The 70448-nt window shown below is 44.2% G+C and overlaps 4 protein-coding genes across 9 annotated transcripts in view; 1 reads left to right on the forward strand and 3 right to left on the reverse strand.

Annotated features, from left to right (window-relative positions):
- Positions 1-10769: 10769 nt before the first annotated feature.
- Positions 10770-20013, reverse strand: LOC101465370 (cyclin-dependent kinase 5 activator 1). Of its 3 annotated transcripts, none has more exons than XM_076874514.1 (4): positions 19820-20013; positions 19276-19678; positions 18570-18707; positions 10770-14285 (listed from the first exon to the last, which is right to left on the reverse strand). In XM_076874514.1, exons 2-4 carry the CDS (start codon positions 19648-19650, stop codon positions 13788-13790), a joined length of 1011 nt encoding a protein of 336 aa, XP_076730629.1. In that variant the 5' UTR covers positions 19651-19678; positions 19820-20013; the 3' UTR covers positions 10770-13787. The 3 variants fall into 3 exon arrangements, with proteins under 3 accessions (XP_076730629.1, XP_004575661.2, XP_076730628.1); XM_004575604.4 differs by having other exon boundaries at positions 19782-20013; XM_076874513.1 differs by lacking the exon at positions 19820-20013 and having other exon boundaries at positions 19276-19773.
- A 1465-nt stretch (positions 20014-21478) lies between these two features.
- fmnl2b (formin-like 2b) lies at positions 21479-39302 on the forward strand. Of its 3 annotated transcripts, XM_076874515.1 has the most exons (28): positions 21479-22078; positions 23257-23340; positions 25008-25088; positions 25223-25299; positions 25388-25471; positions 25646-25789; positions 25861-25987; positions 26116-26192; positions 26452-26545; positions 27149-27223; positions 27397-27507; positions 27650-27799; positions 27924-28025; positions 28260-28480; positions 28574-28677; positions 29604-29789; positions 31563-31583; positions 32135-32259; positions 32346-32548; positions 33169-33403; positions 33483-33551; positions 33658-33738; positions 35393-35522; positions 35603-35763; positions 36606-36707; positions 36806-36904; positions 37657-37780; positions 37865-39302. In XM_076874515.1, exons 1-28 carry the CDS (start codon positions 21962-21964, stop codon positions 37951-37953), a joined length of 3273 nt encoding a protein of 1090 aa, XP_076730630.1. In that variant the 5' UTR covers positions 21479-21961; the 3' UTR covers positions 37954-39302. The 3 variants fall into 3 exon arrangements, 2 of the variants coding, with proteins under 2 accessions (XP_076730630.1, XP_076730631.1); XM_076874516.1 differs by lacking the exon at positions 31563-31583; XR_013093283.1 differs by lacking the exons at positions 36806-36904; positions 37657-37780; positions 37865-39302 and adding an exon at positions 36239-36365.
- Positions 39303-39338: 36 nt separating this feature from the next.
- On the reverse strand, positions 39339-53154 carry rgn (regucalcin). Its single transcript, XM_004575600.3, has 8 exons — positions 53050-53154; positions 45806-45995; positions 45546-45728; positions 45376-45470; positions 44159-44273; positions 43952-44083; positions 43682-43836; positions 39339-39580 (listed from the first exon to the last, which is right to left on the reverse strand). The coding sequence occupies exons 2-8, from the start codon at positions 45966-45968 to the stop codon at positions 39530-39532; spliced, it is 894 nt and encodes a 297-aa protein (XP_004575657.2). The 5' UTR covers positions 45969-45995; positions 53050-53154; the 3' UTR covers positions 39339-39529.
- Positions 53155-62030: 8876 nt separating this feature from the next.
- The window catches only part of vps16 (VPS16 core subunit of CORVET and HOPS complexes), a 14029-nt gene continuing 5611 nt past the window's right edge, over positions 62031-70448 (reverse strand). For both annotated transcript variants that reach the window (XM_076874517.1, XM_004575599.5), the window contains exons 12-24: positions 70271-70398; positions 70057-70092; positions 69869-69977; positions 69656-69790; positions 69059-69167; positions 68882-68979; positions 68691-68795; positions 68522-68599; positions 68354-68440; positions 67937-68019; positions 67728-67824; positions 62553-62656; positions 62031-62478 (exon numbers count right to left, since the gene is read on the reverse strand). In XM_076874517.1, coding sequence (XP_076730632.1) covers positions 62337-62478; positions 62553-62656; positions 67728-67824; positions 67937-68019; positions 68354-68440; positions 68522-68599; positions 68691-68795; positions 68882-68979; positions 69059-69167; positions 69656-69790; positions 69869-69977; positions 70057-70092; positions 70271-70398 — 1311 coding nt within the window. In that variant the 3' untranslated portion in view covers positions 62031-62336. The remainder of the gene's footprint in view (positions 62479-62552; positions 62657-67727; positions 67825-67936; positions 68020-68353; positions 68441-68521; positions 68600-68690; positions 68796-68881; positions 68980-69058; positions 69168-69655; positions 69791-69868; positions 69978-70056; positions 70093-70270; positions 70399-70448) is intronic.

Raw genomic sequence — 70448 nt, forward strand, 5'->3', positions numbered from 1 at the left:
AGGAGTCAAAAAAGCCTATAAAAGGAGGGGCAGAGAGGAGTCTCCTTTATTTGAATTTGGCCACCGATGCATGAGCATAGCCTGAAGAAGGCACAATATCGCCGAAAGCTAGCGCAAGCCATGCATCATTAATAAAAATGTTTTGTTTGTTGTTTTAGTTTGTTATTTTAGTTTGTTATTTTTGGGGGAGGTTTATTTGCTGTTTTTTCATTTTCTTGTTTATGTACGGCCTAAAAAACTAATTTGAAACCTAAAATTTGGAATTCATGAAAAACAACACGGAGACTGAAATTCATTGGAAAAATATAAATTTTATTAAAAGCACAATTAAAAACCAGTTGATTGAAAACTAAAAGCAAGGTAAAAACAATTTAAAAACCTGTAAGAAAAGCATATTAATACAATTGGATTAAAAACAACAATAATAAAAATACGGTACTTACCTGGAAGCCTAAATGAGGAAGGTACTTACCTGATCTGGAACCGGAGAGTAACGGACACGGAAGACGGAGTGGTGTTCACGTAGTGGGTCTTGGGAAGGGTCAGTAAAGTATGGCCCGTGCACCGCTCCTGCCCTCCTCGTGCAGGGAGGAGCTTCATTTTCCCTAACCCCAATCATAGTATTTGTACTAAATGATAGTACTTCTGCCAAATCATAGTATTTCTGCCAAAGCATCGTATTTGTATGGAGTCATAGTATTTCTTCTAAATCATAGTATTTCAAGCAAATCTCAGTAGTTGTTGTTAGAACGCAGTATTATTGCCAAATCATAGTATTTGTACCCAATCATAGTATTTCTGCTAAATCATAGCATTTGTGCCAAATCATGGTATTTGTGCAAAAACATAGTATGTCTGCAAAACCATAGTATATCTCTTATGTTATAGTATTACTACTAAGGCATAGTATTTCTGCCAAATCATAGTATTTGTACTAAATCATAGTACTTGTGCCAAATCATAGTATTTGTTGCACATCATAGTATTGGAACCAAAACATAGTATTTGTCCCAAAGCATCGTATTTGTATGGAGTAATAGTATTTCTTCTAAATCATAGTATTTCAATCAAATCTCAGTAGTTGTGTTAAAATGCAGTATTATTGCCAAATCATAGTATTTGTACCCAATCATAGTATTTTTGCCAAATCATGGTATTTGTGCCCAATTAATAATTCTGTTATGTTATAGTATTACTACTAAGTCGTAGAATATCTGTTATGTTATAGTGTATCTGCGGAATATAGTATGTGTGCCAAATCGTAGTATTTATACCAAATCACAGTATTTGTGCTAAAACATAGTATTTCTGCCATATTGTGGTATTTGTGCAAGAACATTGAACTGTTATGTTATAGTATTACTACTAAGTCATAGTATTTCTGCGTTGTTATAGTATTTGTGCTAAAACGTAGTATCTCTGCCAAGTCATAGAATTACTGCAATTTCATATTTTTTTTAGGAAATCTGTTATGTTATAGTATTACTACTAAGTCATAGTATTTCTGCCAAATCATAGTCAGTAAGGGGCTGACTGTTTAATAATCGCATCAGTGTAAATAGGTCATCTCTTGTGTTGGAGTGCCCTCTTGTGGCGCCTTCTGGGTAGTGACTTAGTAAACGTGAACCCTGTAAGAAGTGGTATCAGACTGATTTGTAGTGGAGGAATTTGTTGCCAGTTTTCTTAATCTTTAATCTGTATGCATGTTGTAATGCATACCCTGTTCTTAATCATAGAAACCACACCATATCACCTCTCCACATCCTGTACCATCCATCTGACCGCCAATAAACTCCACCTGTGGTAATCTAATCCCTGGATGTCAGCCGAGGATAGTTACGGATAGTTACTATTGCAGCACCACCCAGCATTAAACTGACGTACACCATTCTGTACAATAGTATTTGTGCTAAAAAGTAGTATTTCTGCCAAATCATAGTATTACTGCTATTTCATACTATTTTTAAGCGAAATTACAGTGTTTCTGCAAAAACATGTTTGAGGGGTGGAAATATGTCCTCTCATTTTTCAAACTCTGAAAATGAAGCCGTTTCTTCTCTCGTCATATCTCCGCGACGGAGGTACAAAGAGCTATGTAAATCGCAGTCAAAGTACACCAAAGTCCACTGATTCACCCAGTGCAAGAATTATGCTTCTATCCCACCTAGTTTTTGAGTTACACGACGCTTTGTAACACCAAAAAACGGCGTTTTTCACCTCTCACCGCGATCAAATTCTGACTGCTGATCACGCTGCTTTTTAAGGCGCCCCGCCCCCTTTCCGGGTGGCGCGATTGGTAATGACACGGCTCTTCAGACCAAAGGTCGTGGGTTCGATTCCACCTTGGCCCACATGTTTTTTTTAACTACAAATTTATACACTATCACAGACTGGTAATACATATTGATAATTTATTATAATTCTGCAAAGTTTTATGATTTTAGCAGCTTTTCTAATATGGACCTCAGATTCTTGTTAACAGTCTATGGCAGAAATACATACAAGTACACAGCCTGATGAAGCAGACAGAAGCACTACATCTTATTGGTTCAGCATTTTCACCTCTTATCAGCACAAATCTCAGCCTCTTCTGCTGTTTTCATTAGAATTTTAAGCTTTTCCACCTTTTTTCAGTTACGTGAGAACCAGTTTGGCTCAATGAGTAGCTGAAAAATATCAGCCTCTTCTGCTGTTTTAGCAGGATTTCAGAGTTCAGCTTTTTCACTTGTTTTAAGCACAAATTTCAGTTTCTTTATCTCATTTCACAACAAAGTTCTTCCTCTTCACCTCTTTTCTGCTAATTTGAGCTTCTGCTCCACAGTGCACATTTTCCCTCTCATCATATCTTTGCTTGTGACCAGAACTCATTTGGCTCAGAGGGTAGGGCAGCTGCCGTGAGACCCGGTGGCAGAGGTTCGAATCCTACCTGTGACAGTTGCTATACATGTTCCCTGCTTGCATGCGCTCTGCTTTCTTGACACTCTCCAGTGTGTCATTACACATACAGCCATCTTCAGCAAGCACTTCTGCTTATACACTTCTTTTCAGCTCATCTTTTTGCTTCTTTAACTCTTTTCAGCAGAAATTCTTCTGATTCACCTCTTTTCTGCCAAATATTTAGCCTTTTCACCTCTTATCAGCACAATTCTAAGCAGCTTCTGCTAATTTCACCAGAATTGTCAGTCTCTCCACCTCTTCTTTGTGTGAATGAGTTTGGTGCAGTGAAAATTGAGCAAGTAGCAAGAAGTTGTTCAGACATGAAGAGAAGACTGCAAAACCTTCAGTGGCACACTGGAAGCCAAGTGCATAGCAACCATAACAACGCATGTATTTTGTGAAAAATCACAATTTTGCAACTGAAAACTTTAAAAGGCATAAAAGTAAAACGGTAAAAGATTTGAAAAAGCTGATTTATACCTGAATAGCCCAATAATTTGAGAACATTTTAAAGTTTGAATGGTTGTTCTACGTGAAAATATGAGGAGTTAAGTTTCAAAAACAAGTTTCAAAAACAAGCAAAATTTTAGCAGAATTGCAGAAGTTTCCCATTCATTTCAATGGGACAAATTAAGCTTAATATTTTAAAAAGTATAATAGTGAAAAATACCAAAAGACATAGCCATCATGAGCAGAAATAGCAGAATAGTTTACAATTTGAACGGTGAAAATCGGCTGAAAATTGTGGAAGTAGTTAAGTGCCAAAAAGTGTACGGAAGTCCCAAGAGGAACTCAATAGTGTGGATGCTTAAAGCATCCACACAATAAAGAGAAACAGGATCTCAATAGTGTGGATGCCCTTGAGGGCATCCACACAATAATAATAATAAATCCGAGCAATAGTAATAAGTGTGCCTTTTGGCATAGGCACACTTAACAAGCAGAAAATGAAGAAAAGTAGAAAGACAAGAAAAAAAAGACAAAGAGGTCACAAAAGAAAACAAGTCACGAAAGACGAGAAAGTCAAGAAAAACAAACAAAAAGAAAAGTAGTAAACAAATAAAGACAAATAGATCACAAGTAAGGGAAAAGAAGTAAAGACAAGAAAGTCATGCAAAGAGAAAAACACAAACAAAAGAACAAAAGTAGGAAAGAATTTTTAAGAAAAACAAGTTGAAAAAACAAGAGTGGGAGGAGCAAAGAAAAAGTGTTAAAGCCAAGAGAGGGACAGAAAAGACAGAAGTCAAACAGACACTGTTTGACACTTCTTAAATTAGGGTGGAAAATAAGTATTTGGTCACCTCAAACAAGGAAAATCTCTGGCTCTCACAGACCTGTAACGTCTTCTGTAAGAAGCTTTTCTGTCCCCCACTCGTTACCTGTATGAATGGCACCTGTTTGAACTCATCATCTGTATAAAAGACACCTTTCCACAGCCTCAAACAGTCAGACTCCAAACTCCGCCATGGCCAAGACCAAAGAGCTTTCGAAGGACAAACACAGAAGTTTGTCCTTCGAACAAAGGACAAACTTCTGTGTCCTTTGTTCAGAAGTTGTTCTGTGTCCTGTGTCCAGGAAAAGTATTGTAGACCTGCACCAGACTGGGAAGAGTGAATCTACAATAGGCAAGCAGCTTGGTGTGAAAAAAATCAACTGTGGGAGCAATCATCAGAAAATGGAAGACATACAAGACCACTGATAATCTCCCTCGATCTGGGGCTCCACGCAAGATCTCATCACGTGGGATCAAAATGATCATGAGAACGGTGAGCAAAGATCCCAGAACCACACGGGGGGACCTGGTGAATGACCTGCAGAGAGCTGGGACCAAAGTAACAAAGGTCACCATCAGTAACACACTACAACGGCAGGGAATCAAATCCCGCAGTGCCAGACGTGTTCCGCTGCTGAAGCCAGTGCATGTCCAGGCCCGTCTGAAGTTTGCCAGAGAGCACATGAATGATACAGCAGAGGATTGGGAGAATGTCATGTGGTCAGATGAAACCAAAGTAGAACTTTTTGGTATAAACTCAACTCGTCGTGTTTGGAGGAAGAAGAATACTGAGTTGCATCCCAAGAACACCATACCTACTGTGAAGCATGGGGGTGGAAACATCATGCTATGGGGCTGTTTTTCTGCCAAGGGGACAGGACGACTGATCCGTGTTAAGGACAGAATGAATGGGGCCATGTATCGTGAGATTTTGAACCAAAACCTCCTTCCATCAGTGAGCACTTTGAAGATGAAACGAGGCTGGGTCTTCCAACATGACAATGATCCAAAACACACCGCCTGGGCAACAAAGGAGTGGCTCCGTAAGAAGCATTTGAAAGTCCTGGAGTGGCCTAGCCAGTCTCCAGACCTCAACCCCATAGAAAATCTGTGGCGGGAGTTGAAAGTCCGTGTTGCTCGGCGACAGCCCCAAAACATCACTGCTCTCGAGAAGATCTGCATGGAGGAATGGGCCAAAATACCAGCTACTGTGTGTGCAAACCTGGTAAAGACCTATAGTAAACGTTTGACCTCTGTTATTGCCAACAAAGGTTATGTTACAAAGTATTGAGTTGTATTTTTGTTATTGACCAAATACTTATTTTCCACCCTGATTTACGAATAAATTCTTTACAAATCCTACCATGTGGATTCATGGATTTTTTTTTCACATTCTGTCTCTCACAGTTGAAGTGTACCTCTGGTGCAAATTACTGACCTCTGCCATCATTTTAGGTGGGGGAACTTGCACAATCGGTGGCTGACTAAATACTTTTTTGCCCCACTGTATGTGTCAGTGGATCTCCAACTTCCTAACTGGCAGACCACGGGCAGTAAGGATGGGCGGACATGTCTCAGCCTCCACCACTCTCAGCACTGGAGCCCCCCAGGGGTGTGTTCTGAGCCCCCTACTGTACTCTCTGTACACATATGACTGTGTGGCCACTACCAGCTCCACCACCATCATCAAGTTTGCTGACGACACCGTCATGGTGGGCCTGATCTCTGATAACAATGAGACGGCCTACCTGAAGGAGATTAGGAATCTGGAGAACTGGTGCCAGAGGAACAACCTCCTTCTAAACGTCAGTAAGACAAAGGAGCTGATAGTGGACTTCAGCACTAAGCAGGAGAGGAACTACCAGACCCCTGTCATCAACGAGTGCCCAGTGGAGAGAGTGGACAGCTTCAAATACCTCGGAATTCACATCACGCAGGACCTGTCACGGTCCTGTCACATCAACACCGTGGTGAAAAAGGCCCGTCAGCGTCTCTACCACCTCAGACGCTTGAGAGACTTCCAACTGCCCTCCAAGGTGCTCAGGAACTTTTACTCGTGCACCATAGAGAGCATCCTGACGGGAAACATCTTAACCTGGTTCGGGAACAGCACCATGCAAGACAGATGAGCTCTACAGAGGGTTGTGCGGTCAGCTGAGCGCACCATCCGCTCCGAGCTCCCTGACCTGCACTCAATCTACAGCAGGCGGTGCTGGACCAAGGCCAGGAAGATCGTGAAGGACCTCAGCCATCCCAACAACAGACTGTTCTCTCTGTTGAGGTCAGGAAAGCGATTCCGCTCCCTGAAGACCAACACAGAGAGACTGAGGAGGAGCTTCTTCCCGCAGGCGATACGGTCTCTCAATCACACCACCACACAGTACTGACCCACACATATAGTTCTTACACACACACTGGACATTCTGGACATTGTTTTCACTTCATCACTAAAATCACTTTAAGCATATTTGCACTGCACAAGACATAATGTGGATTGCACAACACTGGACATTATATTCTTCATTTCCAGTTAATACTTGTACAGCTGCTGTTATTGTGTATATATATATTTATTTATTTATTTATTTATATTTCTTCATACATTCTTATATAGTTCTATATTGCGTATTTTGTTGTACAGTTATTTTATTTTCAACTTTAATTTATATATTTTATCTTATTCTTTCCCAGTTAAATTTACCCTTCATTCTAATTTGTGTTGTTCAGTTATTTCATTTTTAACCTTAATTTTTTATATTTTATTCCTTCCTAGTTAAATTTACACTTTTTAATTTTTTTAAATTTATTTCCTATCTCATTCATAGCCTTTTCCTTTTTTGTCTTTAGGTCACAAGCAGTTGTCTAAGCATTTCACTGCATATCGTACTGTGTATGACTGTGTACGTGACAAATAAAAATTTGAATTTTGAATTTGAATTTGATATTGGTCTGATTTAGTCATCATTTATTAATAATGAAGCAGCAGCTGAGGTACAAACACGTAAACCGAAAAGTGCAGCGCTCACCCTGACAGTGCTGCAGGGAGCACTGCAAGTTTGCTGAATGAAACAGACGAAGAAGAGTGACTTTACTTCCTTGTTCACCCCACTCTCATCTCTCTCTTTCTGCAGCAAATCTGGACCAATGGGCAGTGAGCAGAGCTGCATCATATGACCTGTGCCTGGGTTACTCTGAAAAAGCGAAGCAGTGATGCAGCGGCTCTGCAGTGAAACAGAGACAGCTGGAGAAACATATCTGTGGCTGGATTAGGTTAATACCTGTAATGCTGCGTGAGATGAGCCCCAGTTCACGCAGTAAACCTGAGCATAACCATGGACTACCGGGCACACTGGACGGATTACTCACACTGGGACCTCTTTTTTTTAAAAAAGAGTTTATGCCAGGCTGTGTTCACATGACTGCTGGGATCATGTGACCTGTGTTCACATCTGTAGATGTGCTTACGTTGTGTTATGTAATCCATCCATCAAGTTATCCATCCATCAACCCGCCTGTCTTTCTGTCATGTGTCTTTTCCTTACCAACTTAGTTCTTTTGTAATCGAGTGAACACAGACACTGATTATCCAAGTTTCAGCTTTCCAGGTCTCGACTTAGTGCAGGGGTCGGGAACTCTAGGACTCAAGGGCCGGTGTCCTGCAGGTTTTAGATCTCACCCTGGGTCAGCACACCTGAATCAAGTGATTAGTTCATTACCAGGACTCTGGAGAACTTCAAGACATGTTTGCTGTATCCCAATTCAGGGTCTGCTGCCTCAAAGGCTGCATTTTAAGGCTGATTACGTCACAGTGACGAGACAGAGGCTGTCCCAATTCGAAGGTTGCTCAAAATGCGGCCCTCAAATGAGTCCTTATTTCCCTGAATTTTAAGGATGAGTTGGTGTATCCTTCAAACATATCCCAGACTTTATAGCGCGGCGATGGGTGTGGATAATTTTGCAGAAAAAAAAGCGGACAGCTGAAGCGAGGCAGCCGAAGAGTAAACTTTTAAAAGTAAATACTGAATTGTGTCACTTATTTACGTGCAAACGTTTAATAACGAAGAACATTAAATCATTACTGTTGGCCACAGGTCGGCAAAGTTTCAAACATTAGCGATGTTAGTACCAACTTTGTTTTAAAGCCTTCACTTTAAAATATACGCCGTTCAATAGTCGACCTTAATCTTACAGAGAATCTGATGATTTTATGGATAATTAAAGTCAGTCATATATCCACAAACACAACAAGCTGAAAGTCAGTGATGCTGCTCGGTTTGCAGTCCTGAATATCACGGCACAAGCAGGATTCACTGCACTGTTAATGTTAGCTATGTTATATTGCTGCCTCTGTTCGGTGGTGTCGAGCCAAACGGACTTTAACGTGTGTTTGAACAAGCTGACGGTTCACTCGTTAAGCTGAAAGAAAGATGCTTTAATCACAGCAGTCACACATGTGTCCACTGTACCATCTGGGACTCTTCTTGTTTAGCACTCGTAATAACACAAACACTAAATCCTGCTTCTCTGGTGCTGTTGTGTAGCAGTGTGTACACCTGAGACTGTCACCTGTCTGTCTGTCCTGCACTCTCTCTCTGTTTCTTTCTCTCTCTTTTTTTTTCTCTTTTTTTTTTTGCCTGTCCCATTTGGTTCTTTAGCCGTCAGAATTGTTGTCTGAAGACCAACAAGGAGACCCAATGGATTTATTTTGCCAAATGGATCATCATGGCATTGCCGTATTGGTCCATTTAATCGACCTTTGTTTTTATTATTTATTTTATTTTATTTTCACTTGTTACAGACAGGACAGACATGAGTGAGGGATAGGAAAGGGAGAAAGAAAGAGGAAGGAAAAGAAAAACAGAAGGGGAGAGGAACAGCGAGAAAGGGAAAAAAAATCTCCTGGATCACCTGTTGAGAGAGAAAGAATAGAAAACAAGCAAAAAAAAACATCGCATTAATCTAGCTAAGTGTAAACAGCAGTAAATACTAAATATTGAATGTTGTTGTGCAGCACGCAGGACAGACAGCGCACAATGTGCTTTGAAGTAGCAGCCAAGAAAGGTGTAATTTACGTCTATGAACAGTGAACACCCGTGTGCATACCTGTGTGGATCATGCTTGTATTCAAAAGGTTTCCCCATGTAATGGTCTGCTAGAGGATGTAGAGAGCAATAGCCCCGTCCCCCAGGGCATGAAGCAGGCATGGAGGAGATCCAGGCCCCAGACATCCAGAGGCCCCAGAGTGCGAGAGCCCAAGGAGGACCACCGGAGGGGCATCCGTGCCACCCTCATGGGAAGGGCTGAGGATCCCCAGACGAGGGGTCACCCAGTAGCCACCGAGCAGAAGCTAGAGGGGGCTGCACCGGCGTGCCCGCTGGCTCTGCCGGCAGCCAGCTGTGCCAGAGTGAACCGAGTCGCAGACCCAGAGGCCGGAGGCCCGAGGGCCCCCCTTTGCCCGGAAGAGGCCTGACCGAGCAACGGGCACCAGGCCCCGCCAAGTAGCCACCGGGAGTGAGCCGGTACATACCTGAGCGGCCAGCCCCGGACACCAAGAACCACCAATGCACCGGCCCCTGAGGGCATCAGTCACCGGCAGGGAGTGTGGTGAGGGGAGATAGGCCTCCACACTGTTCCCTGTTTGTGAAGGACTGCTAGGAAAGTTTAACATAACTGTCTGTCCTGAATCAGTCTTATTAGGTAATGTTCAAATAATGTGATCATCCCAGTGTTTTCAGTGTGGGAGAAAGTACTCAGGGCCTTCAAGTTACACACTATGAAAGGCAGCAACAAGTTTAATGTTCAGAAAGCTAAAGTATGTATCAGCAGCAGAATGGAGCTAAAAATAAATGTTTGTTTCAGTTCTATGAAGCTTTGAGTATTTTGGATCAGTAGCACTGCTGTGTTTGTTGCATCATATTGCTGTAATTGTTTATATGCTTTATATATTCTGAGCTAAGTTGATCTATAGTGTTACATCATATTCTGTAAGGATGTTATGCGTTTGTAGTAGGGCTGCACGATTAATCGTTAGAAAATCGCGATCTCGATTCATACTTATGTGCGATCTCATTTCCAAATGACGATTTAAAAAAAAAAAAAAAAAAAAAAAAAAAAGACAACGACGACGATTGTACCGCATTTTGATCTGGGACGTACTCTGCATGAAAACAAGCGCTCACTCTTCCTGCTCAACAAATGACAAGGGCGGAGCCTTATACCATGTGATACAGAAGCTGTGCCGTGTGATGCTAAAATTAGCAGGGAAAAAACAACGGAGAGCACGTCAGGGATGACGAGAAAGTGACAGGAGAAAATCCGTCCCGGTCAACCACCCAAACATCAATAGCGGGAACCTTATACAGCGCTTCCCTATACCCGTCGAACTCCCGCAGGCACAAAGAAATTACGGAGGCTATCACTTATCACCTGACCAAAGATATGGCTCCCATCAACACTGTGCAAAACGAGGGATTCAGGAAAATGATCAACACCCTAGACAAACGCTACACAGTGCCGTCCCGCAACTATTTTTTCTATTGTTGCACTACCTGCTCTATACACGCAGTGTCGAGCAATGGTGGAGACGGAATTTCAAGCAGTACAACATTTTGCAGCAACAACAAAACGTGAGACATTTGTTGTTTTTATGTTTATTTATTGTTTTTATGTTCAGTCTCAACTGTTACGAAGTTGATGTGCAGTTAATATGTGTAATAAATATTTATACTGGAAAAGAAAATTGTGAGAGAATCGTGATCTCAATTCTAAGCCAAAAAATCATGATTCTCATTTTATGCAAAATCGTGCAGCCCTAGTTTGTAGACTTTCTGCCCAGTTTGACCCATTTAGCAGAAGTCAGCCTGTTTAAGGCTCTGATGTCTATTCTGTATGACTTAAAGCAGTTATGACATGGTCTGATTTTCTCACCCAATAAAGGAATATTTCATATATCCGTCTACTCTTCATTCTATCAGAAACAGTTATCACAGCTCGCACATTTTCTTTTTACACATATATGTAAGCATTGAGACAAATTTAGTAATGCCAACAAATTAAACGAACAATATTTGTCTCTTATATATGATACATCTATATATACACTGTCAAAGATACTTGAGTGTCTTTGAATGAAGATTTAAGGTGATAGGACATATAAATAACTGCAACTTGAATCTTTACTGAAGCTCAGTATTTGACACAGAGTTCACTCGCATGAATTTCACTCACATGTGCTGTCCCAGTGTACCTGCACATGTGATGTGACAATAGAAGTGATTTGATTTGAGAGTTCAAACTCACTGCTGTAATAACTAATAATGATTAATATAATAACTATTATATTGGCCATATCATATTTACACTGACTTTAGTCTCATGAACAACATTAGCTAACTGTTATTTACTAACTAATCTTATATGACTGTTCAGTACAGATATGAAGCCCAACAATCATGTTTTAGTCCTGTGGTCTCAGCCTCAGATACTAATTAAATCACACAAAGCTCGTTTGGAAAAAAAACAAACAAGCAAAATATGTTCTCCTTCATTTCTGTCAACCACATGTTTCCAGCTATCATGGTTGCTAGGCAAGCTGGGCAGCGCGACGGAGGCTAGACCGTCCCATTTCACAAGCCTCACACTTCCAGCCTTAGCGGTCTTTGAGTCCCTTGTTGAGGCCCTTGAGGAGCGTTGAGGCTGCGTACTTTAAGGCTGCAGACCCTGAATTGGGATACAGCCATGCTGAGGAGGTCATTTAGTCATTTAAATCAGCTGTGTTGGATCAAGTGCACATCTAACACTCCACACCAGTTGGTGGCGGTAATGCACCATCTTGCTGTTTGCCAACCGCCAATAAACCCTACACAGATTCAGATTCAGAAGAAGAAGGACACATCTAAAACCTGCAGGACACCAGCTCTCGAGTTCCCCACCCCTGACTTAGGGTCTTGTCTCTCAGTCTCGGCATCAGTCAGGGGGCTGAAATAACCACGACTGCAGTTGTCATCACATCACAAACTTCTGGCCACTTCAGATTTAGCAGTGTGCACGTAGTGGCACATTTAAGATCTAGTTTAAAGGGCTAACAGGATGAACTGGGACTCAGGTCTGAACTCTCGTCCCGTCTGAAGACCGAGGGTTACCCAAACAACACAAGCAGACAGGTTCAAACCTTCATCTTTCATTCCATGGATACAGGCAGGTAGAACAGAGTGTGGCCTGCAGATGAAACCACAGGTGAAAAGGGAAATAAGAGGTCACACACACACAGCTGACTTTTGTTGTTTATGATGATGGTTCAGCAGGGTCAGTCGATCTGACTGCTTTTACATTCAACTTTCAGACCAGAGACAGAAAACATCAAAATCACGTCAGCTGACTGCCAGGTCACACGACCTGTCTGAGAAAATCTGCATTACACAGCTCTGTTAATGGGACTATGTTTACAGGAAGTTAAAATGTCAGATTTTCATCCCTAACCTCCTGGAGGAGGAGATCTTCCACTCAACATTCAATAATATTGATTCTGATCAATAAATACACTTTGGGCTCTGATGAGCTGAATAAATACAATAACAAGTTATTTTCAAAGACGATTTCATCTGCACAACCACATGAAGTGAAACACCTGGAACCTTTCCTGCATCCCTGTCTCTCAGTGAGTAACTTCAGTCCAGCTAAAGTAAAGGAAGGAAACGAGTTGAAGCAGCTTGCTGATCAGCACAGGACAGTTTCAGAGCTGAGACGATCACCAATTGTCCTGCTGATCAACGTCCAATGATTAAAAAAAAAACAAAAAAACCTGCAGTTCATGAACCACAAACATCTCCCTGTGCACTCCATCTACGATGAGTCAGACGTAATAAAAAATGAGTCGTTTTAAAGCTCTATGTCTGCCCCCTCCAGCTTTTCTGACTCTATCAAAAGAAAATAGATGGTTTTCTTTCTGGTTGGAACTCACTCGTGCACACACCTGTGCAGGTACAGGGCGTACAGCATCACTGCCTCTGTCCTTATAAAACTAAGTGATACTATTTCATTAACACATTAAAACTCCAGATTTAATCATTATGCATCACCACATGCTAACCTGCATGTTTGTAGGGGTTGTCACCTGTTACCCCAACTCTAACCAGCGGACCGCCTCAGACGGGCAGCATTCAGGTCAGTCCCATTAAAAAAAAACAATACATGGTTTGTTTTTTAAAGAATGGCAGAACCCAGAAACACCCACCCACCCCCCAAAAAAACCCCACCAACTCAGAAACGAAACCTCAGAACAGAACCAAAACCAGCGTTGACCTGAACATGCTGCTGTCACGTGTGATGCTTTCTGTCCCTACCCCCAAATTGTGCAACTAAACAAAATAAGGCTTGAGATGGTAGGGTTGCCATGGTAACTTGTCTACAAGCTTGATTGACATCATGCAGTTAAAGTGAGCTAGTGTCTGTAAAACTTTTGGCATCGCGCCTGCCGCTTGTCAGTCGCCGCGCTAACAGCGGTTTACATTCAGACCCTGGCGGGTCAATGGTTGCTGGGCAAGTCTCTGTAACAAACACTGCCGATCTCCTCTCTCTGTTAGCGGTCCAGATCATCCAGCTTGCCTTCTTCATTGTCTTCATTCGGCCCCTCCTTCTCTTGCTGCTGCTGCTCCTCAGGTTTCTCTTTGCTGACGTCCTCCTTCTTCTCCATCTTTTCCTCCTGCCCCTCTTTCAACTCCTCCTTCTCCTGCTGTTTCCCATCTTTCTCCGCTTCCCTCGCTCTTGATGTGCCCTGCTTCTTCAGGTCCTGAAACACCTCGGTGAAGAAGTGTGGATCAGCGTTGATTCGCAGCATGTTGCCGCTAAGGCGCTCGATCAGCTCTAGCGCTCGATCCCAGAATGCATCACGACTGGACTCCACTAGGAAAGGCTTCAGGGGGTAGGAGATCTCGTTGCCCAAGTAGGAGTAGGCCAGATAGAGACAGGTGAGGAATGTGGCGTGGAGCTCGTGCTCTGAAGCAGTATCCTCATCCACCACGTCCCTGCACAGCAGGTACACAAACACCAAGCTGGCCGGACTGATGAAGCACTGGTCCTGCAGGGGGACAACCGAGAGTGGACTTTACAACCAGTCTTAGAGTCATCCACCCATCCATCCTCCCATCTGTCCACCCATACGTCCACACATGCATCCACACGTCCATCCACCCACTCATCCACACATCCATGCACACATCTGTCCACTCATCCAACCACACATCTATCCACTCATTCATCCACACATCTGTCCACACATTTGTCCACTCATCCATCCACACGTCCATCCACACTCATGCAGAGCTGTTTTACACTCACTATAGTGGTCTTTCTTTTTTTTTTTTTCTTTTTTTTTTTTTTTTTGCCTGTCCCGTTTGGCTCTTTTGCCATCAGAATTTTTGTCTAAAGGCAAAGAAAGAGACCCAACGGATTTACTTTACCAAATTGACCATCCCAGCCTTGCCGTAATGGTCCATTTGATTCACCTTTTATTGTTCATTTTATTTTCACTTATTGAATACGGGACAGACTTGACTGGGGGAAAGAAGGGGAGAAAGAAAGAGGGAAAGAGAAACAGCTGAGAAGAGGGACAGGGGAGAAGGGCAAAAGACAAAAACCAACAGAATGAGCAGAAAAAAAAAGAAGAAAAAAAAATGCATATATCGATCACCTGGGTCACCTGCTGAGAAAGAAAAAAGAACACAAGCAGAAGAGAACAAGAGTAATAGAATAAACAACATCACAATGATATATGGGAATATGACAGTAAATACTAAATATTAAACATTATTGTGCAGCACATAAGATCAACAGAACACAGTGTGCTTTGAGGTAGGAGCCAAAAAGGGTGTCGTTTGTGGGTGTGATCACCCGTGTGTACACCTGTGAGCATGGACGCGCTTGTTTTTGTTTTGTTTTTTTTAAAGGTTCCTTCATGTAATGATCTGCTAGAGGGTGTGGGGGGGCCACAGCCCCGTCCTCCAGGGCATGAAGCAGGTATGGAGGAGATCAAAACTCCAGACATCCAGAGGCCCCCAGAACACAAGAGACCAAGGAAGACCAACAGAGGGGCAGCCGCGCCACTGTCCCAGAAAGAGCTGAGGAGAGTCCCAGATGAGGGCTCACTCAGCAGCCGCGGAGCAGAAGCCAGGGGGAGTTGCAGTGACGCGCCCGTGAGCTCCGCCGGCAGCCAGCCGTGCCTGAGTGACCGAGCCCCAGGCCGAGAGGCCCCAATAAGCGGCCGCCAAGGAGTGAGCCGGTGTGTACCTGGACGCCCATCCCTGGACACAAAGAACCACCAACGCACCGATGTCTGAGGGAGTCCGCCACTGGCAAGGAAGTGGTGGTAGGGGGAGATAGGCCTCCAAACCTTGGAGGGCCTAAGATGTCCCCAGAGAGGTGGCGCCTGACACCCAACCTGACATATAGACACAGAAATACAGGCACACACATATACAAACATCCATTCCCACCCTCATGCTCTCATATGCACTTACTCCACACTCAAACAACGTGGAGACAGACATAAAGAGACGCTGTACACACAATCACACTCCCCAAGCGTACTCTACAAACCGGGTCTAGGTACCCTTGGCCCTGGAGGGGGGAACTGCACCCAGACCCAGGTGGTGTTACCCTTTTCCCTGCGGTGGGGGGAGGCAGACCGCCCCGACTCCGCAGCAGCAGGAAGGCCCCACACTCCAGACCGCAGTCGGACGGCCAACTCCTCCTCCTAGCCCCCCCGCTCCAGCAGGTCGCAGAGAATGGGGGTGAGAGAAGACTCCAAACCTCCCTCCACCCGCTCATTGTAGTGTTGATGCATGTGTGTTCTAAGGTGCATTTAAAACCCAGGAGGGCATGGAGCTACCTGCCAGAGAGCAGCAGGTAAGCGCATGGTCCCTCCTGCTAGCCCTGGTGACATACCCCTACTCCAAGGTCCTGCATGTGTGGGTGGTTGTGGTGGAGCGGGAAGAGGGAGGCAGCTGGAGATGGGGAGGGAAGGAAGGGAGGGGCAAGTGACCCCTCCCTGGGGCCAGCTCCCCCGCTGACCCCAGTAGGCACCCCCATACTCCGCGATCCGCCAGGGAAAGGGAGCCCAGGCCCATCCAGACCGGGGCCCAGAGCAGCAGCGCCTCCCGGCCCCACAGAGCCCGGGACAGTCCACCCAACCCCACCACAGAGAAAACTGCACCCACCCCACCATCCACTCTTCTTCCAGACTACATAAGACAATAAACACCCAGGCTGAGATCTTTTTCCACCTCTCCTGTATCTCCCCCTCCTGCAGAGAGAGCCCCTGAGGAGAGGAAAGCTCCTGCAAGATGTGACAATCTTCCCCACCAGTTGAAGAGCCCCCCAGGTGGCTCGATGCACCGGCGGCACCCTGCTCCAGGGCTGGGCCCCCATGCACCCACCCGCCCACAACCCCAGCAACACACCAACCAGGACCCAAGCCCCCGAGGCCCGGCCCGGGCCCCAGCCCAGAGACGGAGCGCCCCCAGAACCTCACGCCCATCCCGGACCCACTATAGTGGTCTTTCTGAGGATGGTACAATGCCCAAGGACACGTTTCAAAATGTGGACTGATCTCAATCAAACAATCAGCCTTCCATTTAGCAGACAACATGCTCTATCACCTGGCCAACGCCAGCCAATGACAGGGCAATGAAGGGACAACAGTACTAGTACTACAGAAAGAGCAGCTGAACTAATAGGTGAATTATTCTGGATTAATATCATTGTTATCTATTAGTTCACGTTTACATGCTACTGTGAGGTGACCTTGAGGGTCTGAAAGGCGCCTATAAATAAAATGTATTATTATTATTATTATTATTATTATTATTATTATTATTATTATTATTATAGTTCGTAGTGTCACAACACTTCCACCGATGATGACTGACCAATAGCAGAAGACATCCAAGTGACATCATTATGAAGCTTATGCCTAAGTTCAATAAGCATACACCTGCTTTCCTGGGTGTTAGGCTCTTTTTCTTTTCTATGCATCATTATCAGTTCCCATGCTGTCAATCTCAGTACTGACATGGTTAGTCCAATCATTTTATCGCCCGCCATCTTTGAGCCAATCAGCCCCCAATTTGCATAGATTCAATCTATGCTCTCAGTCATTCTCCCTTTCAGACTCTCATTTGTACATCCCACCTCCATCCCATCTCCACCTCATAGACACCTCAATTGGAGCCCCATCCAAACCAGTGTCTAGACTCCCAGGAGTCCTGTTCTAAATCCTATCACCACTGGTAGTCCACTTTGACATGACGGGTCATCAGAGTCTAATGGCAGAATACATTTAAAATAATATAATTTCTCTATCTCAGTGAATTACATTCAATTCATCCAAGTGATCTCTCCTTATTAAAATTACATCATTAACCCCTTAAAAGCAGACGGCTGCAAACTGAAGATTAAACAACCCAGTTCAGACTTGATGCTGGAAAGTCGAATTTCCCAGAGGAACCCACCCGAGGGATTAATAAAGTTCTATCTTATCTTATCTTGGAAGTAAGAGGAGGACTGATTTGTTCATGTAGTTATTCGTCCACCCGTCTTCCTTCATTCTGACTGCCACAGCAAATTTCTGGAGAAGGGATTTGAAAGAGATCAAGGCTTCAGAGGCTCATGTCTCAGAACTGCCACCAACCATCGATCTCCCTGAAGTCTGATGTTCTCTTGAGACAATAATCGAGCCCACAGAAACTGAGGAGGCCAATCAAACCAAGCCTAACCCAACCAAACCAACCTAAACCAAACAAAGCCAAACTGAACCAAACCAAACCAAGCAGAACCAAACCAAGCCAAACAAAACCAAGCATGCTCCTCCAGTTTTCAGCTGTGCTAACATGACCTGAATGTAACGTTTTATCATTTTTAACATGCAACGCCCAAACATCGATGCTGAGGTTAATTTTCAGCAGCAGTTTGTAAACACAGCAACAACCTACAGTAACATGACATGTTTATTAAATACCACAGTAGATATGAAATGAAAACATACAACATGAAGTTAAAGTGCACACACACACAAACACAGACACACACACACGTTTCCACCGACAGTGCTCTGTGTGGAGCAGTCTGTTACTTTCAGTCTGTAGCATGTCTGAAACCTTCATATCTCTCTAATATACAGTTTGTCTTCCTTTGGAAATAAGCCACTCAGCTGTCACCACTGTAAACACCGTGACTGGCCAGAGGAGTTACAAGCCCTGCCCCTTTCATGTAAGCACACATGTTAAACCCTGAGGTTAAGGTAAATGAATGCAGATAACAGCTCTGGACAGGTGAGACTAGCACAGACACACAGATGGGCTCTCACCTGCCAACCCTGAACGAGCAACGCTCGGTCCACGTTTCTGAACCACAGAACGATCTGATTGGATGAGAGCTCCTTCAGTTTGACACAGCGGCGACACATGAAGTCGGAGAGACAGCGTAGGAGCTCACCTGTGGATGCCTGCAGAGAAGACAAGGAAACAAGGAGCGAGGAGAGGAAGCTTTTTGTTGTAACACAGGAAGTAGAACAAAGTGTTTGGGTTTCTGTAGAACCTGAGGTTCTGTTGAAGGTTCTGTAGGTGGAACCTGTCCTCTGGGTGGATGTGTGTGGTGCCCTCTGATGTTTTAAACTTTATAATCAGATGGGAGTTTTTTTCCTCCGGGTTTTTTAGACTGAAAACTGTCTTTGAACCACCTCAGACCCTTAACAATAAAATTGTATTCACCACAGAGTTTCTAGTTATTATTAATTTCAGAATAATTCTTCTTACACCCCCATTTTATAAAAATCTTATTTTATGAATGAATTTATATTAATTATTTTACATCTATTATTCCTGATTCCTTTGTTAGGTTTCACGGCTTCTCCATTTTTATTATTTAGCATCACGTTTTTCTGCCTTCACTCTTCCTAATGTTCTGACCTTCAAGCGCATGCACTTACTGTCTGTCTGTCTACGTGTCTCTGATTAAAAACCAGCTGATGACCTCTGCCAACACACATGAGCACCCCTCACTGACTCACCCACCTGAACCACCACCCTCCGTGGGGACACGAGCGGCTCGGGCCAGGCCTGTCTCTGGTTCTGGTCTGGGACCGTGGGCACGGGCACCGGGATGGGTCCGTGTTTGTGTCCGGGCTTCGCTACTCTGGGCTCGCGGCGCTCCTGCTGCACGTGCCTGGGCTCGGACACTGCGGGCTTCACTTTCTTCCCTCCCTTCCTCTTCGCTCGCGCGGCCACGAGCCGTTTCTTCCAGCTGAGCGCGTGCAGGAGCACCGGGTGCCTCTTCTTCTTCCTTGTTCCGTCCTTCTCCTCCTCCTCCAGCGGCTTCTTTACCGCGAGCTCCTCCGGGCCCCGAGCGGCTTTCCGTGAGCCCGGAGACAGAGACAGCACCGTTCCCATGACGACAACCAGATGGAGGCGAGAGGCACTGCAGCAACAGAGGAGGAGGAGGAGGAGGGAGGAAAAGGAACAAGGAGGGGATGAGAAAGAGAGAAGAGGAGAGAGAAAGCCCATCCGTCTGTCTGTCTCACCTGTCCGCGTGTGATGCAGGCTGGCGTGCAGGGCTTACGTTTTAGTCTCTGATCCGTTGTTTTTACAACAAAGAAACAGATGCAGTCACCCACAATGCACTTGGAGAGACAAGCAGCTGCGAGGCATCTATTGCAACACCTGGATACACCTGGAGAGGTGGAGAAAGTAAACTGACATACTGTGTACAAATACACACTGAGGTACACAAACAGAAGTACTGATCCACATGTTTTTGGCTCATCCGTGATCTGCAGTTCAAACCCCACTTCCTGTGGATGTTTCACAATAAAAGCCTCTCAGAAGAGACAAGCTGCAAGGCTTTTATTGTGCAGGAAACCAAAGCCGGAACCTTACACTATAAAATGTCGGAGATCATGAGCTTGTCAGATTAAAGGCAGATGCATCCTGTGTGACGGTTCAGCTGTTTGATTGCTCGGTGGAGCTTTTATTAGTACAGATTCAGAATCAGCTTTATTGATCTCTATTACCACAAACACACTAATCAGACCTCTCAGTTTGACCTGCAGTTTTCTCAGTGTCCTCCAGAGGGAGCTGTCCTGTTGCTGAGGAGGAGTAGGAAGAGATGCAGTGACTGAAAAGAACTGGTTGTTGCTGATGAGCTTTTGTTTAACTCTAAAACATTTGAATACATTTTTAAGTCACACTTACTAAATCACTGAGTTATTAAGTAAAAATTAATGAAGGCATTTAGATATTTTCAGGCTGGATATTCGAGGAGCTTTCAGAGGAAAGTGAGAAAGCAGTCCTACATATTTCAATATGTGCATTGAACGACATATCCTGGTCAAAAATGAGGTTCCTCACAGTGTTACTGGAGGCCAAGGTATTGCCATCCAGAGTAAGAATCTGGTTAGATACCATATTTCTAAGATTTTCAGGGCCGAGTACAATAACCTCAGTTTGATCTGAATTAAGAAGCAGAAAGTTAGCGGCCATCCAGGTCTTTATGTCTTTAAGACATTCCTGCAGTTTAACTCATTGGTGTGTGTTATTGGGTATCTGTAAACAGAATTGGTCCTAGCACTGAACCCTGTGGAACTCCATAATTGGCCTTAGTGTGTGAAGAGGACTCTCCATTTACATGCACAAATTGGAGTCTATTAGATAGATATGATACAAACCACTGCAGCGCAGTACCTGTAATACCTACAGTGTGCTCTAATCGCTCTAATAGGATATTATATAAAGAGTCTAAATGAGTATCAATGGTACTGAAAGTAGCTGTACATAAAGTTACGTCTGTGAGATGGTGATCAGTCATTTTTGAATTAATGGTAAAAATGTTATTTGTGAAGAAGTTGTGTGACAAATGAAGGAGGAGTGTTCGTTAGTCTGCAGTTTTCTTTGGTACATGTGTAATTTAATATTGTTGTTTTAGAGTTAAAATCATAAAACTACAATACAAGCACGTTTAATGTTTGAAAGCTGGAAACATGGTTTATTGCTGTAAATAATCTGTGTCCATGGTAACACATGTGTGGGATCAAACCCAAGATTTACATGTTTAACAACAAATCTTGTTTATTATAGACTAATGAAAACACACACAGCTGATCCAGAGTCAGATTACTCACAGCGCTGCATGTGTGTGTGTGTGTGTGTGTTGGTGGGCGGGGCCTGTGGCAGCAGAAGGTTCATTGTCTGAGGAGGCAGAGAGAGGGTGGAGGGAGGGTGGAGCAAGCTGCACAGAGACTGCAGCTGGGAGAGAGAGAGACAAAGAGGGGGGAGGCCGACTCTCTCTTTCTTTCTTCGTGTGGGGGAGGAGAGGGGGAGGATTAACCGACTGATCTGCCACGCGCGCTCACACACACACACACATTTCAGACAAACAAACACACAATAACACAGCAGCCAAGCAGGCTTCATCTGGATCAGCAGCAGAAGCATCAGCAGCGGCAGTGGCAGCGGTGAGGGAGAGAGACAAAGAGACAGAGAGAGAGAGAGAGAGACAGGCAAAGAGGAGGAGGAGGCAGACGCTCTTCATCGTCTGAGGAGTCAGACAGGAGAGAGAGAGAGACAGGCCTTCAGCAGCTCGACCACCCATCTACGTTCATAGTGATGGTCGACCACATGTTCCTGTGTGTGTGCTGAGTGTGTGTGCTGCTGTGGGTGGGTGTGTTCCTGTGTTCCTGCTCGGTGTGTGTTCACGGCGCATGTGATGGGTAACGCCGAGAGCATGGAGAGCCAGCTGGCCGTCATCCGGTCCAGAGCTGCTCCGGTTCGACTCCCGATGCCAGACCCGGCCGAGCTAGAGGAGAGGTTCTCCATCGCACTGGTAGGATACTCGCACAGACACACACAGGCATGCTGAAAATATGCAGTCACACTCTGCAGGTCTGGCGTGGGTTAGTGGTCTCTGCAGAACCTGATCACCAGGCCATGAGATCCTGGTCTCCAGATCTACTGGTTTTAAATGCCTGTGGTTCTGCAGGGCTCTGGATCTGTAAGTTTCCCCTCTTTGGGTTTCTGGTTCTCCAGGTCACTTCTCCTGTGGTCTTTGGTCCTAGAGGTCTATAGTTCTGCAGGTTCATTCTGTAAACTGTGATGTAGTCTGGCTCAGGAGACACAGATCCTGGTCTGAATCTGGATCTAAAGGGAGGAACATTCAGAACCACATCAGAACCAGCTGGGTCTGTTCAAGAGTCTGTTCACACGCTTGTCTTCAGATTCACGCTCAAAGCCCCTCTACAGTTTGTTCAGGTCTTCAAAAACACAAGAGAATTAGATTAGCCAAGTCAGACAGGGGAAACACGTTGATACTGGAAACCATGATCAGCAGCTCTGGGACTGGACCAATAGGAGGGCTCGAAGTTTCACCCTGACATGAGCTTCAGTATGAGGGCTATAAGCCACTTTAGCTATCCACTGAAAATATGAAACAGCTGACCTTTGAAGGTATACGACCTGACTCAGTATCTCTAAAAGTCACAAGTCAAGCTAACTAAAGAATCACTTAATAGTGGTCACATGGTCCACTAGTAACAGCAGGATCCTCCTGCAGGAGTAGCATATCATGGTTGGTTGACAGCCATCATTTAATTGTGTTTACACTGAATAAAACTGGTACAAAGTAAGTTTCATGTCATGGAAAAATTCATGGATGAACCAGCAGATCCAGGATCAGTTGATCGTCATCACTTTAATCTTCAAAGGCTCAAATCTTGTTGTTTTTGGAGCAACCTTTGGTATGACTGACTCTTTTATTTAATCTGTGGATTTAAGTACAGACATGTGAATTGGAACATCCAGATTTTGTCTTGGGCTGTTTAGTGAATTAAAAAAAAAGAGTTGGGAGTTTAGAGTTCATTCTGTATTTAGGGTTTGGGGGTTGAGATTTACATATTACTTTGATTTTCTTTAAGGGTTTGTGTCTGTATTCATGGACTAAGGGTTCAAAATGTTGTCTTTTTTGTTTCTAGACGTGTTTGAGCAATAAAACTGTCTGATTTTCAGAATTCAATGAACCTGCCACCTGACAAGGTGCGTCTGCTGCGTTCCTACGACAATGAAAAGAAGTGGGAGCTTATCTGTGATCAGGTAGGTGGATGTTTATGGGACTGCAGGAACAAATTGTTAAGAAGCTTCAACTCATTGATCTGAATATTGAAAGAGACACGAATCATAAACGGTGCAGATATGATTTGTTGTGTGACTTTGGGGTCATTTGTTATCCCATTTTGGTCATTTTACAAAACAGATTGTTTTATGTGTTTCTAATGTGGCATTTTATGTAATTTTAGACTTTTTCCAGCTGTTTGTTGCTGTTTTTGTTCTTCACGGTCATTTTACATCTCTCCTGTATGTCATTTTAGTTATTTCTGGGTTATATGTCATATCTCTTGGTTTAGACTAGCAGGGCTCTAGACTAACTTTTTGCCTGGGCGTACAGGTACGCCTAACTTTAAAAAGTTAGGCGTACCGGCACAAAAGTTAGGCGCACACAAATTTTATAATAATTTCTATAATATAATGTGTTTTTCTGGATACACTGTGCTTTTTCAGCATTCAAAGATTGATGACACCGTGTCAGAGCACTGGCTATGAATTTCAGAAGGATCAGGCCTTAACTTAACAGAAAAGTTAGCAATAGTTCTTTTCCTATTACAGCTACATCCACTTCTGTCGTGCCCAGGCTGCTCACTAGGGCTGGGTATCATCACTGATTTCTATAATCCATTCGATTCTGGTTTTCAAAGTCCCGATTCGATTCAACTTAGCCTCAGACAGAAATATTATAATTCTGATCATTTATCAGTACTGACTTCTTCAGAATTGTGAACATCACAGCAGATGCCTTTGTGTGAAAGTAACTGAGAATAAAACAGAAAAACATGAAGGAGATTTTCCTGGTCTGGCTTTTTATAGCAGATAACCTTAAAAATATTCTACAATGTTCGGCATTTAAAGTTTAAATTTCTTCAGTACTGAACAAGCTCCGACAGCGTGTCCGTCTACGGGCCGTCGGGTGAGAAAGCCGAGAAAGACAAAGTTGATTCTGATGCGTCGGGTCTGTGTTTACGTCTTTGTGTGGAATCCGTGTACCTGCTCTCATTTGCTGTTTGGTTGTTGTTGAAATGGTTTTGTGAGCTTTAATCTGAGAATCTGGCGTTTCTGGCAAAACACAGTTATATTTAAAAGTCGATTCAGGATTTAATGAATTGATATCGCTTTATTCAAGCTACTCACCTCCCACTTCCACCTGGACTTTCAACGGGACCACGGCCAATCAGAGAGGTCCCGCCCCTTACTATCTCTGATTGGTTTAGTCCACGATAGGGGCATAATGTGTGTCTCTTTTTGACCACAGGGAAGGTTGCAGATTTTTTTTTTTTTTTTTTTTTTTGCTACCCGAACAGTTGGTCGCACAGGTGCAACCAAATATTTTTTTTTAGTCGCACCACTGAAAAATTTGGTCGCATTTGCGACCAAATTGGTCGCACTCTAGAGCCCTGACTAGGGTTCTTGGACTTTCTGGGTCCCCGTACCTTTGGTTCCAGTCTGTAATTTGCCCCACTTCTGTTGATTTGAGATTTGACAAAATCCTGCAGCTGATAAAGTTGAGAGCAAATTTAATAACATTTTAAAGTTTCTTTAAAAAATGACATTTAGAATTATTTTCCCCAGTAAAAGTCAGACAGGCGTTGTGGTGGGTGGGGCTTCATATCTGATCCCATCTAGTCCCACTGTTTTTATGTTTGATGTAGGAAAGGTTTCAGGTCAAGAATCCTCCTCACACCTACATCCAGAAACTGAGAGGCTTCCTCGACCCGGCCGTCACACGGAAGGTAAGATGGCAAAGTTTAAAGTTTATTGCGCTGACAGAGAAAACTTTCTTTTAGAGTCCTGCTGGTAGTCCTTCAGTTACGGCCTGTGTTTATATTTTTTTAAAATATTGACCAGTTTGTGTGTTTGTCTGCAGAAGTTCAGGAGAAGAGTTCAGGAATCAACTCAGACGCTCAGAGAACTCGAGATTTCTCTTCGTACAAACCACATTGGGTACCTGTCTGTCAGAACACTTGTCTGTCTCTCTAACCTGTCTAACAGTCTCATGGCTGTCTAACATCTGTCTCCCGTCTGTCTGCAGGTGGGTGAGAGAGTTTCTGAATGAGGAGAATAGGGGTCTTGATGTTCTGGTTGAATATTTGTCGTTTGCTCAGTACGCTGTCACGTGAGTAAAGACAGGGCTTCCTCTTTGCTTTCTGAGCTTCGGTCTGAATTTTGAACTTCACATGTCGGATCTTTTTATGGTGCGATCACATCGACAGATGAAATGTAGTGTTCAGGTGATTAGTTTGGAGCAGGTTTGGGACTTACAAACATTTTACAAACTTTTTGTGCTCAGGTTTGATGGAGAACAGTCAGAGGCTGGAGGCGAGGTGTCGTCCATCGACTCTCCCTGGAGTCGTTCGATAGAAGATCTCCATGGTGACTGCAGCCTCCCCTCACCATCCTCCTCTGTACCCCGAGCAGCTCGACACTCCATCAGGTAGCAGAACATAATGTATGAATAAAACCAGAAGTCACCTAGGTGTGCTAACGTGAATTTTCTGTTTGTAGTTCGACTCTGGTGACTCGATCCAACACGCTGCCGAGTCGTCGAACTCTCAAGAACTCACGACTTGTGTGCAAGAAAGATGATGTTCACGTTTGTATCATGTGTCTGAGAGCCATCATGAACTACCAGGTAACTTAATCTGCCCGGTGACAGAACGTTTGTGTCAATTTGAAGTCAAACCTGTCCTAAATCTGTAAAGTTTAGATTTTAGAGCCGGAAACATTACTGACCTTCATCTGTGTCCTCATCTTCATCAGTACGGTTTCAACATGGTGATGTCTCATCCTCACGCTGTCAATGAAATTGCTCTCAGCCTCAACAACAGGAACCCAAGGTACATCTGCAGATACAACTAATATAAATATTACCACTGCTGTATCTGTCTCGCTGGCAGAGAACAAAATACACCTGCGTGTTAGAAAATACAAACTTTGAGTGAATTCAAACAGCTCCTGAGAAGAAAGCCACAAAGTCAGTTAAACCACAGATGTAGACATTGTTTCTGTTCACTGTTTGTTAATTAGTGTGTGAAGCTTGTTTTTCTCTCTATAAATAGCTTTTTAAAAATTTATTTGATGCATTTTCTTCATCAGGACAAAGGCTCTGGTCTTGGAGTTGTTGGCCGCAGTGTGTTTGGTCAGAGGAGGGCACGAGATCATCCTGTCGGCCTTCGACAACTTTAAAACTGTAAACAAAATAACAACACACTCTAAACATAAAACAACAAGTAATCCTTTTGTCATTTCTCCACTTTGTGCCTCCTGTTGTCTTGGGGTCTCTGTCAGGATACATGAGAAGGAGAAAGTAACGTATGAAACAGGTGTGCCACAGAGCTGGAATCACCAAACCATGAAGGGAGGAGGACATTTCTAGTTTTAGAGATATTGCAGTCCTAAAGATGTTTGTTTATATGTGCATTGAAGGACATATCCTGGTCAAGAACAACTAAAGGTTTTCTTCATGGTGTTACTGGAGGCCAAGGTAATGGCATCCAGAGTGATCATCTGTATGCGTTATTATAAAATGAGGCTCTGGACTAAAGAGCTCTCCTGTTGTTAAAAACCTGTTGATTCGACTTCTTGCATTTCCTCCCATCACATCTCAGATGGGAGGAAATTATATTAAAGGAAAGGAGGTACAAACTGGGAAAATGAGAAGAGAGTAAACAGCATACGTTTGTTTGTTTGTTTGTTTGTTTGTTTGTTTGTTTGTTTGTTTGTTTGTTTGTTTGTTTGTTTGTTTGTTTGTTTGATTGATTGATTGATTGATTGATTGATTGATGTGTTGCAGGTGTGCTCTGAGTCAATGCGTTTTGAAAAGTTGATGGAACATTTTAAGAATGAAGATGACAACATCGACTTCTTGGTAACTTTGTCTCAAATGGGACCTAATATTTCAAGATTTTTCTTTTAAATTAATTGCATGAAATTTAAGATCCATTCAGCTCACAAAGTTTACATCTGTGTGACTTTGGTAACGTCAGACTTGCCTGGTGTGACATCATCAGGTTAATAATGGGCAGTGAAACATGTTTCCAGGTGGCCTGCATGCAGTTCATCAACATTGTGGTTCACTCTGTAGAGGACATGAACTTCAGAGTCCACTTGCAATATGACTTCACCAAACTCAACCTGGAAGAACACCTGGAGGTAAGACAGAAACCCACAATCAGAGCATCACAGTCACTCTCAGACAGAATGTGGTTTTAATTTACATCTAGTGCTGTTCAGAAAATGATGTGTTTCACCAAAACCTGTCTCCTCACCTGTGCCCTCACCTGTTTCACCTCAGCGGCTAAAGCACACAGAGAGTGACAGGTTGCAGGTTCAGATTCAGGCGTACCTGGACAACGTATTTGATGTCGGGACACTGCTGGAGGATGCAGAGACCAAAACTGCTGCTCTGGAGAGAGTCGAGGAACTGGAGGAGAACCTGGCCACGGTAAGACCTCCAGGTGGAGGGAGACAGGTGGAAACAAAGGGGTCAAGTCTTAAAAGACATTATGATAAATCTCTGGTTTTGTGCTGACCTTCACCAGCCTCTTTCTTTCTCTATATGCCTTCAGATGTCAGAACGTCTGCTGGATGTGGAGAACGAAGCAATGTTGAAGATTGTGGAACTGGAGAAACAGCTGATGCAGACCAACAAAGAGCTGGACCAACTCCGGGTCAGTCTTGTTACTGTGGAAACCACATGTACATTGTCACCATGGAGCAAATAAATGAGGCAAATAAATGTATAAGAGTAGGTCAGATGGTGATAATGATGAAGAGACATCTACAGGGAATAATGTGGAGTTTACAGGGCTGAAATACTTTTTAAACATGGGTTTTATAAAATGTTGGACTGTTCTTTGGCACCACTCTTGCCCCTGACTCACCATCACCGCTTACCTCTGCAGGATGTGTATGCCAGTGCTAACTCACAGGTGCATACCTTGCGGCGTATGGTACGGGAAAAGGACCAGACGATCCGACGTCAGAGTCGTCTGGAGCGTCAGGCTCAGGAAGCGCAGCAGGCCGGAGGACCCGGAGCTCCTCAACCACAGAGAGGAGAGGGCGATGGAGGGGTGGCTGATTCTGCCTCTCCGTCACCTCCACCCTGTCCTAACCTGTCCCCTAGGTGAATCACAGGACCTAGAAGCTGTAGTATCTCACAGTTAAAAACTTCTGGCTAAGGATTTTGTTTTTGATTGATTTTGATTGATTCCTGCAGCCCTGAGACTGTAGCTTATCACAGTACGGGACCGGGGCTGGGCGGAGCCCCAGGCATGCTGGCCCCACCTCCTCCACCTCCTCCTCCACCAATGCCAGGCACAAGTGAGTTGAACCTTGCAGGTACTGATGCTTCTAAGCTTCAAATCTTGCGGTCCTTAGATCCCATTAGAGATTGGATGGCTGATAATTATCTTCAACTAAATGCTGATAAAAGTGAAGTCATTGTCTTTGCTCCTGAGAATTTTGTTCCCCTCGTGGTTAAAAATCTAGGCCCTCCTGCTTCTTATATTAAACCCTCCATTAGGAACCCTGGTGTTACATTTGACCCAGCTCTGACGCTGGACACACACATTAAATCTTTGGTTCGTTCTTGTTTTTACCGTTTAAGAAATATTGCTAAGCTCATTGTGTCACGCTCTGAATTGGAAATGATTCTTCATGCTTTTGTTTCATCTCACTTAGATTATTGTAATTCCTTGTTTACTTGCTTAAGTAATGCCTCCCTGGAACGACTGCAGGGTGTTCAAAATGCTGCTGCCAGGCTTCTGACAAAGCATCCCAAATACTCCCATGCCACTCCCCTGCTGATTCAACTGCATTGGCTCCCTGTCAAGTTCAGGGTCCGTTTTAAGATTATAATCATGACCTATAGGGCCCTGCACGGTGTAGCTCCCATTTACATCAGCGATCATCTTCTTCCTTATCGCCCCAGCAGGTCCCTGAGGTCTTGCAACCAGGGCTTGCTGGTTGTCCAGCATACAAGGCTAAAAACAAAAGGTGACAGAGCGTTTGTATCAGTGGCCCCCAGACTCTGGAACTCACTCCCTTTGAGTTTGAGATCTGTGGACTCAGTCATTTCTTTTAAAAGCAGTTAAAAACATATCTGTTTAAACTTGCTTTTGGTTGATTTTGTTTGTTTGAGGTTGTATGTCCGTTTCTGTGAAGCACTTCGTGATTTTTACTTTACTTTACTGCTGAGTATCACCTGTATAATGAGTAATAACATTGTCTTTTTTTTTCCTCTTTAGTGTCCAACGGACCGTACCCAGCACCTCCTCCACCTGGTCCTCCTCCTCCTCCCCCTCCCCCTCCTCCACCTTGTCGGACCAGTGAGCTCTCCTCCGTCCCCATGCCCCCGCCTCCTCCACCTGTGGCCCCACCACTCCCAGGAACAGGGGGGTCACCTACAGTCATCTTTAACTCTGGACTTGCAGGTGAGACTGCAAACAGTGGGTTCACAGGCTGTTTAGAACTGAACCAAACCTGACCATCAAACTGTCCTTTCCCCTGTAACCACACCAACACTACACCTGTACATTACTGCAGCCAGGTGAGGAGTAAACTCAGTTACAGTTAATCAGGACATGAACTATAGACATCAGTTTCAAATCATTATTACGAAAAAAAAAATAATAGAAACTATAAACATGCTGACTCCAGCTGACACCAGCTGTTCTTGTTTTTTAGCCAGTTGTTAGTTCTCTTTACTTTTCTCAGTTGAGAAGTTGGTTTTTGGTAACATTTGGGTGAAAAACTAAGGTCTGCAAAGGTTGAACAGAAGGAGGTGGTTGTAGTTTGGGTCAGCAAATCTCAGTGAATCTGTGTTAGTTTGAGGCCGGGGTTTTCAACCTTTGGTTGTTCTTCCTTGGTTGTAGATTTGTCTTCTTCATAGTCAGAGTTTGTTTCTGAAATGTTGGAGAGGTAATACATCAGATCAGGGAAAAGCCATAAATAGAAGATCTGTTGAGGCCAGATGGTACTCATGCAGAGCAGGTAGTCAGTGAATCTGAGCCTTTGTTTGATGATGGTGGTGATAACTGGTGACATTGAACTCAGTTGAATTTGTTGAGAATTTGGATTGATTTCGAATTTGTGTTGCTCTGGTTTGGAGTTAAGGTTGTTTAAGTTTGGAGTTTAGCTTGGTTAAGAGCAAGGTTTTGCTCGGGTTGTTTTTGTCTGGTTTGAAGTTTGGATTTGACCGAACCATTGGTTGAGAGTTTGGCTTTTGGCTTGGATTCTTTTGGTTTAGGTTGGGTTGGTATTGATTATTTGGTTGGGTCCAGATTTGATTTAGGTGAGAGTTTGGTTTGGTGCGGACTGTTTTGGTTTGATTCAGTTCAATTCAATTCAATTTTCAATTCAGTTTTACTTATACATCACCAAATCACAACAACAGACATGGTTAAGATTGATCTGGTCTTTGGCTGGTTTGGCTTGGATTAGTTTGGTTTGGACTCTAGTTTGATTGAGAGTTTGGTTTTGCTCGGTTTGTTTTGGTTTGGAGTTTGGCTTTCATTGATTGTTTGGTTTGGAGTTTAGGTTGGTTAAGGTTTGGTTTGCATCATTTTTCCTTGGATGAATGCTTTGCTTTGGATTGCAGGTGGCTGATGGTCAGACTTAAATAAACACGTGTCCTTGAAGTCCAAGAGGTCATAGAGTCCTTGTCTGCAAATTTCAGTCATGACGGTCTTCTCTGGTGGTTAATATTTACTTCTGGGAAGTTAATTTCTTATTAAATATTAAATATTTCCAACAGTCTCCATTGGTGAATGGATGCTGATATATACAGAGTATTACTTTTTTGGATTTTTCTCAGTTTAATGTTCTGTTCATACAGAAAAAGTTGCATATTGTTTGTACTATTGATGAAGAACCACTGAAGTGAAATGGAGCTCAAATCTCAGACTGTTATCCTACTTATACCATCGTCACTAATAAAAGACATTAGAGATATTTGTTCCATCACATTTTATCAAAATAAAATTTACAGAACTGATTCAACTTCAGCAGCTTCACCAGAACTCAGCTCTCAGTTTACACAAATAACCACAGTTCAGATCTCTTTATATACGCTGTCTATTCCTTACAATTAAATATGTCACACCTTCAGCCGATGAGAGTCCAGAAATATTAGTCAGTGTGATAAATGTGTATGTTAACTGCCATTTTACTAACATGTTGTTTCTTTTCTTCTGTTTTGCTCACAGAGGGTGCTCTCAAATTGTTCTGTACGTTTACTTTCTCTAACATCTTCACAAAACACCCTTACTTCCCCACCCTCCATCTTCTTCCATTCCTCCATCACCTGGAAACCAGCCGCAGCCAGTCAGTGGCTGGTTTCTCAATTAATCAACTGCCACAATTGTCAGTCAGAGTCATATGTTTGATCCCACTTCTATGATGTGTGTTCAGACTGAAGGATCATACCTACTCTTACCTGAGAAGAGAAAAGATATAAATAAATAAAATAGAGTCCGAGGGATAGATTGGCTCTGATGAGACCCAAAGTAATGCTCATCCATGAATTAAGTTGAAGACCTATATTGGTTATGCTAGAAAAACAGACTTCTGTTGGTCTGTCCCATACAGACCTGCTCACCTGTCGCACCTGTACCTGACAATAGTAACAGGTGCAGTGATGCCTGTTAACCTTCAGCAGTTTGGCACAAACTGATTGATCGGTCTGAACACACAGCTGGACTTTAGTCACTCGCAGTACCAATCTGAGGCCAGTCTCGTCCTCTCCTCACATGTCTCCCTGCTCACATGTCTCGCACAGCGGTGAAGATAAAGAAGCCAATCCAGACCAAGTTCAGGATGCCGGTGCTGAACTGGGTAGCTCTGAAGCCAAGTCAGATAAACGGAACCATCTTCAATGACATTGATGACGAGTCCATCCTGCAGGTAACATCCACAGCAAGAGGCATCACTCAGGGCTGACAAAAGCTTTTCACCTGTTTAAAATCTGCGATGACCTGTGTGTGTCTCAGGACCTGAACGTGGAGGAGTTCGAGGAGATGTTTAAGACCAAGGCTCAGGGTCCAGCTGTGGACCTGACGCTGTCCAGACAGAAGCTTCCTCAGAAAGCTCCGTCCAAAGTTTCTCTGCTGGAGGCCAACAGAGCCAAAAACCTGGCCATCACGCTGAGGAAGGCCGGCCAGGGGTCAGAGGTCATCTGCCGTGCCATCCAAACGTAGGTGGAACTGCACCAGGTTACAGGTGCCAGCGATGCCAGCTTGGTGCCAGAGTCAGAAATAGGCAAAATTGAATGTAGCTATGTTTATATAACAGCAGTGCACAACAGCAGTGTGTTTACAGGTGAGTTCAGGTGGGCATATGATTCTGTCCACCAGAGCTGCTGCTTTATGATCCATCGATCTCTTCCTAGCTTTGATCCTTGACCTTCTTCTCTCTGCCTCCGATATCAGAGCTTTTAACATTTGGAGTTTGTTACCTCTGTTAGCTGAGAATTTACTCATGGTGGCTTCCATTCATCAGACAAACTGCCTTCACACCCAGCCTGAGATGACATCATAGAAGTTCCTCTGTCTCAGAGTACTTTAGAGTTTAAACAGCATCATAGTGAGCATCCCATGACCCCAATAAAAGCAGTCGGTTCTGGCCTGGCCTGGGTTCCATCAGTGATAATCAGACTTCAGATTCAGGCCTCAGAACTGAATCTGAGTCAGCCATACTGCAATGTGCCTGAAATCAATCAGGTGACCCTCTACAGGTGTGTTTAAGTGGCTTATTAGGTACCTGTGTACACTCCGAGTCACTCTATCAAATCAACCCAGTCCATCATCTCTCCAGGTTTGACCTCCGGACCGTTCGGGTGGACTTTGTAGAGTGTCTGACACGTTTCCTGCCGACGGAGGCTGAGTTGAAGTTGCTACGGCAATATGAGAGGGACCGAAAACCTCTGGAGGCACTAAGTGACGAAGATCGCTTCATGATGCAGTTCAGTCGCCTTGAGAGACTCAGTCAGCGCATGACCATCATGACTTTCATGGGCAACTTCAACGACAACGTCCAGATGTTAACACCGGTGAGACAGATATACAGATAGGAAGGTATGCAAGTATATCGACAGGTGTGACCCATCTGACCGTCTTGTTTCCTTTCAGCAACTCCACGCCATGATCGCGGCCTCAGTTTCTATAAAGTCCTCTCAGAAGCTGAAGAAGATCCTCGAGGTCAGTCTGAGGTTACCTGTGGATATTCTGCCTGATTCTCTGTTTCTGTATCAATAATCAGTCAGTGTCATCAATACTCATGCTCAGCTGCTGTGTGTTGTCGTAGATCATCTTGGCTTTGGGAAACTACATGAACAGCAGTAAGAGAGGAGCGGTGTATGGATTCAAGCTGCAGAGCTTAGACCTGGTAACACACACACACACACACACACACACACACTGAATCACTGATCCGACCAATCAGCACAACATGATTTTAATTAATTTTATTTTGAATTTAGTATCTTTATCACTTAAACAGCTTTAATTTCTAATAATTGACGTTTAACTGCCTGACATGTTTGGAGTTTATGTACCAAAATAAGCAATGACATCACATCTTGTGTCACATGAGTCAGTCATAGATCTCTTGACTTTTATAACTTGGTGTGTTGCCATGGCAGCTGGGTTGAACCAGTTTCTCGCAGACCTCCATCAGACATCAGCACAGGCGTCCCCTGCTGGTGGGTTTATTTATAGTCTGATACAGTGAATCCCACCAAAAGGCTCAGGCTACGTCCACACTAGCCCGGATAGATTTGAAAACTGCGTTTTCATCTGAAAACAATCCACGTCCACACTAGCGTTTTCAGTTATTTTCACAGAGTTGTGCGCCCACATTGAAACGGACGAGAACGCTTACATTCCAGTACTTGCGTGAAGCGCAAGAAGATTCGGCCCCCTTCATTTCCGTCAGCCGTTTATTTACTTTCCAACTCCTTGAAACGTTGCGGCAAAGCGTCAAGGAAAAGCACCACGTTTTTTAAATGGACTAACAATGAGGTGGAGTTGTTGCTGCGAGTAACACAAAAGAACAAAGTTGCAAAAGCGTGTAAGAATTAAATAATTTGAAGAAAAGCTACCTGAAGCATGTACAAGCTGATATTTATCTTTAATAGGGCTGTCAAAATTGATAGCAAACAAAACAACTGCTATCTTTGTTTAATTGGTCACATGACTGCATCACATGACTAAAATGTATCATCGATTCGAAAGTCTCCATTTTCACTGTCCACACTACGACGCAAATGCACTGTCTTCATATTTATTCGTTTTCGAGAGCGTTTTCAAAAACGCTGCGTTTTTCCTTGGGGAAAACGCCATCTCAGTGTGGACGGGAGGCCAAAACGGAGAGAAAACAATGCGTTTTCAAACAAAAACGCATTAGTGTGGACATATCCCCAGAGCGAGCTTTAATAGGCCCCAACACGCAGCTGTGACCGTTTGTGTGTTTCAGGGCTCTAGACTAACTTTTTTTCTTAGGTGCACCAGCACAAAAGTTAGGTGCACCCAAATTTTCCAACCGCATCGCTTAACGCCACAGCTTTACATGTTCACCTTGTTTTTAATTGCTGTCCATACAGACAGTATTGATTTGTAAATGATTAACGAACAATCTTCTCATCACAAAGTTCTTTATTTGGAGCACACTCTAGAGCATAGGTGTCAAACTCTGGCCCGCGGGCCAAATTTGGCCCGCAGCCTAATTACATTTGGCCCGCGAAGCCATACCAAATTACTATTAGAGCTGGCCTACTGGTATTATACAGCTAATATATATATTGTTTAGTATTAAGCTTTGCTTGTTCCATATTCAGTTTTTCAGCAAAACGTGTTTGAGTCCATAAGAAAAGATTCATTCTTATATCTGGAGGAATAAATATATTTCAATAAATATTAACGTTAGCCCGCGACTTTGTTCCTGTTTTGAATTTTAGCCCACAGTGTATTTGAGTTTGACACCCCTGCTCTAGAGCCTTGTTGTTTGTTGCGGTTACCATGGTTGTGCGTTTTCTGCATAGTTACTGGAGACCAAGTCAACCGACAGGACACAAACGCTGCTTCATTACATCAGCAACGTGGTGAGAGAGAAGTATCCTGCTGTGTCTCTGTTTTACAACGAGCTTCACTACGTGGACAAGGCTGCCGCAGGTGAGTCTGACAGCCAATCAGGACGCTGCGCTCCCTGCGAGAAGCCCGTTTACCTGAGCTCGTTTACCTGTACTGTGCAGTGAGTCTGGAGAACGTGCTGAGTGATGTGAAGGAGCTCCAGCGCGGCATGGAGCTCACCTGGAGAGAGTTCAGCGTGTCGCACAATGCTACGCTCAAAGACTTCATCAGCAGGAACGAATCACGGCTCAGCAAACTGCAGGAGGACGCACGCATTGCTCAGGTGAGAAACACACATACACCATGTGTTACCACACAGCCATGATTCAGGTGCAATTCCTCCTGCAGAATCAGCTCAAACTGTGAACACCAAACAGCCGAGCACATAGGAGGAGTAGGAGAAGGAGAAGATGGAGGAGAAGAAGAGGAAGAAGAAGAAGGGCGATCGTGGCTCAAGTTGGGTGTTCGTCTTGTAATCGGAAGGTTGCCGGTTCGAGCCCCAGCTCAGACAGTCTCGGTCGTTGTGTCCTTGGGCAAGACACTTCACCTACCGCCTACTGGTGATGGCCAGAGGGGCCGATGGTGCGATATGGCAGCCTCGCCTCTGTCAGTCTGCCCCAGGGCAGCTGTGGCTACAACTGTAGCTGCCTTCACCAGTGTATGAATGTGAGAGTGAATAAATAGTGGTATTGTAAAGCGCTTTGAGGTGTCCCGAAAAGCGCTATATAAATGCAATCCATTATTATTATTATTATTAGAAGAAGGAGAGGTAGAAGGAGAAGAAGAGGTAGAAGGAGAAGGAGGAGAAGAAGACGAAGAAGGAGGAGAAGAGGTAGGAGAAGACGAAGAAGGAGAAGAAGAAGAGGTAGAAGGAGAAGAAGAGGGGTAAACCCACAACACTACCAACACTAAACCTACAAGCTTTACACGTTCCTAACTTGTTTCTTAATCAGTTTTATGTATTGTTTGTCTTTTTAAGGTATGAGAACAGGTAGACTGATGATAACCAGCTCTGTGTGTGTGTGTGTGTGTGTGTGTGTGTGTGTGTGTGTGTGTGTGTGTGTGTGTGTGTGTGTGTGTGTGTGTGTGTGTGTGTGTGTATATATATATATATATAAACTTTAGGATGCCTTTGAAGATGCCGTGAAGTTTTTCGGAGAGAGTTCAAAGACGATGCCGCCGTCTGTCTTCTTCCCAATCTTTGTTCGTTTCATCAAAGCCTACAGGGTGGGTAACCTTTGTCTATAGACCATGCTCCCTCTCTGATAGTAGGCCTATATCAGTTGAGTTTAGTTTTGCATTAATATGTTTCTGTGTGTCTCCAGCTGGCTGAGGAGGAGAACGAGCAGAGGAGGCGTCAGGAGCAGATGTTGTTGGAGAAACTGGAACAGGAGGAGCAGCAGGAGGAGGAAGAGGAGACCAGGGTGAAACTTCATGACATAATCCATTACTTAGCTCCCATTATGTCAGCTGGATGTGACCTCCTGATGGAGGAGGAGCTTATGCTTGCACCTCCATGTTGAATTCCTACATTAAACCAAAATGTTTAGTTTTCAGGTATTTTTAAAATACCTCGGTTCTCTGAAAGTTTCTTTACATCTTTGTTTTTAAAAATAAAGCTGTCACAACTGAGAGTAAGGACTCAAGAGCAGAGCAGGTTGACGTTTCCAAACACAGTTTATTTACAACACCGGTGCACAATATATACAGTGAGGGGAAAATCCAGGCTCCAAGGGACCAAGGGGAAGCTCTCTCACACTCGCTCTCGTCTTCATGCCCAGCCTCACACACACGCACTGCAGGGAGGTCACAGGTACGGGAAGGAAAAGTCTGTAGTACAATCATCCAGCGACGAGAAGATCTGTGTCCCAGCCTCAAATAGTGGACAGGTGTGTGGGCCAAGGGCGGGAGCCCGCAGTGAGCTCCGCCCAGAAAGAGAGAGAGAGAGAGAAAGCAAAACAAACACATGTAGCCTTGCGGGGCCAGCTGGGCAGGCACGGAGACCATGACAGAAGCTCAGTAATTCTTTGTCCTCGCTGACATCATGATTTCAACAGTCTCTGATTGGTCAGGAGGCTCCAGGGGGTCAGATTTAGGTTTATTCAGATCACTAATCGATCGATCAGGTGACGTGACGTGTCACAGCGTCTAATACTGAAGCCCCTCCCCCTCTCAGTCTCCGTCCCACAGAGGGAAGCGGCAGCAGCAGGAGCTGATCACGGAGCTCAGAAGGCGCCAAGGAAAAGACAGCCGCCATGTTTATGAGGGGAAGGACGGCGCTATCGAGGATATCATAACAGGTAAACATGTTGCCAAGGCACGTGAGTGACCACAGCAGGCGTGTCAGCTGTCCTCTGATTGACTGTTTATTTGCTTATCTACAGCTCTGAAGACCGTCCCCTTCACGGCTCGGACTGCCAAACGCAGCTCTCGCTTCTTCTGTGACCCCGCCCACACCGAGGAGCACTACTGAGAAGTCACGAAGAGTGACAACGCCCACTTTTCATTGATGGGACCAATTAGCACTTTGAACTTTTCTGATCGCTCTAACTGATGACATCATGTTTTCTATGTTATTTTATTGGTTTCTTTGTGCATAGACTGGGCGCCCACACACCTGACCTCAGCTAAACCGGATCGATCGGAAGGATGCCCTGTCCTGCTGTGATTGGCTTTTTGCCTGTCAGCTGAACACTTCAGCAGGTGTTTTAAACACCTTTTGACTGAAGTCCAGCAGCGTGGCAGAACAATCAGGGGGCAGCGTCCCTCCAGCTGAACTGATATAGTCCTAATCATTGCCTTTCCTCCTCGCCACAGACATAAAATAACACTTGATTAGATCACATGACCTTCCCAGCAGATGTTACTCAGAGCACTTTACAGACTGAATCTGACCTTTGACCTCTCCTGACAAAGATCATGTGGTCTGTGGTCAGGTAGAATTCCACTTCCTGTAATCAGATCATGCGGCTCTGAACGCCGTTGGCGTGACAACCGAGAACCCGCGGTGCTAAAAACAAAGTTGTGCCTCGCCACAGACGATGCTGTAGAGCAGCATTTGGGTTTGGACTGGAGCAAAGGTGCATACATGCCTTTTCACACCACGAGGGCTAACAAACATCCGAAGGGTCAAAGGTCGGGGGGGGTCAGAGTGCATGGGCTTCTCCGGTCTGTTTCTTTAACTGTACAGGGTTCTCCCTTCACTATATTCTACTGTGTTCTACTGTATCTACTGGCCTTACTGCAGGTACCAGAGCCTCACTGAAGTATCACTCTATCTGTGGCTCCGCCCCTTCTCCACCCTCCTGAGCCCACATCTGTCAGTTAGCCTGTTAACTTGCAGAACCTCACCAGCCACAATATGCTGTTTTCCAGCTGTTCATGCACACACACCTGCAAAGCTGGTCACCCAAAGGTCACGACTCAGCGCTGCAATCTGGAGTGTGGCACCGAGGGGCCGCTGTAGCTGAAACACAAGGAGCTCCCACCTGTGGACCGGAATCCACCTGAGCAGGTTCACGACGACAGTGAAGTTGGCAGGTGGGGCTCTGTGCTCGACACACCTCGACTCCCACTGATGTTTCTGTGGCGTTTCTGCAGTCCCCGTTTCCTTTTAGAGGTCCAGTCTCAGACTGAAGCCCCTCCCCTTCTCTCCTCTTCATCATTTAGATTCAAAGAAGACAAAAAAATGGCAGCACAACGTTTTCTACATGTACAGACATTTTCTAAATCACCGTGTAGCAATGCTTGTACGTGTCTGTGTTTGTGTTTGGTGGTGATTCTGCACTTGGTGTGTTAATAAAGCGCACCTTGTCAACATGATGCAGTGTGTTCTGTTTGACACTACATTACCCACAATCCCTCTGTCACTCAGGTTTTATTTCCAACACAAAGCATCATTAATCTGTGTTATTGATGATTGTTAATCATGTATCAGTACACTGATTGATTGACAAGTAATCAGTAAACATGTTGATTAGTTCATCATGTTGATCTGTGCTGTGATTGGCTGTTAGAGGTCACTGATGGATCAGGTCTTCTCCTGAAGTTCATCCGGAGAAAGCGTATGAAGGTCGACCTTTGACCCCGAGTCCTGTGACCTGTGCATGCGCGCGCACACACACACACACACACACACACACACACACACACACACACACAAGTCAGGGCAGTAGTGATGGGAATTCCGGCTCTTTTTGGAGAACCGGCTCTTTCGGCTCGGCTCACTAAAAACAGCCGGCTCTCTCGGCTCCCAACCAGCTCTTCAGGTTGTTTTGTTGCTTTAATTAGTGTGTGAATGTGTGTGTGAATGGGTGAATGACTGAATGTAGTGTGAAGCGCTTTGGGGTCCTTAGGGACTAGAAAAGCGCTATACAAATGCAGGCCATTTACCATTTTAATTAATTTATTATCAACAACAATATAAAATTATGCACAAAAGAAATTACTAATGTAAAAAAAAAAAGTGGATTTATTTATATGTTTACATATAAATATATGCGGTGGCCCCTAGAGACATAACCCCTAACCACTAACCCTCTGCAAAGCCAGAACATCTTACTATTCGTCACTGATTGAAGAAAATAAGAACCCCAGGTTTCTCTTCAGCTCTGTAGCCAGGCTGACAAACAGTCAGAGCACTGTTGAGCCAACTATTAGTATACGTAGCATGCATTTTCACTGCTATGCAGATGACACCCAGCTCTATCTGTCCATGAAGCCAGATAACACACACCAATGAGTTAAACCGCAGGAATGGCTCTTGGCTCTTTCAAAGGAAGAGTACCCAGCCACTGGTACAGATATGTGGACGACACCTGGGTCAAAATCAAGACACAAGAAGTGGAATCCTTCACTGCGCACATTAACGCTGTGGATAAGAACATCAAGTTCACCAGGGAAGACACAAAGGACGACTGTTTGCCTTTCCTGGACTGCGCTGTGCACATTGAAGAGAACGGCAAACTCAACATCGAAGTTTACCGGAAGCCCACACACACGGACCAGTACCTCCTCTTTGACTCCCATCACCCTTTGGAACACAAACTTGGAGTAATCAGGACCCTACACCACCGGGCAGAATATGTTCCCTCTAAGCCTGAAGGGAAAAAGAAGGAACACACACATGTAAAGGAAGCACTCAAAACGTGCGGCTATCCTAAATGGGCGTTCTTAAAGTCAGCAAAGAGGCACAGAAAAGAAGATCAGACACCAGCGAGGGAGGACAGACGCAACAACATTGTCATCCCCTATGTAGCCGGCGTATCAGAGAAACTCAGGAGAGTTTTCTCCAAGCATGACATCCCAGTGTATTTCAGACCCAGCAACACGCTCAGACAGAAACTGGTTCACCCGAAAGACAAAATGCCAAAACACAAACTTAACAATGTGGTGTATGCTGTACAGTGCAGCGAGGAATGCTCAGACCTCTACATTGGAGAGACCAAACAGCCACTTCACAAGCGCATGGCACAACACAGAAGAGCCACCTCCACAGGACAAGACTCAGCAGTCCATCTGCATCTAAAGGTCAAAGGTCACTCTTTGAGGATGCCAATGTTCACACTTTGGACAGAGAGGACAGATGGTTTGAAAGAGGAGTGAAAGAAGCCATCTATGTCCACTGTGAGCGACCATCTTTGAACAGAGGCGGGGGTTTACGACACCAACTCTCTGCCATCTATAATCCAGTTTTGAGATCCTTCCCAGACGCCTTAACGCCCACTCACATCCTGGGCCATCTGACCTCAGGAATTCGCATGATAAGGTGGGGCCAGGTTTCACAATGAACACACCCGAAACTCTGGCTGATTGGGACCCACGCCCAGTTTCCCACCTTGGCTCAGGCGATTAGAGGATCATCAGGGGGTCCTTTTGTCCCTCTGTGGGGGGTCACTCCCACTAGGTTTATATCTGGGACTCTCCACCATTTGACCTTAGAACTGAAGAAGCTTCTCGGATGAGAGGTGAAACGTCTTCAAGCAACTTAAAGAAGTCCAGACGCTTTTCTTTGCAAGCTCCTTTGACTACGATGACCTGGATGACTGAGAACCTTCACAGACATTTCTCCCCTGCTCTTCTCCCTGTATACTAACTGCTGCACCTCCACCCACCAGTCTGTCAAGATAATCAAGTTTGCAGATGACACCACCGTTATTGGACTCATCTCGGACGGGGATGAGTCTGCCTACAGGAGGGAGGTTGAGCGTCTGGTGTCCTGGTGCAGCCACAACAACCTGGTGCTGAATGCCCAGAAGACAGTGGAGATTATTGTGGACTTCAGGAAGCACACAGCCCCACTCCCCCCCATCATCCTGACTGACACCCCCATCACCTCTGTGGACTCATTCCGCTTCCTGGGTACCACCATCACCCAGGACCTGAAGTGGGAGCCCACCATCACCTCCGTCATTAAGAAAGCCCAGCAGAGGATGTACTTCCTGAGGCAGCTGAAGAAATTCAACCTGCCAACACGGACGATGATGCAATTCTACACTGCAATCATCGAGTCCATCCTCACCTCCTCCATCACCGTGTGGTACGCTGGAGCCACTATCAGGGACAAACAGAGACTGCAGCGTGTTGTGCGCTCTGCTGAGAAGGTGATTGGCTGCAGACTCCTATCTCTGCAGGACCTGTACACCTCCAGGACACTGGGGCGTGCAGCTCGGATCTCAGCTGACCCTTCTCACCCTGGACACAGTCTGTTTGACCTGCTCCCCTCAGGCAGGAGGCTCCGGTCCATTCGCACCAGAACCTCTCGCCATAAGAACAGTTTCTTCCCCTCTGCTGTTGAACACATGAACAATAACCGTATAACTGTTCCCACCACTAACACATGACCCTACGCTGTGTTCACTGCATCATTCCATGTTTGGCACTGATCACCACCTGCACTCATGTATATATCATGTATATATCTATCTACTTAGCACTTTTAATTCTTATTCTCATTTTTATTTTCATGTCTATTTAAGCTTAATTTATAACAGTATGTTTGCACTGAAGCACCGCAGCAATTTCCTAATGTTGTAAACCCGCTCAACATTTGGCAATAAAACCCTTTCTGATTCTGATTTTTGACCAGGACAAGTCCTTCAATGCACATATTAAACAAATATGTAAGACTGAGTTCTTCCATTTGTGCAACATCTCTAAAGTTAGAAATATCCTGTCTCAGAGTGACGCTGAAAAACTAGTTCATGCATTTATTACTTCCAGGCTGGACGACTGTAATTCATTATTATCAGGAAGTCCTAAAAACTCCCTGAAAAGCCTTGAGTTAATCCAAAATGCTGCAGCAAGAGTCCTGACAGGGACTAGAAAGAGAGAGCAGATTTCTCCTGTTTTGGCTTCCCTTCATTGGCTTCCTGTTAAATCCAGAATTGAATTCAAAAATCCTGCTCCTCACATACAAGGTCTTAAATAATCAGGCCCCATCTTATCTTAATGACCTTGTAGTACCATATCACCCTATTAGAGCACTTCGCTCTCGCTCTGCAGGCCTACTTGTTGTTCCTAGAGTATTTAAAAGTAGAATGGGAGGCAGAGCCTTCAGTTTTCAGGCCCCTCTTCTGTGGAACCAGCTTCCAGTTTGGATTCAGGAGACAGACACTATCTCTACTTTCAAGATTAGGCTTCAAACTTTCCTTTTTGCTAAAGCATATAGTTAGGGCTGGACCAGGTGACCCTGAATCCTCCCTTAGTTATGCTGCAATAGACGTAGGCTGCCGGGGGATTCCCATGATGCATTGAGTTTTTCCTTTCCCTATGTATTAACAGACCTCTCTGCATTGAATCGTACTTGTTATTAATCTCTGTCTCTCTTCCACAGCATGTCTTTATCCTGTCTTCCTTCTCTCACCCCAACCAGTCGCAGCAGATGGCCCCGCCCCTCCCTGAGCCTGGTTCTGCTGGAGGTTTCTTCCTGTTAAAAGGGAGTTTTTCCTTCCCACTGTCGCCAAAGTGTTTGCTTGTAGGGGGTTGTCTGATTGTTGGGATATCTCTGTATTATTGCAGGGTCTTTACCTTACAATATTACACATGACCCAAGAAGTCTGAGCTCCAGTTTGGGTCAGTGACATAAAAGTTGAGTACGTCCATCTACTGTAAACAGTCTGAGAGCTCTTTGTGTTTCATCATCTTCTCACAGTCAAGTGTCAAAAGTTTATTAAAAGGGAACACATGAGCTGCCAACTCACCCTGAAGGTGCTTCCAGCCAGGGGCTGCTGTTTGCTCTCAGACTGGTTGAGGCCAAGACTGGCCGAGGTCACGTAGAGCTCAGAGTAGTCTGGACCTCCGAAACAACACGAGGTGGTCTTCGTCACCGGCAGAGAGATCGTCTTCAGCCGCACACCTGTGAGTGTATGACAGGTACATCATCATCATCACCACCACTTTAAAATGACCGCACTTACAGAAACACCCAGAATCGGCAGAAACCAGAACTAATCATCAGAACCAGAACTAACCAGTAGCAGGGTCGATGTTGATGACCCGCCCTCCGTCGTAACAGGCCACCCACAGACGACCTTCAGCATCAAGAGTCATCCCATCGGGAATCCCTTCCCCCTCCTGAATGTGGCATACCACACGGCGATTACCTAGGAAACACGGCTATAAATACAGATGTACTACACCATAAGCACACACAATGTGCAGCATAAGTACACAGGTACCAATGTGTCCAGTGCTGGGGTCGTGGTCAAAGGCGTCGACAGTCAGAGCCAAACTGTCGATGTAGAAAAACGTCTTCTGATCCTCAGACCAGTCCATCCCATTAGAGATGTCCACCTGAGAGGCAGACAGGTGAGCCAGACAGGTACGGGTGAGGCAGACAGGTGAGACAGACGGGTGAGACAGACAGGTACAGTGAGACTGTACATTTATTTTACATGGTCAGGTATCAACGGCTCATTGACTGTCTTGTTTAATGAGCTGCCAACCTGGCTGATGTCATTAATACAGCCTAGGGCTGTGCGATATGACCAAAATCTCATATCCCGATATAAGACATTTATCGTCCTGACAACGATATAAATCACAAAAATGTAATATTTTCTGTAAATTCTGTGAATCTCGGGCAGCTCGACTTGTGTGAAGTTTTTCCAGCTGGGCGTCCTTTACCTGGATTCGAGTGCTTTTACTGATGCATGAAACTATACATTTTTAGACATTAGTTGTAACGGCGGTGTGAATGCGAGTGTGAATGGTTGTCTGTCCCTGTGTGTTGGCCCTGCGACAGACTGGCGACCTGTCCAGGGTGTACCCCGCCTTTCGCCCTATGACAGCTGGGATAGGCTCCAGCGCCCCCCGCGACCCTGAAAAGGATAAGCGGAAGCGAATGGATGGATGGATGGATGGATAGTTGTAACGGCCACCATTTTCTTTCAAAGTTTGAGTCTAAGGTTTATTTTTTAGCACCTGACGGCTCTTTTTTTTTCTTCTCATCCGTAAACTCTCTGCATCTTTCACGTGATTCAGTTTATTTTGAAAAGTCTCAACAGGATCTTGAGCTTTATTGTGAAAGGTTTACGTGGAAAACAAACAAGCGGACAGCGGAGCCACGCGATGGTTTTACCGTCGTTGTTGCTAACGACAACACGTAAAAACAGGCGCTTGTCCGTCCGTAGTGTGGTTATATTAAATATAAGAGAAAGAGAGAACTTTAAGAAATTAATAATAACTACAGTGACCATCAAAACCATGAATAAATATTGCCGTAAACAGTTTATTTTATGACACCACGAAACAAACAATAGCGTAATATGAAATGATAGATGTCTTTATATCGTCATCCGATATATATCGTTATATCGAACAGCCCTAATACAGCCACTTGATTAAGAACACCAACAGGATTATCTTAGTCAGTATCACAGGCAGGTTAAGTTACCTGGCTCAGGTGTTTGGTCACAGTGAGGTCAGGGGCTACAGAGAACAGAGCTCCTTGTTTCCTTTCCCCGGACGGGTAATCTTTTAACATCGTACCTAAAACACATCCCACTGTTACCATAGCAACAGAGAGACAGGCAGGTAAGACAGTAACCAGGTGTGCAGACTGACCCGTTAGCAGTCGTCCACTCGGATCAGCCTTCCCATCATTCAGGCGGTTGTTCGGTTTGTCTTCATCGACCTCCACCAGTGATGTCACCTTGTGCGTCTGCCAATCAACAGCCACAATGTTGCGACCCACACCTGCAACGTACCCGCCCGACCTGCGAGGAACCGCGAAGCCCACTGTGTCAGCTGAGGGGAGAAGGACAGGTGAGACATGGTCAACATTCAGGTAAGCGTCAGACAGGTGAAAATGCTGATTGGCCCACCTGTCTCCACAGACTGGATGCGATTGGTCGCAGGACTCCATCGGTGGATTTTCTGCCCTATGATGTCAACAAACAGCAGGGTCTGCTCTGACTCCTCCCACACCGGCCCTTCACCAATCAGAGCGCTTGATTTCACTATGGGGTGCACCTTCACTGACGACATCTTTGGGGCCAATCACAGAGCAGGACACTGTAGCCATGGAAACAGCAGGTCAGTTGTTTTAAATCAAATTATGTACTGAACTCACCTGTACTACATGTACCTGTACTGTGTTAGTTAATCACCAATCAGCTGCTAGGAGAATCAACTAATCGCCTTATGAATGAGCAGCTGAGCAGGTGTCTTGTTGATTGGTGAAACAGGTCTGATGGGACATTCCCTGTACTGCTCAGAGGAACGTGGACGAAGTATAACGGTCACCTGGACAACAGCGTGACGCTGACACGACCTTCGTGACCTCCACTCATAACAACAGGAAGTTCTCCTGACGGCGAGTCGGGCTAGACCCTGATCCCAGAATAAAAACTTTCTGATGTCATTAACACACCTGGTGATGTCATAAACATGAGGGCAACAGGCGAAACACAAACATTGACCTTATGAGTTGTACAGTCCAGATTGACACTGTGGAAATGGAAATGTGCCCACAGGACAGCCGTTACCCCGACAATGACCCCGACCATGAGCTCTGTGCTGGGAGGTACTGCGGTCTTACATAAAGTAGTACTACTCATGTTCAGAAAGGAGTACTGCATCACGCAGTCTTATGTAACATGCAGCCTACATGACATGCAGTTTTTTTATATTGATCTGTTGATTGATTATTAACTAACTGGTGAGTTAAACATTAAACTGAGTGAGTCAGCTTTCTTTCATCTCTCAGACACTTTAAAGAGCTGCTGGTTCCCTGGTCACTCCACTTTATTGGTATTTATATTAAGAGAAAAAAAAAGTGCAATACTGTATTAAATGCAAAAATTTATTGTACTGTTCAGTCTGTACTGCTGCTCATTCCTGCCACTGTGCAATATCCCATTTGCCCCCCCCCCCCTCACATTCCTATATAAGATTTTCTTTATTCAATCACTAGTATACATATATTTATATATACATATATATATTTAGTCTGTTAACTGTTAATCTTTTTTCTTTTACTATATTTTATTAACATTTTGCTCTTTACTATTTTTTCCACTGTACCATTCTGCTGAGTGACTGTCTTCTGCTCATCAAATACATTTCATTGCAATGTTGACCCTGTGCTAACTTGCATATGACAAATAAAACTGAAAACTGCTGTCTTTATTACCCCACAACAAATCAGCAGGAGTCTGATGAGCCTGATAGCATTCTGGTCGTCACTTTGATGTCCCATAAAACCTCACAGGTTCAGGCATAACAACAGACGCTCACAGAGACAGGTGAAGGTGCAGGAGGACAGCAGGGACATGCCCCAAACTAGGACAGCCCACTGTGACCTCAACACTTTTCATCTGTTCTGTGGTGTCCCAGCAGGAGTGTGCCGTGACGGCTGCGCCTCCACACATGAGGGGAACCTCCTCAAGTTTCATGGCTCCGTGTCCTCCTCATCATGCTCCAGGTGCACAGACTGCTCTGGATCCGATCATTAAACATCTGCCACGGCAGTGACACGTGCGTGAGGATCGCACAGTTCAGCGGAGGGAGGACACAGTCTTTAACTTCGACCATCCAGCAACCACGCGCGTGCGCACACGCAGAATAAAAAAAGTTTAAAGACTGCAGAGTCCTGCAGGACCAACAAGCTGCTTCCGCCTTGTGTGTCTTTGTACGTGTCGGCCTCACCTGTCTCATCAACTACAGGTGAACTACGTGAATTTGACGTCGCTCGTCCCCGCACCAGGGGTGGATCTAGAAGGGTGGCATGGGGTGGCAAGTGCCACCCTAAAATGATCCCCTGCCACCCCAGTTTTGGATATGACAGTGTTGTTTACTAAAATAAGATAGCATTAACAGTTTGAGCGTAGTTACAGTCAACAGTGACTATAAATGCTAAAACTGAATATAAACCCCCCTCACCAGTAACAAATGGTTCAGCCCATAGCAGGACCGGCTTTTTTCTTGTTTTCAGTAGCAAGCGATGCTTATGATTGTGCCAGAGCACATTCTGAACAACACCATGGGAATTTCGCTTTTTACACAGGTGGGTGGATGTTACACTGTAGAAATGGAAGGTGAGTGTTGTTAACCCTCTGTGGTCCACGGACACGCTGCACCTCCAAATCACATGACTGATGTAAGCTGACACAGCAACAAGCTGCAGCCGCTGAGTCTCTGTTTCAGCCACATTGAAAATTCGGACTTCAAAGTTTTTAAATTTTAATTACAGGCCAGTAAATCCAGAGTTATGATAATATATATAAGCCACGCTTTTTTCTAAATACTGTCGTCACGTTTTTGTGTGTGTGTGTTTTAAGCGTTTTGTAAGGACAGCACGAAAACAGTAAAGAAAGGAAGAAAAGCCACCTCTCTCCTATCGGTGGAAAAAGTACCATGTCGGCCAATTTAAAAAAAGTCAACATGTGTGATTTGGTGTTTTAGGAAGAGGGAAAAGTTTTAGGAGTGACGGTAACGGCAGCGAGACAGAGCGAGAGAGAGAGTTTTTAGATGTGGCAGATCTGTGACGTTTAGTGTGGAGTGTTTAGTTATTGTGTTGTGTAGTCGTTGTTTTGTTTTGTGTGTCAGTGAGGGCACTAATGAATGTCACAAAGGCACATTTGCAATGTAAACACTGTCACGATCCAAGATGGCGCCGCGTATGGATGCCCTGGTGCTTCAGTGCGTTACTTCTGTCTTGTTTTTGTGCATAACTTCTGTGTCTGGGCACTCCTCTGGATATTCTTACACCAGAGAAGAGCTTCTTAACCACAGGACTACAACACCTGTGGATTTACTTCCAATATTTGTCGCATCCGCGGCAGATTTACTGCAGACTCTGATCAGGAAAGTGAGACGCCGAAAGAGAGGTAAGCGAGCCGGCGCACTCGTGCGTCTGAGGAGACGTGGACTGCGAACTGCTCTTCCTGGGATCTTCCTTTCCAATGTACGATCACTCAGGAATAAGACAGACGAACTGGCCCTGATGAGAAGCATGAACAGAGACTTTGCCTCCTCCTGTGTGTTATGTTTTACGGAGACGTGGCTCTGTGAGGACATCCCGGACAGCGCGCTCAAGCTGGAGGGCTTTCATCTGCTGCGCGCTGACCGGCAGGCCTCTCTCTCTGGTAAGACCAAAGGTGGAGGTGTCTGCTTCTATATTAATAGTGGCTGGTGCACAGATGAAACAGTGATTGCTCAGCACTGCTCTTCCTCTCTGGAATACCTTTTCATTCACTGCAAACCGTTTTATTCTCCGCGGGAGTTTGCTTCATTCATCCTGGCCGCTGTTTACATCCCGCCAGATGCGGATGCGCAGGCAGCTCAGTGCGCACTCGCGGAGCAGATACTGCACATGGAGCGGACATTCCCGGACTCTCTCATCATTGCTCTTGGGGACTTTAACAAAGCCAATCTGAGCCATGAGCTTCCCAAATACAAGCAGTATATTAAATGCCCAACCAGAGAGGAGAGGACATTAGACCACTGTAACAGCACGATCAGCGGGGCCTATCGTGCGGTGCCCCGCGCTTCACTCGGACTTTCTGACCACGTCATGATCCACCTAATCCCCGCGTACAGACAGAGGCTGAAGCTCTCCAAACCTGTCGTGAGGACCAAAAAACTGTGGAGCAACGAGGCTGTGGAGGAGCTTCGCACGTGTTTGGAGTCTACAGACTGGGACACAATGAAGGCTGCTTCTAACAGCTTGGACGAGTTTACGGACACTGTCACCTCCTATATCCACTTCTGTGAGGACAGCATTGTGCCATCACGCACCAGGGTGAGTTATAACAATGACAAACCCTGGTTTACTCCTAAACTCAAAAAGCTGTGGCTGGAAAAGAGAAAGGCGTTCAGAAGCGGAGACAGGGACTGCTACAGAGAGGCCAAGTACAGGTTCACTAAAGAAGTGGACATTGCTAAACATCAGCACTCTGAGAAGATGCAGCAGCAGATCTCAGAGAATGACTCGGCCTCTGTGTGGAAAGGTTTTAGGAATATCACCAACTACAAGCCTAAAACCCCCCACTCCACTGACGACTTGCTCTTGGCCAACACCCTTAACGACTTCTACTGCCGTTTTGACGAGCCATCAGGCAGCCTTCACACCTCCAACGGCCCCAACAATATAGACACTTTGGACACTCATTCCCCCACCTCTCCCCCCTCCATAGAGCCATCACCACCTTCAAACACTTCACCTACAACACCCCCCTCCTCACCCCACACAAAAGAGGATTTCACACCACCTCCTCCCACCACAACTCTTCATATTCATGAAGCAGATGTGAGGAAGCAGTTTAAGAGTCTGAATGCTCGAAAAGCTCCCGGCCCAGACGGTGTGTCTCCTGCCACCCTCAGACACTGTGCAAACGAGCTGGCCCCAGTGTTTTCTGGCATCTTCAACTCCTCACTGCAGGCATGTCATGTGCCCGCCTGCTTCAAGTCCTCCACCATAATCCCTGTCCCCAAGAAACCTAGGATCACTGGACTAAATGACTACAGACCCGTGGCTCTGACATCTGTGGTCATGAAGTCATTTGAGCGCCTAGCTCTCTCCCATCTCAAGACCCTCACGGCCCCCCTCCTGGACCCCCTGCAGTTTGCATACAGAGCCAACAGGTCTGTAGATGACGCCATCAACATGGCCCTACACTTCATCCTGCAGCATCTGGACTCCCCAGGAACCTACGCCAGGATCCTGTTTGTGGACTTCAGCTCTGCCTTCAACACCATCCTTCCAGACCATCTCCGAGGCAAGCTTTCCCAGATGAATGTGCCTGATCCCATCTGCCGGTGGATCACTGACTTCCTGACGGACAGGAAGCAGCACGTGAGGCTGGGAAAGAATGTCTCGGACTCCCGGACCATCAGCACCGGCTCCCCTCAGGGCTGTGTTCTTTCTCCTCTGCTCTTCTCCCTGTACACCAACTGCTGCACCTCCACCCACCAGTCTGTCAAGATAATCAAGTTTGCAGATGACACCACCGTTATCGGACTCATCTCGGACGGGGATGAGTCTGCCTACAGGAGGGAGGTTGAACGTCTGGTGTCCTGGTGCAGCCACAACAACCTGGCGCTGAATGCCCAGAAGACAGTGGAGATTATTGTGGACTTCAGGAAGCATACAGCTCCACTCCCCCCCATCATCCTGACTGACACCCCCATCACCTCTGTGGACTCGTTCCGCTTCCTGGGTACCACCATCACCCAGGACCTGAAGTGGGAGCCCACCATCACTTCCGTCATTAAGAAAGCCCAGCAGAGGATGTACTTCCTGAGGCAGCTGAAGAAATTCAACCTGCCAACACGGACGATGATGCAATTCTACACTGCAATCATCGAGTCCATCCTCACCTCCTCCATCACCGTGTGGTACGCTGGAGCCACTATCAGGGACAAACAGAGACTGCAGCGTGTTGTGCGCTCTGCTGAGAAGGTGATTGGCTTCAGACTCCCATCTCTGCAGGACCTGTACACCTCCAGGACACTGGGGCGTGCAGCTCGGATCTCAGCTGACCCTTCTCACCCTGGACACAGTCTGTTTGACCTGCTCCCCTCAGGCAGGAGGCTCCGGTCCATTCGCACCAGAACCTCTCGCCATAAGAACAGTTTCTTCCCCTCTGCTGTCGGACACATGAACAATAACCGTATGACTGTTCCCACCACTAACACATGACCCTACGCTGTGTTCACTGCATCATTCCATGTTTGGCACTGATCACCACCTGCACTCATGTATATATCTTTCTACGTAGCACTCTTAATTCTTATTCTCATGTATATATCTATCCACTTAGCACTTTTAATTCTTATTCTTATTTTTATATTTTTATGACAGTATGTTTGCACTGAAGCACCGCAGCAATTTCCTAATGTTGTAAACCTGCTCAACATTTGGCAATAAAACCCTTTCTGATTCTGACTAAGTAGAAAACCAGCGGAGTGATACACCTGCTGTTGTCAGGCCTGCAGGTTTCTCCCTGTGCTGTTCTCCTGTTTTTACTGACACACATCATTTGTGGGGCATCTTATTGCAACACCTGATTGTTCTCTCATTTTAGTTTTAGTAAGATTTTTAAATGGTTATACAAAATGAAAAAAACGGCAGGTGTATTGGCTGCATTTTTAGATAAATAGTTGTTTATGTTTACAAAATGTACAATTTATATTTGCATTTCAAGTTATAAAAATTTACTCAACATGTCTGTGGGTTTTTTTACAGTAAAAAAAATACTACTAGGATCTTAAGTTCTTTGTGTGATTTCAGATCAGTAATACTAATGCAGTATGTCAGTGAAAAAAAACAACTAAATTCAGTTGAGCTGAAAAGATACCAAACAAGGTAAGAGGGGAAAAAATACAAACGTAAACTCAAAAGGAGTCAAAATCACCGGTTGTATTTCAGACCTCAGTGGGTTCATCCAACAAATCATGAAAAATTAGGTTTACATGTTTGTTCATGACGGTGCAGATTTCTGACATTTTGTGTAATTTAAGCTGTAACAATGTGACTGTTTTCTAACAAAAAACAGTGAAACTCAAGTTAGACCTGTGTTTGTAAATAGACGGCCTCATGTTGTGTAGCTTTCAGGATTTTATACTTATTGGGCTACATACTTATTTATTATACAGGCTATACAGTACATATAATCAAAACTAACCATATGTAACCACCTGCATATGTGTTTGAAAAAAAAAAGGCTTTGATTTTGCCACCCCATTTGATTTCTTTGCCACCCTCATGCCACCCTAAGAAAATTTCTCTAGATCCGCCCCTGCCCCGCACGGCTCGTGCACGTCTTCATTGAGGTGAACGACCGTGTTACAGTGAGGAGCTGAGCCCTGGCAAGCCAAAATTCAGATTCTCACGGAGTCCCGTGAAGTTTGGAGCAAACACTAATGCCGAATTAAAAACAGATTCGCTTTCATCCGGAAACACCAAACTTTTACCTCGCGAGCCTCCGGAAAAGCATGCGACACTAAAAATCAGCACATTTTTAGACGGAGTTTGGTTCGGTGTAAAGAAGTTAAGTTTGTAGCTTTCTGGAGCGCTACCATGTACTCAGTACACATAAACACAACTGAACCGGCACCCACTTACCTGCTGCAGTACCAGACGCAGTACTCTGAAGTGCTCTCTGTGTGTGCACACTGACCCAGTCTCGCAGCTCCGCCCCTCCCAGCGGAGCACCCCTGTCGCTACCCGATCTTTTTTTTTTTAAACTTTATTGAGAAACAGTATACAGAACATGTATACAACCAGAACAAAATTAACATATGCCAGGGGGTGTAATACAAAGAATTACAAACATTCAAATAATTTGTAATTACTACAAATAGTAATAGTTTTCATAGCCTTTTTGTTAAGTGATCCATGAATCAATTTTATGTAACATAAAACATCATTATAGTAATGTTTAAAACTAGCCTTTTGGTTACTGTATTTGCATTTGTGAAAATAAAATTTAGCTAAGATAACTAACAAGTTTATTATAAAGTAAACATCATCTTTTTTTTTGCCTTCAAAAGAAACAATATACAACATTTTCCCGTTTCACAGTAAAGTCTTTATAGAGATGTCCAGCAATGAATCTACTGAAGTCTTTCCAAAATGTTCTAGTGCATGAACAGATCCAGAAGAGGTGCTGCACAGTCTCAGGATGGCTTCCACAAAATCCACAGCTCACATTTATGTCCCTTTTGAAGTTTGTCATATAATGATTAGCAGGATAAAATTTATGCAGTATTTTAAAGGAAACTTCTTTTACTTTATTCGTTACCAGATACTTGTTAGGAATTGTCCATAGTCTTTTCCAGTTAATGTCACTGACAAAGGAGAACAGTTAGAGATTCTGTCTGGAACAAAGCACGGATATTCTTATTGGCGCCGCCATTGCGTGCAATAGGTCGGCAGCCTTAACATGAAATTTCCCACTCGTGGGACTAATCTTATTTTATTACCTTTACTATGGTTTTTTTTAAACAGATTCTTCCTATGGGTGTATCCACAGGGTTGGGGAGAGAAACAGATGATATACAAGGTTGAATACCTTTAAAAAGCATTATAATACCCGTAGGTATTGCATCAAATAATATGGCATATTCTTTGGGTGTGGCTGAAAATTTATAAGTGTTTAAGAATTCTGAATAAGACATAAGCTGCCCATTAGGATTAAACAGCTGATTTACTAAAACAATCTGTTTCTCAACCCACCTAGAAAAAAATTAATGATTTATTTTTATGCACTATGTTCCTATTATTCCAAATTAAATACGTATGGGGTGTAAAGTTGTGTTTATATATAAGGGACCAAGCTAATAGAACTTGTTTGTGAAACATCGAAAGGTTTTCTGGAAGCTTATCTATATTATAATCACAACCTAAGATAAAACTTAGACCACCAAACTTAGAGAAAATGTAGTGAGGAATAAAATTCCAAATGGATACCGGATTTTTAAGAAAATGTTTAACCCAATTAATCTTAAATGTATTGTTTAGAGTAGTAAAATCCAAAATATTGAGACCACCGTGTTCATAGTCATTCATCAATACACTTTTTCTGATGTAATGTGTCCCATTTTTCCAGAGGAAGTTGAAGAGCATTCGGTCCTTACAAGTTTTGCCGTCCACATGCAGAGAAATTGCTGCACAAGTCAGTCGAGACAGACCTTCTGCTTTTCAGATACCCTTCCTCTTAAACTTAAATGTCTCTGCAACCACTGATTTAATTTGGTTTGAGATTTTTTAATAATTGGGGGAAAATTTTGTGAAATTCTGTCTTTTTGATCTTTGCAGATAATCAGACCTAAATATGTTGCTTCATTTTTAACTGTTATATTACAAAGACTCTGAACATTACACTCTTTGACAGGTAATAATTGACATTTAAGTTTAACATCAATCCAGACCCTTTTGAGAAATCCTCTATTACATGTAAAGCAATTGGCACTTGGCTAGCATATTTAAGAAAAATTGTGGTATCATCTGCCAATTGACTGATGACAATCTCTCTGTCTGCTATATTTATACCTTTCACAGTGCTATTCGAAATATGAGAGGCAAGAATTTGGGTGCAAAGAAAAAAAATATAAGGGCTAATCGGGCATCCCTGGCGTACCCCTTGATTAAGACTAAAACGAGAAATGGTGCCCTTTTTCATTCTAATAGAACTATTTGCATTGGAATACAGAGTTTTGATAGCTTTGCAGAAGATATCACCAAAACCAAATTTCTGAAGTGTAAGAAATACAAATTCATGCTCAATTGAGTCAAAGGCTTTATAGAAGTCTAGGATTAGGATAAATGAGTCATCAGATATTAATGCTGAGTAGTCCAGAATATCCAAGACGAGTCTATTGGAGATGTGCCTGTTTGTCATAAATCCAGACTGTGTCTCATCTACAATATCATCCAAAATATATTTAATTCTTCTAGCTAGCAATAGAGCTAATATTTTATAATCATTATTTAGTAGCGTTTTACGATAGTTACAGGTCAGAGTATCTGTTAAGATGTTAAGAATAATAAGTATCTCTTAAAATGTTTGCAATAATCAAGCATTTCAATATAATGTAGACAAAAACGAAAAATAAAAAGATAGTTACGGATCAGGACTCCCCGATCCTTACTGCGCATGTGGAGATTTTTTCTTCTTCTGTTTCATTTAACAGCAGTTTACTCCTCAGTGCACGAGGATACCGCCACCTGCTGACCGAGCGAATGAACCGTATTGTAAACTGAAGTAAACCGAATGACAAATGCATGTTTAATTTGATTTAGTGATAGTCAAGTGTGTTTATGCTTGTCTGTGCGAAGATGTCCACTATCACTGCCAATTGTCAGTAAACACTTAATCTGGCTGATGAATCTTCATGTGACATATTGCTATATACTAATTTAAGTTAGTATTATTAAGTCTGTAATTAGGCGCTATTCTTCTTATTTTACGGCGCTGTTGTTAAATCGGGGGAGGCTCTCTGCTGAGGAGAAAAACATGAATATGTTTGTAAACGGATTATCCATTGTTTAAATGTCCCGGGCAGGCAGAGCTGTTGAGAAATGCTAGGAGCTAACTGGGTGCTAACCGTGTCACTCAAATACATTAACTGTCGCAATGTTGGCAAATAGAGGAAGGGACGTAAGATTTGCGCATGTGTGGTACCGATCGGGTTTCCGGTACGGATTGGGTAGTGACACCCACACCCGGAGAAAGTTTAATCCGGTCTTTAAGTGATGACGTGACAAATCCTGCTTCCGGGCCAAAGTAGTCTGCGTTTATAATGGCTTTTGTGTTGTTAACATGTTTAATGTTTTGTATCTTCTTCTATTTAATTTCAAAAAGCCCCTAAAAATAATAATAATAATAATGGATTTATTATAGCGCTTTACAATGCCACTATTCATTCACTCTCGCATTCATACACTGGTGGAGGCAAGCTACGGTTGTAGCCACAGCTGCCCTGGGGCAGACTGACAGAAGCGAGGCTGCCATATTGCGCCATCGGCCCCTCTGGCCAACACCAGTAGGCGGTAGGGTAAAGCTAGCCAAACTTCAGTAACCCTACAAACGTCACTGCTGTTTAGTTTTCTGTCTTCATTTACGCTGGAAGTGATAACAGAGCTGTACGTTTTAATTTGTTTCCAAAACCCCGCAGTCAGGACATACTATATTGTATTTAGATAGAAGCTAGCGAGCTAACTTCCTGCTAACTTCTAACTCTGTTAAATGTCATAAATTCTGTTTTCATGGATGCCTGGATGTTAAACTCAATTGTTACACCTGGTAGAGCAGAACGCTGATCATTTTATTAAAGATGAAAGACTTTAGACAGTTTTTCAACTCTCAGTAATGCCATAGTGATCGTTTGATATATGGACCTGCAGCGGAGTTTAGGCCCAGATACGGCTAGTGACGTCAGACTGAACGACCGGACTGTGACTGCCTCCGGCTCACGAGGCAGCAGCGATGACAACGACAACCGTTTACGGGTCGGAGTCGTAGGTGCTGAGGCGGCGTTCAACACTCTGAGCCAGCGCGCGGGCACGAAGCTCCTCCTTCAGGGGGACCAGTGAGTCAAACGCCTCAAAAAGTTGGAGAAACTGCCGGAGCTGCGGCGCCTTCTGAAGGATGGCGTCTATGGCCGCCAACCCAGTGGACACCACTCTGGGGTCCGTGCACCCACAGATGCGCATCATGAGCCGGCTGGTCCGCTGCAGCTCCTCCCCAATCTCGTCCAGACTGTCCGCTGGGTCTGACATGGTCAGATCGTACTGTCACGGCGGGTGCGCGGGTGTGAAGAATGAGGTAGACCCAGATGCAGAGATGGTGGAGACAAAACGTAGTTTCAAAAATAAAGCGAGCCACTGTGGCTGATTGCAGAAGAAAAACATGAAACTAGGGAAACTAAGGGGACTATGAACACTGTGTTAACAGAAGGATGTGACACTCAGTGAAAAAACTATGACAAAACTATAAACACTGAGTAAACTAGGAAACACAGTGAAACAATGAGGTAACCCTATGAAAACTGTGGTGAGGTTAACAGACGATCTGGGAAAAAAAACAAAAAAAACAAAAACAGACAATCTGACACTGAGTCAGCGGAAACACACAGACTAAATACAGGGAGTGCAGAATTATTAGGCAAGTTGTATTTTTGAGGAATAATTTTATTATTGAACAACAACCATGTTCTCAATGAACCCAAAAAACTCATTAATATCAAAGCTTGAATGTTTTTGGAAGTAGTTTTTAGTTTGTTTTTAGTTTTAGCTATTTTAGGGGGATATCTGTGTGTGCAGGTGACTATTACTGTGCATAATTATTAGGCAACTTAACAAAAAACAAATATAATTATGTGCACCCCTGGTTATTTAGCTCATCATATTGCAGCCACAGAAATTATTTTGTCCATGAAACCATAAAGCTGCACTTTCTTTTTGCCTTATAGTCTGATTTGTCATAACTTTTCCGTTTTGTGGTAAGCTTTTCTTTGGCTGTCACTTCTTCACCCTGACCTGTCTTATTTGGCTCAGCAGAACTAAAATATCCTGCTGCTTTTACACACGCACTCACATAACGCTCAGCGATTCTCTGCACGATCAACCTCTCACATGTTTAAGCTGTGGGAGATTTCACTTGTCATGTTTGCATAGTAAGCTAACGATTGATAAGACGATGTCAGAGGAATTGGTGCACAAATTATCATCACTCAGATCAGTGCTGTCGCTCTCTATACACAGTTCGCGCGATTGCAAAGTGAAAGCAAAAAACAAGCGCAAATTCAAACGCGATTTCAATATGTCACATATTGTCAGTGGCTCACCGATGCCAATGACATAATTACCCAGCTACATTTCCAAAAGAATGCAAAAGCATTGACATATATTTTTCCTTCCTACGATAGCCCGACAAGCAGGGTAGAGATAGATTTTGGTAGCCCGACTGGAAAAATTGCTAGCCCCGGGACGTCGGGCTAGCGATTTTGCGAGCCCTGTATCTGATTGAGGAATCACTCATCTTTGGAAAAGAGAGTTTATTACAGAGAAATGGTTTGTAGCATGCGTGCTTGTTGTTTTTGTCTGCTTCCACGTGTCTTTGCACTAGGATGATGTCGGAGTAAATGTGCAGTCATATTCGTTGTGTTCCCAGTAGTGCTGTCAGCGTTAATCTGAAATGACGTTAACGCCACAACACGGCAAATCTCCGTTGACGAGCTACCGCGCTCAACACAGACAGCATCGTCAGAAGGAAAGTTGATAAAATAAATTAAAAATTTTGTATTGTTCGATACATACTGTATGCGTACCGAACCGAAAGCACTGTATCGAACGGTTCAATATCGATACGAGTATCATTGCACCCCTAGTAACTAGATAAACTGAAATGAAACTAGACTGAAAAGAATAACAAAAACACCAAGAAACTCAGAATACTGGGTCACATGACATTCTCTTTGAACGCCCTTCCAGATCAATGCATTTTTCAGTCAGTTGTTCCACTTTGCTAGAAAGTTGTTTAACTTTTTCTTCTAATTTCACCACAGAGTTGGAAGTGCTTGTAGCCGATTCTGATAAATCCTTCAGCTGGACATTGTCGTTTTCCATCACAGTTCTCAAAGCTGAAATGGCCTCATCATTTTCAGCCCTCAGCGTTGCAATTTCCCCGCGCAGAGTATCACAAATGTCCACTTTCATTTGAGTTATCTTGGCGTCCAAAGCAACAATTGCAGACAGCACTTGTTTATTGCCTTGTGTGTACTCCTCGTGTGCAGAACTAGCGGGCGCGTAAGCTTTAGCGCCGTCATTTTCAGCCGAGGCCTCGCCAAGGTCGGTCGTTTCAGTCGCCACTTGCTTCGGGTTTGTCCTTTTTGGTGGCATTTCGAAAAAGAATGCACTCTTCACAACCACTGTACAGGGAGTGCAGAATTATTAGGCAAATGAGTATTTTGTCCACATCATCCTCTTCATGCATGTTGTCTTACTCCAAGCTGTATAGGCTCGAAAGCCTACTACCAATTAAGCATATTAGGTGATGTGCAACTCTGTAATGAGAAGGGGTGTGGTCTAATGACATCAACACCCTATATCAGGTGTGCATAATTATTAGGCAACGTCCTTTCCTTTGGCAAAATGGGTCAAAAGAAGGACTTGACAGGCTCAGAAAAGTCAAAAATAGTGAGATATCTTGCAGAGGGATGCAGCAGTCTCAAAATTGCAAAGCTTCTGAAGCGTGATCATCGAACAATCAAGCGTTTCATTCAAAATAGTCAACAGGGTCGCATGAAGCGTGTGGAAAAACCAAGGCGCAAAATAACTGCCCATGAACTGAGAAAAGTCAAGCGTGCAGCTGCCAAGATGCCACTTGCCACCAGTTTGGCCATATTTCAGAGCTGCAACATCACTGGAGTGCCCAAAAGCACAAGGTGTGCAATACTCAGGACAATGCTCCATCACACGCGTCCAAGTACTCCACAGCGTGGCTGCAAGACAGGGTATAAAAGAAGAAGAACTAATGACATGGCCTCCTTGTTCACCTGATCTGAACCCCATTGAGAACATGTGGTCCATCATCAAATGTGAGATTTACAAGGAGGGAAAACAGTACACCTCTCTGAACAGTGTCTGGGAGGCTGTGATTGCTGCTGCACGCAATGTTGATGGTGAACAGATCAAAACACTGACAGAATCCATGGATGGCAGGCTTTTGAGTGTCCTTGCAAAGAAAGGTGGCTATATTGGTCACTGATTTGTTTTTGTTTTGGAATGTCAGAAATGTGTATTTGTGAATGTGGAGATGTTATATTGGTGTCACTGGTAAAAATAAATAATTTATATGGGTATATATTTGTTTTTTGTTAAGTTGCCTAATAATTCTGCACAGTAATAGTCACCTGCACACACAGATATCCCCCTAAAATAGCTAAAACTAAAAACAAACTAAAAACTACTTCCAAAAACATTCAGCTTTGATATTAATGAGTTTTTTGGGTTCATTGAGAACATGGTTGTTGTTCAATAATAAAATTATTCCTCAAAAATACAACTTGCCTAATAATTCTGCACTCCCTATATTGCTTTTTAAGAAAAAGATGTGTTACTTTGATGATTATCACAATTTCAACAAGTCAGGTGGAAGAGCCACTGACACACGCGTCTTCACCCTCTCATAGCCTACCCGGAAGTTCAGAGAGGCATTTTTTGAAAAATTTATTGATAGCAATGTTGAATATTATTTCACAGGAAAAAAAAACCCCCAGCTACATGTAAAATAATCACACCATGACGCCTCTGCATTTCTAAATGGAGGGGCAGTAACTGCGTGTGTATATGCAAGTGTGTAAAACCTGAAGACAGTCAGATTAACAGTATTTCGTCTCTATCTGCCATTCTGCAATTCATCTCATATAAACAATAACATGGCGCACAACGTGACGTGAAAAAAGGCACATACCTTTGACGTTGCATTACGAACTTCCTCTTCCACACGTAAACGCAAGAAAGGAGTTTTTAAAAAAATCTTCATTTGGAGGTGATTCGAAACGCAGTTTACGTGTGAACGAAATGCCCAACGCATAGAAACAGCTGCGTTTTCAAAAATACCCGTGTAGGTGTGGACATGGCGTAAGAGAGTTAGTAATGTATTTTATTTCTACCTTTAATTTATTGCAGATTACTGTTACTTGTTTAATTGTTTACTAAAGGTTTGAGGTGTGAAATAAACCGCAATGGAGTTTGAAAACAAAATATGGGCGTGTGTGGTTGGAGGATGTGTTTGTGCAAGGGGGGGGGGGGGGGGGGGGGGGAAACATTTTTCTTGTAAAACAAGGGGGGGCCTAGCAAAAAAAGTTTAGGAACCACTGACTTAAACAATACCATGTGGTTTCCCTATTAGCCTAATTTTAAAATAGTTTTCAGTATAACTAATTGTTATGACAGAGTTTAAAAGAACACTAAGAAAGCTTGCTAAGCCACAGTTACAGTAGTAGAAAAATGAAATCTAATACTGTACATATACATATACACACACACACACACACATGTGCTGTCTTCGTTAATATGACGTTAACGCCGTAACCGCATTAAAGCGGCAAATCTCCATTAGCGAGTTAACGCGGATCACCCCATGCATGGGGCTGCACGGCGCCAACACGACAGAGCCCACTGAATGACCAAGGTGCTGTGAGGTTGGCAGACATTTCTGAAAAGGCTGCGTCCAGACGAACAGAATCAACTCGTTTACAAACTTGTTTTTAAGTCCCTTTTCCCATTGATATATACTCGGGTCGACTGGTTTTCATTACAGTCCAGTATCTCATAATGTATGTAGCATGCGAAACGAACACTACCACAAAAGTGGACGTGGAGGAGACAACATACCTGCAGCTCGGTCTGTGGCTTTTCTTCAGACTCAGGAACACTTGGTACAACACGGCTACCAAGTACTATGATCTAATGGAAAATCCTGAAAACCATGGAGAGTTGATCCAAGTGGGCACTAATAGAAAAGGATTTTATTTACAGAACAAAGAGGCTTTTTATATTTCTGTCACCTCCCGGTGGTCAGACTGAGAACTGCACCCTGTGTTTTTCATGTTTATTGATCGACTAACAACATTTAAAATCATACAAAGTGACACATGCGGTCAGCTTGGACACTTACTGTCCTCTTTCACAATATAACACCGGCCATGCTACACACTGAAGCTTTTATTGTGAAGGGACAGCAGCAGGAAGTGCTTCTGTCCAGGTGTGGCGCTCGAGTGTGAATAGAGTCAAAGCTTTTAATTGAAGGGAAGAAGAAAGCATCAGTTGATCAGTAATCAATCACAGTCTCTGATCAGTAACAGCAGCTGGCTCCCACCAACGTCATGCTCAAGAGTGGAAGCTCACTTTTTGGCAATGGCGGCCCGAGCTCGGTTCAGCCGCTCGATCACCAGGCTGTTGGAGGCGGAGCATCTGGAGAGGACTGCCCCAATCTCAGCTTCATTCCTGCGCTCAATGGCAGCATCCGCAGCCCCCTCCAGGTCACTGTTGGGAATAGAGGAGGAGTTACATGAGTGCTCCCACCTGTGCTGTGTGATGATGTCACAGAGGTGTCTTACCCGACGGCCAGGTGGGCCTTCACCTTCTGCTCAGGCGTCACCTTGGAAACGTACTTCTTGGCCTCGTACTTGTTGTTACACTTGATGCAAACTTCAACAAACGCCTGAAGAAGAGATCCCGCTAAGACTCATGGGAAATGTACAGGGTGGGCCATTTATATGGATACACCGTAATAACATGGGAATGGTTGGTGATATTAAAGTCGTGTTTGTGGCACATTAGTATATGTGAGGGGCAAACTCCTCAAGATTGGTGGTGACCATGGTGGCCATTTAGAAGTTGTCCATCTTGGATACAACTTGTTTTTTTTAATAGGAAGAGGGCCATGTGACACATCAAACTTATTGGTAATTAGGGCTGCCACAAATGATTATTTTGATAGTCGACTAGTCACCGATTATTTTTGCGATTAGTCGACTAATCAGATCATCATCCATTGGACGTACAACGTACAGCTTATTGCACCAGCATGCATCTGCTCTTATATAACTATCACTAGCTTACAGCTTTAAGTGTTTAAGGTCTGTGCTAACTAAAAATAAAGACAAGATGATAGTTTATTAAAGTTTAATGAAATTTGGAGATTGTTTCAGTGAAGTTTAATAAACTTGCCATCTAAAATACAACAGGACACCGGAGTAAATTCTCGAGCATCTCACACTTCTGATAATCAGCTGTCTGCTTGACGTTTATTCAGTTGTGTAAAAACTATAACTTTAATCTCAGCCAAACCGATTTACTCAGGAACAAATACAATACTGAAAAAAACAAACAATAACATTTTTAAGTTATCTAAGTAACTTATATATCATGTTTAACCTGAGTAGCGAAAGACGGCGGTGGGTTTGAAAACGATTTGCCGGGAGTCCGGTGTTCTCACAGGTTTACACAGCTACATTCTCGCCTGAAAATATGTAAAACTTTTATTTTGTGACCCAGAAAGAATAATAAGAGTAATACTAGAAAAATTTGCATTTCCTGCGAAAATGCTGTGTGGATGCCTTAACGCTGAAGATGTCTGCTGAAAAAAGCTGAAAAAGTATAAAGTTGAAGAAAAAAAAACGTTGCCCTGAGCAGGATTTGAACCTGGCCCTTGTGGTCTAAGGGCAGCTATTTAGCTCACTGAGCCAAACTCATTCTTGCAAAGAATAGTTGGAGAGACTGACAATTCTGCTGAAATGAGCAGACGCTGCTGCGAATTGTGCTGATAAGAGGTGAAAAGGCTGAAAATTTTGCAGAAAAGAGATGAATCAGCAGAATTTCTGCTCAAAATAATTTTTTTCTGAAGACAGCTTAGATTTGTGATAATAAGAGGTGAAAAGGCTGAAAATTTTGCAGAAAAGGTGAATGAGCAGAATTTGGGCAGAAAAGAGGTGAAAATTCTGCTGAAAAGAGTTCAATCAGCAGAATTTCTGCTGAAAAGAGGTGAATGATCAGAATTCTGCTGAAAAGAGCAGAAGCTGCTGAGAATTATGCTGATAAGAGGTGAAATGATTGAAGATTTGGCAGAAAAGAGGTAAATCAGCAGAATTTCATCTCATACTCATCTCACTGAGCCAAACTGGTTCTCATATAACTGAAAACAGGTGAAAAAGCTTAAAATTCTTATTAAAAACAGCAGAAGAGGCTGAGAAAACACTGAACTTTCTGGTGAAAAGAGGCACAACAACCTGGTTCTGCTCAATTTCAGTCCACCAATCAGAGGTACTGCTTCTGTGTGCTTCAGCAGGCTGTGTACTTGTATGTATTTCTGCCATGGACTGTTAACAAGAATCTAAGGTCCATATTAGAAAAGCTGCTAAAATCATAAAACTTTGCTTAATTGTAATAAATTATCAATATGAGTTACTGGTCTGTGATACTGTATTAATTTGTAGTGGAAGAAAACATGTGGACAAGGTGGAATTGAACCCACGACCTTTGATCTTCAGATCCGTTTTATTACCAACTGCGCCACTGGGAAAGAGAGTGGGCGCCTGGAAAACAGGGTGATGAGCAGCCAGAATTAGATCGCGCTCAGAGGCGAAAAACGCAGTTTTTTGGAGTTACAAAACGTCGTGTAACTCAAAAACTAGGTGGGATAGAAGCAAAATTCTTGCACTGGGTGAATCAGCGGACTTTGGTGAACTTTGACTGCGATTTTCATAGCTCTTTGTAACTCCGTCGGGAAGATATGACGAGAGAAGAAACGGCTTCATTTTCGGAGTTGGAAAACTGAGAGGAGGACAGATTTCCTACCCTCAAACAAGTCTAACTCATCTCAGAACGGTAATAGGTGAGAAAATAATTCTTGAATTGTGAGCGTCAGGAGTGTCTGAAGATATACGGGGACAAGCCTCATGTCTTAATTTCGCTTCATTAAGGAGATATGACGATTTGAAAATGCCTTCAGTTTCAGTATTTGAGCTCTGAGTTTCACAACCTCCCCATAGACTTTGAATGGGGAGTTTTTAGATCTTGTGTCACTTCGAGGCAAATTGTGAAAAAACCGTAACTCGCACGATAATTATAGTGACACTGTCTTAAAGCCAGCAAAAATACCTACGTTTTGATGTATAATTTGTGGAAGTTGAGTGGAAATTGAGCGAGTAGCAAGAAGTTGTTTGGACATGAAGAGAAACTTCAGAAAGCACCAGCTCTCACTCTGAGTTAATTGCATAGCAACCATAACAACGCATACAGTGGGGCAAAAAAGTATTTAGTCAGCCACCGATTGTGCAAGTTCCCCCACTTAAAATGATGACAGAGGTCAGTAATTTGCACCAGAGGTGCACTTCAACTGTGAGACAGAATGTGAAAAAAAAAAATCCATGAATTCACATGGTCGGATTTGTAAAGAATTTATTCGTAAATTAGGGTGGAAAATAAGTATTTGGTCACCTCAAACAAGGAAAATCTCTGGCTCTCACAGACCTGTAACGTCTTCTGTAAGAAGCTTTTCTGTCCCCCACTCGTTACCTGTATGAATGGCACCTGTTTGAACTCATCATCTGTATAAAAGACACCTGTCCACAGCCTCAAACAGTCAGACTCCAAACTCCGCCATGGCCAAGACCAAAGAGCTTTCAAAGGACACCAGGAAAAGTATTGTAGACCTGCACCAGACTGGGAAGAGTGAATCTACAATAGGCAAGCAGCTTGGTGTGAAAAAATCAACTGTGGGAGCAATCATCAGAAAATGGAAGACATACAAGACCACTGATAATCTCCCTCGATCTGGGGCTCCACGCAAGATCTCATCCCGTGGGGTCAAAATGATCATGAGAACGGTGAGCAAAGATCCCAGAACCACACGGGGGGACCTGGTGAATGACCTGCAGAGAGCTGGGACCAAAGTAACAAAGGTCACCATCAGTAACACACTACAACGGCAGGGAATCAAATCCCGCAGTGCCAGACGTGTTCCGCTGCTGAAGCCAGTGCATGTCCAGGCCCGTCTGAAGTTTGCCAGAGAGCACATGGATGATACAGCAGAGGATTGGGAGAATGTCATGTGGTCAGATGAAACCAAAGTAGAACTTTTTGGTATAAACTCAACTCGTCGTGTTTGGAGGAAGAAGAATACAGAGTTGCATCCCAAGAACACCATACCTACTGTGAAGCATGGGGGTGGAAACATCATGCTATGGGGCTGTTTTTCTGCCAAGGGGACAGGACGACTGATCCGTGTTAAGGACAGAATGAATGGGGCCATGTATCGTGAGATTTTGAGCCAAAACCTCCTTCCATCAGTGAGAACTTTGAAGATGAAACGAGGCTGGGTCTTCCAACATGACAATGATCCAAAACACACCGCCCGGGCAACAAAGGAGTGGCTCCGTAAGAAGCATTTGAAAGTCCTGGAGTGGCCTAGCCAGTCTCCAGACCTCAACCCCATAGAAAATCTGTGGCGGGAGTTGAAAGTCCGTGTTGCTCGGCGACAGCCCCAAAACATCACTGCTCTCGAGAAGATCTGCATGGAGGAATGGGCCAAAATACCAGCTACTGTGTGTGCAAACCTGGTAAAGACCTATAGTAAACGTTTGACCTCTGTTATTGCCAACAAAGGTTATGTTACACAGTATTGAGTTGTATTTTTGTTATTGACCGAACACTTATTTTCCACCCTGATTTACGAATAAATTCTTTACAAATCCTACCATGTGGATTCATGGATTTTTTTTTCACATTCTGTCTCTCACAGTTGAAGTGTACCTCTGGTGCAAATTACTGACCTCTGTCATCATTTTAGGTGGGGGAACTTGCACAGTCGGTGGCTGACTAAATACTTTTTTTGCCCCACTGTATATTTTCTGAAAAATCACAAAGCTGCAACTGAAAACTTAAAGAGGCATTAAATGAAAAAGGTAACAGATATGAAAAAGCTGAATCACACACAAAAAGCCCAATCATTTGAGAACGTTTTAAAGTTTGAATGGAGTTTCTAGGTGAAAGTATGAGGAAGTAGTTAAGTTTGAAAAACAAGCAAGTTTTAGCAGAATTGTGGAAGTTTTCCATTCATTTCAATGGGACAAAAAAAAGGAAAAAATGGGAATATTTTAAAAAGTATAATAGCAATAAACACCAAAAGATATAGCTGGAATTAGCAGAAATAGCAGAACAGTTTAGCGTTTGAACGGAGAAAATCGGCTGAAAACTGAGGGAGTAGTTAAGTGCCGAAAAACGTGGAGCAACTATAAGAATAAAGTTCTCTGAGGGCATCCACACAACTAGCTGCCGCCATTGTTGGAAACTAAGCTATAAATAAATTCTGGGACAGAGCTTCTTCTTCTTCTTCTTCTTCTTCTTCTTCTTCTTCTTCTTCGGGGTTTAACGGCAGCTGGCATCCTTGTACATGAAGTGCTGCCATCTTCTGTTTCAGTCCGTTATTACACTCTTAAATCCTACTACTTATTCCTGCATCTTTTGGGATCTTACAAAGCTTCATACACATATTGATGTGTCACATGACCCTCTTCCTATTGAAAAAACAAGTTGTATCCAAGATGGCCGACTTCTAAACGGTCACCATGGTCACCACCCATCTTGAGGAGTTTGCCCCCTCACATATACTAATGTACCACAAACATGACTTTCATATCACCAACCATTCCCATGTTATTACGGTGTATCCATATAAATGGCCCACCCTGTAGTTAATGCAACATAACAGAGGGGGTGGGGCTTCTCCTTACCAGGTAGCCAATGGGAGACTTCTTACTCTTTGAGAACTTCTCTAACTCATCCCACTCCTCCTTCTCCGCCAGAGACTTCAACTTCAACCACCAATACCTGCACAGGTGAGAGAGGCAAACAGGTGAGAGAGGCAAACAGGCGAGAGGGACAGACAGGAAAGACTGTAGTAAAAGACAGAGCCAATAACAGCGCAGCCTCAGTGACACACCTTTTGTCAGGTACTCTGAAGTCTTTGTAAAGCTGCTCTGCCTGTTTGTGGAGTCCTAATGACAACAGCGTCTCCATGGTCACCTGCAAACAGCAAGTGACATCACAGCACACACACACACAGCAGATGTAACTATGGTCACAATCAGCAGAAACAAGTTTTCATCAGTTGCTTAAATCAAACCGCGGATTTGGCCAATCTGATTGGCTGTCCCAGAACTTAGAAGTTACATGGAGGAAGTCTGGGTCTGTAATGATCTGAGGAGGAGCACTTTAAAGCGGAGCGACCACACTGGCCTCTTTAAAGTAACCTGGAGTACTGCCAGGTGATGGAGACTGAGAACACAGAGCATGCAGGTGGAGGTAACTGGTAGAGGGAAACGTCAGCTGGCCAGGGAGCCCCGCCCCTTGTAGTTACCTGTAGGGACAGTCCAAGAAGCCCCGCCCCTTTCTCATCGTCCAGTTTGCGCTGAAAACGGAGCAGACGCATCTCGTCCTCTGTGGTCTGCAGACCAATCAGTGAAACACACCTGAGCATCAGGGACAAACACACACCTGCAAACACGTCTTATTGTTCGTTTGTTACCTTTACTGCAAACTCATTCTTGGCCTTGTTGTACTCATCGACAGCGCTCTGCAGAAGAGACAGCCGGCCCTCCAACCTCTGCAGATGGACAGGTGAACAGCAGACAGGTGATTACAGTGATGATGGACGAGTCTAATCTCTGCTGGGCGTGACGGTTAGCAGTCCTTACCTTTTCCCTGTAGCTTGCAGTGACGTAATAGTTGGCCAGTTCCTGGTGGTCATCGTCCTGGTTATACAGGTCCTTCAGAGTTTCCTGCTCCTGTAGCTTACAGAACTGACAGCAAACAAATGGAAACAAAGACACACATTACCAAATGTAAACCAGGAGGAGGAGAGCGGTAGTGGTGAAGTTGGGTGCACCTGTCTGTAAAGGCTGAGAGCGACCGGCTGGTTCCTCAGAGTCATGAAGAAATCTCCTCTGTTCATCTCGTTCTTCAGGTACGACACCACTGTGTACACTGACAACACACACAGCCAACTGTCAGTGTGACATCATCCATCTGGCAAACACATAAGGTGTGGGGCTGAAACACTCACCCAAGTCGGTATCTCCGCTCTCTACAGCTTTACTGAGAGCCAGCTGACTCCTCTTCATCTTCAGCAGCAGAGGAACCTGCTCTCCAGACCGAGCCTCGAAGTCCAGGAGCTTCATAGAGACACACAGGGACAAATACTGAAAAACACTCGACCACACTCAATATCAATATCCCTGCTGAATATAGCAGATGGGCAGTGACCATCCAGCTGAAACCTGGCTCCAAATCTGTCCAAAAACCACTGAACCATCCATCCATCTACTTATCCTTTTCAGGATCGCGTGGGGCACTGGAGCCTATCCCAGCTCTCATAGGGCGAGAGGCGGGGTGCACCCTGGACAGGTTGCCAGTCTGTCGCAGGGCTAACACACAGGGACAGACAACCATTCGCGATCACATTCACACCTATGGGCAATTTGGATCCAATTAACCTATCCCCACAAGTTGCATGTCTTTGGACGGTGGGAGGAAGCCGGAGTACCCGGAGGGAACCCACGCAAACACGGGGAGAACATGCAAACTCCACACAGAAAGACTCCGGCCTGAACCACTGAACCATACTATGGAAATTAACCCTCCAAACCTCTGTAGAATTCACCTTGATGGCGAGCTCTGCTCGTCCACATTCATAAGCTTTAGCTGCGATGTCCGAGTACGAAACCCCAGGTGAGTCTCCCACTTTCATACACACTGCTCGTGCTATGGCATCGTCTGTTAGGTCCTTCTGCTGCACCTGGACACGTACGCAAACACGTCACACCAATCAGTCATGTGAAAACAGTCTCAGGTGGGCGAGGTGTGAGACAGTTACCTTGCATGACGCCCAGTGTTTGAGGACTCGGCTGACTCCCTGATAATCAGGGATCTTCAGGTAACGACAGACTTCGATGGCTAATGGGTAAAACTGCCGATACACCAACCTAAGAGAGAGAAAGACAGGTGAGTGAGAGGTGGAGGGGTAACATGAGATCTCAGAGACATTTCGATGAGTTCACTCACCTGTCAATCAGCACCTGTAGAGTCAGCTGTTTGAATCTGAGGTCAGAGGTCAAGGAATTCATCACCATGGTAACACACCCGTCTGAGCTGAATCCTAAAGCTAAGAATGGGTCACAGCGGCGTGACGAGGGATGCAGCCCCTGACTCTGAACAAAGTGAGACGTTACCACACACTGCATCTCCCATGATGCACCTGTGCAGACTGAGAGGATACTGAGTGTGCGTGAGTGGCAGCCCTACGCTGCTGTCTCTGACGGCGTTCAGCACTCGCAGCTCCCTGCAGGTCGTCACAAACTGATCCGGACTGAAGTCTGTGAGGAAGCACTTCCCAAAGGACGCCGCCTGGAGGGAGACACGCCACATTACAGGGACAGGTCATAGTACAGGGCAGG

The sequence above is a fragment of the Maylandia zebra genome, linkage group LG15 (assembly GCF_041146795.1).
Source record: "Maylandia zebra isolate NMK-2024a linkage group LG15, Mzebra_GT3a, whole genome shotgun sequence".
Taxonomy (NCBI): Eukaryota; Metazoa; Chordata; class Actinopteri; order Cichliformes; family Cichlidae; genus Maylandia; species Maylandia zebra.

Excerpts from the sequence above, each read along its gene's own strand:
- LOC101465370 (XM_076874513.1), bottom strand. The coding sequence starts at position 19,764 with ATGGGCTTTCTCTCTCCTCTTCTCTCTTTCTCATCCCCTCCTTGTTCC. Across the intron at positions 18,708-19,275 it reads CACGGAGGGTGGTGGTTCAG|GCATCCACAGGTGAGCTCCT; the intron begins GTGGGTGAGTCA and ends TCTTCTCTGCAG. Across the intron at positions 14,286-18,569 it reads TGCTCGTTCAGGGTTGGCAG|GACCAGTGCTTCATCAGTCC; the intron begins GTGAGAGCCCAT and ends GTCCCCCTGCAG.
- fmnl2b (XM_076874515.1), top strand. The coding sequence starts at position 21,962 with ATGGGTAACGCCGAGAGCATGGAGAGCCAGCTGGCCGTCATCCGGTCC. Across the intron at positions 25,472-25,645 it reads TTTGCTCAGTACGCTGTCAC|GTTTGATGGAGAACAGTCAG; the intron begins GTGAGTAAAGAC and ends TTTTGTGCTCAG. Across the intron at positions 37,781-37,864 it reads TATCGAGGATATCATAACAG|CTCTGAAGACCGTCCCCTTC; the intron begins GTAAACATGTTG and ends GCTTATCTACAG.
- rgn (XM_004575600.3), bottom strand. The coding sequence starts at position 45,968 with ATGTCGTCAGTGAAGGTGCACCCCATAGTGAAATCAAGCGCTCTGATT. Across the intron at positions 45,471-45,545 it reads GAGTGGACGACTGCTAACGG|GTACGATGTTAAAAGATTAC; the intron begins GTCAGTCTGCAC and ends GATGTGTTTTAG. Across the intron at positions 39,581-43,681 it reads TGGCTGGAAGCACCTTCAGG|GTCACAGGACTCGGGGTCAA; the intron begins GTGAGTTGGCAG and ends GCGCATGCACAG.